General features: G+C 36.5%; 3 protein-coding genes across 5 annotated transcripts; 1 reads left to right on the top strand and 2 right to left on the bottom strand.

The window, feature by feature from the left end:
• Positions 1-35: 35 nt before the first annotated feature.
• LOC112702605 (ras-related protein RHN1) lies at positions 36-3,991 on the bottom strand. Its single transcript, XM_025753718.2, has 7 exons — positions 3,671-3,991; positions 3,499-3,576; positions 2,625-2,792; positions 1,940-1,988; positions 1,725-1,798; positions 896-989; positions 36-527 (listed from the first exon to the last, which is right to left on the bottom strand). The coding sequence occupies exons 1-7, from the start codon at positions 3,707-3,709 to the stop codon at positions 427-429; spliced, it is 603 nt and encodes a 200-aa protein (XP_025609503.1). The 5' UTR covers positions 3,710-3,991; the 3' UTR covers positions 36-426.
• Positions 3,992-32,333: 28,342 nt separating this feature from the next.
• LOC112702606 (probable polyamine oxidase 4) lies at positions 32,334-37,363 on the bottom strand. 3 transcript variants are annotated; one of them, XM_025753720.3, is made up of 10 exons: positions 37,034-37,363; positions 35,524-35,642; positions 35,308-35,396; positions 35,066-35,179; positions 34,757-34,844; positions 34,570-34,655; positions 34,222-34,324; positions 34,037-34,134; positions 33,020-33,449; positions 32,334-32,809 (listed from the first exon to the last, which is right to left on the bottom strand). In XM_025753720.3, exons 1-10 carry the CDS (start codon positions 37,071-37,073, stop codon positions 32,483-32,485), a joined length of 1,494 nt encoding a protein of 497 aa, XP_025609505.1. In that variant the 5' UTR covers positions 37,074-37,363; the 3' UTR covers positions 32,334-32,482. The 3 variants fall into 3 exon arrangements, with proteins under 3 accessions (XP_025609505.1, XP_072055307.1, XP_072055306.1); XM_072199206.1 differs by lacking the exon at positions 35,308-35,396 and having other exon boundaries at positions 37,034-37,174; XM_072199205.1 differs by lacking the exons at positions 35,308-35,396; positions 37,034-37,363 and adding an exon at positions 36,880-37,006.
• Positions 37,364-39,601: 2,238 nt separating this feature from the next.
• On the top strand, positions 39,602-41,691 carry LOC112701185 (protein FAR1-RELATED SEQUENCE 5-like). Its single transcript, XM_025751975.1, has 2 exons — positions 39,602-39,633; positions 39,696-41,691. The coding sequence occupies exons 1-2, from the start codon at positions 39,602-39,604 to the stop codon at positions 41,689-41,691; spliced, it is 2,028 nt and encodes a 675-aa protein (XP_025607760.1).
• Positions 41,692-61,197: the final 19,506 nt, after the last annotated feature.

Consider the following 61,197-nt stretch of genomic DNA (forward strand, 5'->3'; position numbering starts at 1 on the left):
TAGTAGTAAGTTGCTTCAAACGTGAAAGATAAAAATTGCAATTTCAATAGCTAGTATTACTGTAATAGCCTGTTAGCCATATTAGTGCCGTAGTATAATACCAATAATATCATAACGAATAACATTATGTGAAACAAGTTTATCGACATTCGACAAGGAACAATAAAAGAAAAGAGGGTGCGGAGAATGGAAGGTTCAGAGTCGCTAACCTTTTTAAATACATAAATGCATTTAACTCTTTACTCAAGAAGTTAACGAAAATATACATTCAACTCAAGGGGGACACATTTAGCTCCAACAAGTTTATTTCATATTAATTTGTATCCATTCATCTAGGAAGCCCATCAAACTCGTTGAAGCTTCACCAAAGCAGGACCATGAAATTTTGTTTAGTGCTACAACCTATAGAATAAAAGAAAAATATATTTATGAACAACATGATGCAGCTCTGGATCCTTCTGCGGGTCTATCAACTAGAACCATCCCCGCCGGGTTTTGCGCTGGTTGAGCCCTTGGTAACCTCTTGGCTGCTTACATAAACATAAACATAAACAATTGGATAAACATAAACATAAACCTCTTACTGCTTACATAAACATATGAATTCAGGAATTTATATCATAAAAGAAATGCAATTCATCGGAGCATTAAAGATACATGTAGCGGTATAACAAAGTAAATTGTTCTTATGTGTCTTTGATAGATAGCCCTATCACTCTTTAACTTTATCAAGAAAACGTTTACAAACTAAGTGAACTAGATCCTTCGTGGACCGAAGATGCTCTTTATTTGATTGAATGCAACCAAAGAAAGAAGGGGCAGAAAAGTTACAGCATTATTTATCATCCTCATCAAGCAACCTAGAGCATAAGTAATAAGAGGAAAGGGCACGCACCTATTTCATAGAATATTTCATTAACATTGGCTGCAGTTTTGGCAGATGTCTCCATGAAAAACAGACCATTTTCCTCAGCATATGCACGTGCTTCCTGCATGACCATGAGAGAACTAATAAACTGGTAGTTCCAAGAAATGCCTCATGCAAGCTATCAGTCATACATGCATTAACAGTAAATTAGATAAGTATTAAGCTAGTTAGCCAGGTACAGCTATGTACAAGCCAAAGATAGAATCACCCCATATGAACCTTTCCGAGTCAATTTCATTTGCTTTTCAGTTTGTAATGAGGCATCAATATCAAATCCTTTTGAAAATAAGATAAAATCGAAGCTGCAACAGACAACTACCATGTTTTTGGGTAAACAACAAAAACCACCAATTTGTTTGAATACCCAAAAAGAGAGCTCCCATTGATGCAATTGGTGTATAAGAGCAATAATTTCAAAATATGCAAAAAAGTAAACATGTCTAACGAAAAAAAAAAAAAATAATGTCTGCAACAGAATTGTACAAGCAATATACAGAGAGTTAAGATATCTAACGACCCTAAAGCACCAAACCCTCTTCGAAATAAGATGCTGGTTGCAATTTGACACTAAGCTTTCCTTACATAAAGCTATAAAAACTAGAGCTAACATCAAATAGTACCCAAAAGATGGAAAATAATATAATTTATGTCTCAACTGAACCATGTTGCTATTTTATTAGCAGAACCTGGTGCTTCATCACAGTTGTAGCCACTAAATTAACAATATTTAAAAAAAAAAAAATGATTCTTGATAGCTAACACCAAAGTAGGAAAAGACAAGAAAAAGAATATTTACTTCAGCTGCCACTTTGCGCTTATCTTCCAAGTCAGCTTTGTTACCAGCAAGTGCCATGACCATGTTAGGGTTACCTGCAGCAACACCAAAATGAGAGCATTATTTTAGCAACTAACTGTGATTAAAGCTGCTAGAAACCCTTCAGGTAGGGAAATTAAAAATGGACTGTGTTTGATATACAAGCATAAGAGAACAGCAAAACCAATATGAAATACCTTGCTTTTGAAGCTCTTGGACCCACTTCTTAGCTCGTGTAAATGAATCCTGTTAACAAAAGATAGAAGTCAAAACATAAAACCTTGTACAGAGAAACAATATGCATTAAAGCATAGGGTCTCTGCCGAAAAAAGAAGGGGGGAGGGGGGGGGGGACTGAATATAAAAACCAAAGGACAAAAGTGAGCTCACACATGCCATCATACAAACTCACAATTGACAACACAATCTTTGCCACATTTCATAAAGGATGTGATCAATTCTTTTACATAATTTATCAATAACATTCATCACGTCCGAGAAAAGATAGCATGAACTCAAACAAGGTCTTCCTTTTTTTTCCAGATTATACTCTGGAGCTAGGTGTAGCAAGAAATACGGTAAGCAAATCATTTGCACAATCACATTACTCGTCAAAGTTCATCATCATGACAACATTTACTATTGACTTTGTGATTTTTCGGACACAACAAGAATTGCAGCAATGTTCTTATGTCAAAATACTTAAAACAACATTAACAACAACAACAAAAGATTGTCTCACTAGATGGGGTTACATTTCAGAAAAATATATCTATCCCAACTCCCAAGTTATATTCAGAAAACAACTAATAAAATTATATCGTTATTGCCTATCTAAATAGTTAATTAGAAATTTCCAAAATCAAAGGGAAAGATGTCTTACTGTGCTAGAAATATCATAGACAATGATAGCCGCAGCAGCGCCTCTGTAGTACATGGGAGCCAAACTATGGTATCTTTCTTGTCCGGCTGTGTCCCATATCTCAAATTTCACTGTGGCATCATTTACAGCCAATGTCTGCGAAAAGAATGCTGCTCCAATTGTTGATTCCTGTCAACATAATAAATCAAAGAAATTCAGCAACATAATCCTCAGATCCATAAATATTAAATACCATAATAAGAAAAGCCCTCTCTCTTTCCCCCAACCATCCACATTGCTTTTAGGGGTTAGAGAGAGTTTACTCTAATACAGTAATACCCATATTTTTTTAAAAATTGGCAGTAACCAAGATGAGCTTTCAATAGATTTATTTTATTACATTCTATTTAATTTAATGAGCTCCTAAATATTTATTTTGGAATCACCATCCAATAAAAGTTTGACAACTTGGCACAGTACTTTCTTTTCTAACAAAAGATTATTTTGTGCCAGGAGATTTACACTCAGTTAAACTCCAAGCCTCCAAGTGACAATTCGTTATCATTACCCTCCTATCCCGCTTAAAATGTGAGCAAATTATATGATCCAATATTGAGCTGAATCTTTTTTGTACTCAGAATATCAATTTTTAATCATTGAATAATAGTCAATAAAATAAAGCTTAATCCGATCCCTAAATGAAAACCAATTAATAAATTAATAACTTAAGCATAGTAAGATGGCAAAATTCAACTACATGTAATTCGCCGATTTTTTTCCGTTACTCATAAACAAAACCCCAAGCTAAATCTTCACTAAGATTTTGAAATTTTCACATGCAAACCAACCAGAATACAGAAAATCGATATCTCTGTGATAGCTAATAATTAATAACCTGAAATTCAAGGAATTGACCCTTAACAAAGCGCAAAACGAGGCTGGATTTTCCTGCACCCATATCCCCCAGCAGAACCTGAAAAAAAAAAGAAAGAAAGTAAGATTTGGTTACTATATGAGGGGAATTGTAATCGAGGAAATGAAAAGAGGAATCGAGAAAAAACACAAACCAATTTGGCGTTGAGATTGTTGTGTCCGATCGTAGCCATGGAAGCGAATTGGACCGATCGGAGGCTAAGAGAGAGAGAGAGAGAGAGAGAGAGAGAAAGAGAGAGAGAGAGAGAGATTAAGGAAGACTTCAACAACAAAACGAATAAGAAAGAAGTTTCCAGAAGGAAACGAAGGTTACTGGAATCAAGAGTAGAAGAAGAAGAAGAAGAAAAAGAAGACGACGAAAGCACAAAGCAATGTGTTAAAGTCTCTCTCTCTCTCAATTTTTATTGCTTCTTTCTTGCGGTGTGGTTGTTTGCGTGTTGACGCGCTACTTTATTTCTTTTTATTTTATTTGCTTTCTGTTATTTCTACTTTTTTTTTCCTTTTTGTGAAATGGGATTTTTTAAATATAACTTTCAAAAAAGAAAATTATCTTTTTTAAGACTTTTCTTTAGATATATATTACTTTGTAAGACTTAATCCTAAATTGAATATGAATTTATTTAAAGTATTAAAGTTTAAAAATTAAGAATTTGTTGAATAAAATTATAAATTTATAATCGTGTATAATTTTAAAAAAAAAATTTATATTATACCAAAATCAATATATAAATAAAAGGTAAGGAAAATAAAAAATATTTATCACAATAATTGCAATTATAAAGATATACTTTATTTTTTTATGTCATAAGTTGATGGTTTTTTATTTAAATAAAAAATTTTAATTTTTAACCAATAAATTATAGTTCAAATAGTATAGTCTTTTTATCTTCACTTAAAAATTTTAAATTCAAATTTTACTCTTAATTTCAAAAAAAAATAGTTTTTATAAATTTTAGTTATTTTAAAAATTTTTTTAGAGAAATTAGTCTTACTATAAAAAGAGATTATTAATTTCTTTCATAATATATACTTTATCTTTTCTATGCCATAAGATGATATTTTTATTTAAATAAAATATTTTAATTTTATTTAGTTATTTTAATTTTTTTTAGACAAATTAGTCTTTTTATAAAAGGAGATCATCAATTTCTTTCATTGTGATATTTTTTAAAAAATTAATTATTTTATAATAATAATTTTTTTAAGTGACAATTTATCTGAAATTTGTTTAGGTCAATTTTTTAGAGGGATGTTTATTGTTTATGTTTTATTGGATTTGGTGGCTTGATTTGATTGGTTGATTCCAAGTTGGTTTTTCTTTATAAGACACATGACCATTGACCAAAATGAATGATGGCACCAAAATTGAAATATTCTGGTCCATCCTAAAGTTCGGTGAAATCTTTTTTTTTTTTTTGAGAAACTATTAAAGAAAAGTATAAATTATGAAATCTGACCAAAAAAATAATTCAATAACGTGAGCTATATTTTATTTTCATCAATCAACCAATAATAATTACTAATATATATATATATATATATATATATATATATATATTTGAAAGAAAGAGCTCAACACTTAGATAAAACAAGTAAAACAAAAACAAAGCCATAAAAGTCGAACAACTCTTATATTATCTCCGACATAGCCATTAACAACATGAATTATTTACAACACTACTCAATAGTACATGAAAAGAATTGATCCACGTAGTCTCTAATCCATGTTGTCTTGCTGTGAAAGATGACATCGTTTTTGCATAATCAAATAATCCATATAATTGAGAAGAATCCAAATAGTCAATACTTGCGCATCTCTTTTCTCATCAGCACAGATCTCCAGTTGTCAAAGTGCTCTTTCAAAGTACTGGGGACAATCCACTCCTGTCCAAACGTCGAGATCCAAGCACACCACACCTGCCAAGAGTACTCACAAGTAATAAACATATGTTGTATATTTTCAACATCTTTCTTACACAACACGTACAAAGTATCATTCTGTTGTAGGATTTTCGGTCTACTAAGCCGGTCCTTTGTATTGACTCGGCTTACTAATATAAATCAGGAGAAAAACTCCACTTGTGGCGGAACTAGACCTTTCCAGATTTTTTTTGTGAATCTGTAGCTCATAAGCTCCTCATCCAAAGTCTCTTCCTGCAAAACCCACACAAATGAGTTAGTAGAATAAATGTCTTCCTTATCAAATTTTCACACCACTCTATCTTGTACATCTGCTATCAGTCTAACAGATTGCAAGACATGAAGCAGCTAGTTTAGCGTATCTGTCTCCCATTATCGTAGTTTCCTTCTCCATTGGAAGTGATACACCCACTCTATTCCATCCCAGAACCCACAATCTCCAATTACTGATCTTTTTTGTTTGAAATCAAGAAGAGTCTCGAAATGGAGTCTTTTAGCTTTCTCACTTGGAGCCATGTATCCTCCCAAAATTTGGTGGATCTACCATTTCCTACTTCCATAGCAAGCCCATCAATTATCTTCTACCGGACATGTTGCTCCTTTATTTGCATTTGACATATGTCTCTCTACGGACCTCCCCTCTTCGGTAATGTCTGAGTTGACAACAAGTGATTCGGGTTCAAGCTATTGTAAGAGCATACGATCTTCTTCCATAGGGGATAGTCCTCTTTAGAGAACCACCACCACTATTTAAACAATAATGCCGTATTCCAGACAACCGCATCACCCACTCCCAAGCCTCCTAGCTTATTTGGTGTCTGGATCATCTCCCACTTTACTAGGGCCATACCAGGTCATCCATCATCCTTTCTCCAAAAGAACTTCTTCTGCAAAGAGATAATTCTCCGTGCAACCGCATTTAGCATATTGTACAAACTAAGGTAATAGATAGGCAGGCTATTGATAACTGACTTAATGAGTACCAGCTTTCCAATCTTACTAAGAACCTTTACTTTCCACAAGCTGAGTTTCTCTTCCACCTTATCAATAACCGGCTTCCAAGTTTTTACCACGGATTCGCTCCTAGGTTAATGCCAAGGTACCTCATCGACAGAGCTGCCTCCTGACAACCTAGTAGCTAACACATTTGGTTAACACACTCCTGACTGCAGTTCACTGGTATCGAGTTAGACTTCTCAAAGTTAATGCTCAACCCAAACATCACTTCAAAGCACTTCAGAAGTTTCTTATAGTTTCTCACTGTCTTCTCCTCCGGCAGACAGAATAAAATAGTGTCATCAGCAAATTATAAGTGTGATAGCTCTATATTATCCTTACCGACTAATAGAGGAGATATCTGACTGTTTCTAACCGCCTTTCCAATCATTCTGTTCAGCACATCCACTACCAGTACAAACAAAAATGGCGATAATGGGTCTCCTTTACGTAGCTCCCTCTCCATTTTGAATGGTTTCGATGGTGATCCATTAATTAGAATAGAAATAGATGCCGATGTAACAAACTCCCTTACCCACGCCCTCCATGTTCTTATGAAGCCCGTCTTCTCAAGCATAGTATCAATAAAGCACCATTTAACTCTGTTATAGGCTTTTTGGAAGTCCAATTTAATAATCGCTGAAGCCTTCTTCTTCAGTTTCAACCATTGCACAGTTTCACATGCAATTAAAGCTCCATCATGTATCTTTCTCCCCTTCACAAAGGTACTCTGTGATTCCCCAACTAAGCCTGGCTTTACACTCCTCATTCTGTGTCAACAGTTTAGAGATAACTTTATAGATACATCCAATCATGTTAATAGGTCTGAGATTTTTTATCTCCTTAGCCCCAACGAATTTCGGAGTCAACACTACCCAAGTGACATTAGCGTCTGCTGGCAATCTTGCTGTCTCAAAAAAGTTCATCACAGCTGCAGTGAATTCTATTCCAATCTCATCCCAACACTTTTTTATAAAATTCATGTTGTATCCATCACTCTTTGGAGCCTTGGAAGATTCATAGTCCCAAACTGCCTCTTTCACTTCCTCTACTGATGGTAGTGCCTCTAAGGTTTCCGCTTCCTTCCTCTCTAAACGGTTTACTAATCCATCCCTAAATCTCACCCTTGAGGATTCTTCCTGGTGGTACAAACATTTATAAAAGTCTCAGACCGCAATCTTGATTCTTGCTTGATTCCTCACTAGCCTCTCATTAACCACCAAAGCCTCAATTCGATTATTCCTTCCCCTCGCCGAAGCAATATTGTGGAAGTATCTCGTATTTCTATCCATCTCAGTGGCATGCCTAGACCTCAACTTTTGCTTCCAGTGCACATCCTGCCTTATATACACTTTTCACAGCACCTCACTAATACCCTTCTCCTTGCCTCTATTGCACCATCATACCGTCCACTATTAACCATATCACCCATCTTTCTTATTTCTTCCTCAAACCTCTTTATTCACTCAGTCATATCCCCAAAATGCTGCTTATGCCATATACGTAGATGTTCTGACAGTGCTTTCATCTTTTCTAAGAATGTACTTCTCCTAATTCCTTCCATTCTTCCTTCACCATTTCCAAGAATCCTTCATGAGTGAACCACGAGTCCAAACTACAGAAAGGCTATTAGCAAAACTACAAAAAATAAATCATATATTAGCAAAACTATTAACAAAAATAAACTCAATTCCCCTTTATTTAAAGAACCTCACTTCTTACCTCGCTTAGACCTTTCATTTTCTTTTTTCTTTGAAGTATTTGCAATCTGTTTTTCCGTCTTTGATCCCAGACTATTTTTGGGACATCCTCTTGTTCTCACGTGTGGAAGGCTTTGAAGTTTGTTAATATCTTCCAAGAAAGCATCTTTATGAGATAACGAATATTTTCCCTTGCTTTTGACTTTGTATTCTTCTATCTCAACCATAGCATTATCGTAAAGGCGGTGCAGAATCATTGTTAACTCAGATTCTGATGCAAATTCACAAATATTTTGTTACCGAAACACCAAATTGTCAAATCTCTTAATTCTTGGCTCCTACAGAGGCTCGTCATGGCTGCTCTTGATATGTGTGTGCCTCCTCTTTACATTCTTGCTCCATCATTCTAATATATATCTTGGTAACACTTTATTTATAATGCGTTTAGAGAAAGACGGCATAATATCCCTCTTGACTCGAATAATAAACATTGGCATTTAACTTCAGTTGATACCCTGTCATGTGTAACTACAAACTTGCTGAATGTTGAGTTAAAAACCTGTTCTATAACTTCATATACCATATAGCCTAGAGCAGAGTGGGTTGATCTTGAAGTTTTGAGCATTTATTAAGAATTTTGTTGCACAAGGTATGACGGTATGAAAACCTATAGCATATGATTCTCTCTCTCTCAGCTCTCTACTTCTTAGGCAATTATCGTACTGTTTGACGAATTGGATAAGTAAGCTGTTACGCATAATGAACTTGTTAAAAAAAAGCATGCATGCTCTCGCTCCTTTGTGTGCTTCTCATCCTGGCCTAGAAGTGGTGATCGAGATAAACTGGAATCCATAAATGACGATATTCGAAAAGCTCTGAAAAAATACCTAAATCGAAACTAAAATACACCAAAAAACATGCAATTTGACACCTCTACTGCACAAGCAGAACACATTCTAAAATTAACAACATCAGTTAATTCTAATAAAAACAACATTACCTGAAAGCCACTTGTTGTCCCAAGACCATACTTCATCAGAAAATCATTCCAATTCATATCTAATAATTCTTTTGTAAGAGAGTTCTAAACAACATGACTTATCTCGTGTTCAATTTCTTCATGTCGCTTGTAGCCATTTAATTTACTTGAGATCTTCTTCATGATATGCCAAATACATCACCGGTGAATTGTTGTGGGCATACAAGCCTCAATAGCCCTTTGCATCGATGCGCATTGATCGGTAAGAACTAAGAATGCCTTTTGGAATATTTTCTCCCATGCAACGAAGCCAACATTCAAATAACCATTTGAATGATTGAGTATCCTCATTTTTCATCAAATCACATCTCAAAAGTATTGACTGACCGTGGTGATTCATCCCAACAAAATATTCAAAAACCAGATTATACCTGAATATAACGACACAGAAACAAAATCATTAATACACCGAAACCATATCTCTGTACACCGAAAATGTTACCAAATACACATAAATCAGAACAGCATATTACCTATTTATATTGTAAGTAGTATCGAATGAAATAACATCTCCAAAATACTCACAAGTAGCCCTACTTCTTGCCTCAGCCCAAAAAGTAATCTTAATGGACTGATCAACCTCAAGTTTAAGCTAAAAAAAATTCAGATTCTTCTCTTTCATTCTTAATAAGTATTTCCCAAATATTTTTGCATCTTCTAGTTCCGAAACATTCTACACTTCTCTCGTGGTGTAATTTTTCACATCTTTTCAATAAAAATTAACGCACGATGACCCCCTATTGCTGTGACAAATAATTGTTATGTTTTACTTGGTCTGATTCCGTCTTTCTCATTATTCTCTATTATACGTTGTATGGACATGCTTAATTCCCTATGTTATTTAAGCATCTCTGCTTGATTTGCACAGTAGGGATGTGAATAATGCAACACAACCTTCGAAATGATCTAAACACCAATGTCCTTCAATATGTGTATATAAATTCTTGTACGATAATTTAATCTAGTTGAGGGATTTGTCTTCTCAGTTGATGATATGTGCGATTTTCATTTCCCCTCTCTGATACATGAAATCAATTGATTTAATTTCAATTCCCTTCTTATTTCTACTCTGAATTCTTGTAGAAAAATCTACATCTTTCAAATAATCTTTGTAGAATTTTATAACATCTTCAAACGTGTTAAAAGTCATCACAACCTTTGGAACAAGCTACTCATCAACATCGCACATAAAATGCAAAATACACCAAAAATAGTCCATAATACACCATATTAAAAGCTAGCATACACCGAAGCTCATCATAAAAAATAATAAAATCAGATTCAAAACTCATCATCAATCAGAAACTAAATGATTCAACTACAGAATCATAACCTACTAACAAACTACATTACCTAGATTCAAACTACACCTCACTACTTGATTCGATTCAAAACAATAATACAATTCACCCTCGTTCAATTGAAAAGTCTGAACCTATAAATACACCAAAAAGTTTTCACAATACACCAAATGAATTCTGATATACATTGAAATGAGAAATGGAACAGATTCATTATATTCAATTCAAACTATCAACGATGAACAACAAATTTTACAAACAAAAATAATATTATTCACCTACAGAATCATAAACTACTAACAAAAATATTAACTAGAATTGAACCACACCTCAGCCGCTTGATTGGATTTAAAATAATAAGCCACTTTGCTATGATTCAATTGACAATCTGAACTTGAATAATTCATTATCTTTAATAACGATATAACTGTTTGAAACTGATTTTATAGCTTGACTTAAAAAATGTAGAGTACAAAAAAATTACAAAAAACAAAAAAAGAGAACACAGAGAATGAAGGAAGAGAAATGCAGAGATAGAAGAGAACGTAGATAAAAAACATTGAGAAAATTCAAAAAAGAAAACGAAATTTTTTCAAAAAAGACAGTTATATATTCGCGCGTTGATTGAAAAATTGATCAGATAGTGGTGCGTGAGGTGAATTAGGTTAAAGAGACTTGCATAGACTTATTTGTGTAAATGACTTATATGTAGAGAATATTTGTTTTTCTTTTTATTTATTAATTTAATACTTAAATACTCAACATTTAAATAAATCGAGCAGTTATTACATGGATAAAAAAATAAGTTATAGACTTCTCTCTATATGATACAATAAGGAGAGAAAATTAATTCCCACAAAATATATCTAAAGTATGATTAAAAACAAATAAATAAGAGTTTTTTTAAAAAAATACCAAAATGATCATCAGCTTGCTCAACGAGAATAGTCATGATGTAGTCAGTGATTGAGTATGAGCAAAATATGAAAGAGTAGAAGAATAATAATAACAAAAAAAAAGGTGGAATATGATGATGAAACTTGAGATGTGTTAATGGCATGGTTTCTTGAAAAATGTTGGTATTTATAATGTATTAGAAGAGTCCTTCCCTAAGATTTAAAACTTTCAACATCCTATAGGTAACCCTTTTCATGGCGCCAACAACCACGCTCTGATACCATTGTTAAGGGTTTTCTCACTAATTCCAAATTATCAAGAGGTACAGTAGCAGATAATTAACAATTAGAGTAGTAAAGGGTGAGAGATAGAAGATAGGATAAAAAAAGATTGAGGTATTAATGTGACACTCTCAATAAGTATTATCCAGAATAGAAGAATGAAGAATGAGTCATGAAAGAAGATTCATTTGGCATTCGAGAGCTCAAACTCTCCACTAAAGACCACAGTCCCCTCCAATTAGTCTAACAACTCTTCAATTATAGGAATCGGAAATTTGTTCGAAATGGTGATTTTGTTGAGCGCCGGATAATCAACACAAAATCGTCATCCTCTGCCATCATTTTTCTTCACAAGGATTACTGGACTAGAGAATGGACTAGCATTGGGTCTGATAATTTTTATTTAAAGCATTTTTTCAATTATCTTCTCCATTTCTTCCTTCTGATAATGAGAGTACCGATAAGAACATATATTAGAAATATTTGAATTCTCCTTTAATACTGTGGCATGGTCATGTTATCTTCGAGGAAGAAGACCAGATGTGGACTGAAAAATTTTATTACTTACTTTTTTTTCTTTCCACTATTTTTAATACAACAATCATTTTTTCTTTTATCTAGTCCTTTTGATTTTACACCCTCTAATTAATACAATATAACAACTTTAGTTTACTATCTTCCAAGAAAAGTTCAACAATCTCACAATATATATTATTTAAAAAATGGATAATAAAAAAATTATACACCCAAATTAAAAGAGAAGATAACTCAATTTCATTAAAAAGAATGTGATTAATTAGTTGAAGATATTTGTATTGTAAGTTAAAATAAAACTAGCTCATCACAATAATTTTAATATTTTTTATCTATCACTAGACATGCTGTTTGGTGCTCCAAATATAAATAAAATTTTAAAACTATGCAAGTAAATAAAAGAATAAAAATTTGTGGTTGGAGTTTTAAATAAAAACTATTAAATGAGAAGAAAGAGAAAAGTGTTTTTTTTGTTGATTTTCGTTTTATTTTAGAAATTATTATTAGCAAGAATAATTAGATATTTAACTTGAGTATCATATGTAGGTATTTATAAATTAACTCACATGAATTTTTTTATATTTTATGAGAAAAATAAAAATATTCACCTATAGTTATTCCATTAAAAATAATAGTCAATATTAAAATTTAATAATTTTTAGTACTCAAATCTAATTTTAATGAGAACTATTATATACACAAAATAATTATATATCCTAAACAATTATATACGCTGACAAAAGTATTTTTATTATATGAATTATTAATTTTATTATTTTTATATTTATATGAATTATTAATTTTGAACATTTATTTTTAAATGAAGAAATATTTTTTTGTTTCTTTTAGAAGTTTCTAATTTTTTAAATATTTACTGATTTACTTATGTCTTTAATAGCAATTCTTTATAAAATATATTTAAAGTTAAAATTTAATAATAATATTTTAAGATAATATAATTTATAAAAAAATAGAGATGATTTTAGATATGAGGTTAAATTTGTCTGATACTCTAATTTATTATCACAAGTGAGTTAGCTATGAGTTAGAGGTCATAATATAGTTGTATCAGGTTATCAGTAAATAGGTAGAGATCATAATATGGTTGTATCAGCAGATAGTTTTATTTACATGGTATGGTCAAATATGTAAGCATGTAACATATGTTTTTTTAATTAGACGCGTGTTTTATCTCAACATTTAATTTCCTGTTACCAGTTTTTATTCACCACGGTTTCTTCTCACGCACATGTGTTACTAAACTATAAATCGTTCGTTCTTTATCTCAACCCTCTCGTCATCCTCGTTTCCATCCTAAACTGCACATGTGTTACTCTCCAAAATCAGTACTTGTCACTCAATACATATAAGCTCTGCATGTAATTAAAATTTTAAGTGCTTCTTTTGAACCTAAAAAAAAATTATAAATAGTCATAGTAATGTTATTTAGGTCAGATTTATGGTTGTTTTCTATCTTCAATTTTTATCAATGTATTCATAGTTTTCAGAAAAAAATTAAGTTGATACCAGTTTTCACTCACCCTATCTTCTCACGCACGTGTTACTAAAGGTGAAAACTTAAGTGCAGTCGACTTTACGTATCGTTAGATGAAAATTTAGTCAAATCAGTCAAATAATCTAACGGCTTTCAGCTATCAACTTCACGATAAAGTCAACTGCACCGGAGTTTCTACCGTTACTAAATTATAAATCGATTTGTTCTTTATCTCACTCCTAGTTCTCTCAACACCTCTCGATCTTCATCTCAATTTTAAACTACACATATGTTACTCTCCAAAATTAACACCTGTCATTCAATACATATATGCTCTGCACATAATTATGTACGAAGAAATTAAAAATCTTACGTGCTTATTTTGAACATGAAAAAACTTCATAGATAATCATAGTAATGTTATTTAGATCAGATTTATGGTTGTTTTCTATCTTCAATTTTGATCAATATAAAAAAAATTGAATTGATACCAATTTTCGCTCGTCGCTAATTTTTTCTCACGCATATGTGTCACTAAACTATATTATAAATCGATCGTTCTTCATCTCAACTCATTATCACTGCTAGTTCTTTCATCATTTCTCAATATTTATCTCAACCCTGAGTTATACATATATTATTCTCCAAAACCAGTGTCTGTCACTCATTGCATATAAGTTCTGCACATAATTAAAAATTTTAAGTGCTTCATTTGAACGTAAAATTTTTTTTATAAATAGTCATAATAATATTATTTAAATCAGATTTATGTTTGTTTTTTATCTTCAGTTTTGATCAATGTATTTATAATAAAAAAATTGAGTTGATAAGGTAAATAAAGTAGGCGATGATGTAACGTTAGTCAAGATCATTGTTACATAATAGAGTTTATTCGGTGAAAACAACGACAAAATTTAAAAGTATAGAATTCAGATCCGATTTTAAACCTTACTTGATAGCGAAAAATTCAAACTATGTTTAAATCGTCTTTAAAATAAAAATGTTTAATTGAGTTTTTATTTATAATTTTTATAATACTTTTAATAATTTTTTTATTTTTGAAAATTTATATTTTAATCTACTAATTCTTATTGATAATTATTTCATTTTTAGTCTAATAATTTTTATTTATTTTTAAAATATTTAAATAAAATTTATTGTAAAATTAAGATTTAAAAAATTATTTTATATTAATTAAAAAAATTTAATGTTATTTAAATTAATATTAGTTAAAATTATTAATATAATTATTTCTTTTTTTAAATTTTAAATTTTACTAATAATTTATATTTTATTATTAATCTACGTATTTCAGAAAACGCATTTTAATTGTGACTAAATAAATAATTAAAAAAAATATTTTTATCATTGTTATACGAATAATATCCTACTTATTATTTTTTACGAGTATTTGGCTTTTGGCCTTAAAAATTAAAATTAAAAGCAACTAGGTCTTAAAAAAAATATAAGTACTCCGATATTTTATAATAAATTATGTTATGTATATCTTATTACATGTCATCAAGGTACAAGTATTTAATAATAAATACTAAGAATATTTTATTAAATTAAATAAATTATAGTCTTTTAAATTATATATTTTTTAATTTTAGTCTTTCTAATAAATTATATAATTTTTAGTATTATGTTCTTAAAAGAGTTTAAAATGTTTATGATTTGCTTTTGATTTTTAATTTTTATTGTTTATCTATGATATTGTAGATGTATAATAAAAATATACAGTATTGGTCAATAAAACAAAATATTTAAGTTTTGGGACAAATTAAAAAATATATATAAAAAATTAAAAAATATTAAATATTAAAAATTTATTTAATTAACAAAAATTTTATATATGTTTTTAGAAATATAAAAGAAAAAAAAGGAGAGATATTTTTAAAAAATTAAATTGTATTTAGTAATTATGATATTTCTCTTTCATTCCTTGAAATTTTAAATTACAAGTTAAGTAAACATACGAAAGTATATTACTTAAGAATGGTCATAAAGTGAAAACTTTAATTAAACAGGTTTTCAAAGTTTTCAAGTAGATGAATTAAAAATATATAAAATAACTTTTGATTGGTTGTCATCAAATTTTAAATTTATCATTATGATAAGAGTTAGTAAAATATTATTTATTGCTAATCAAATAATGTATAATTTACTTGGAGAATGTTTCCAAAATATTATTAATTTGATATATATTTTAAAAATATTTATAATTAATTTTTTATTATGTTTTATTTATTGTAAATAAAAATAAACAAACGTGATATCTCTAAATAACAAATATTTTAAATATACTTTAGTAATTAACTATGTCTTGATTTTAAGTAAGTTTCATAATTTTTTTAGAACAATAATTTTTATTTTATATTTTACAAAAAAAAATTATTAAAAAATATTTTTACATTATAATTATTCACGAGTTAATAGAGTATGTTGTTATCAATCATGCTCAAGTACTTATGGTTTATGGATCTATGCTTAAACTGACAGTATCAGTGAATATAATCTAATAATAGTATTAGTATTTCGCTTTTGAATTTTGATCTACGGATACATATACACAATAAATATATCAAGTGGACATTTTTACGTGGAGATTTAAATTAAATATATCAATATCATATAGACATTGTTTATTTATACAAATACTTAGGTGTAATAGATAGGAAAGTGTATGTGGCTCAAATACATATACACTTAGTTCTTTTCTTTTGAAAAATAGATTTTAAAGAGGCACCACAGACATTACTCTATTTATTAAAAATTCTAATGATTCTTTCATTTTAGTCCAAATTTATGTTGTTGACATTATATTTGGATCAGCAAATGTGACTCTTTGTACTAAATTTGACAAGCTCATGACAAGTGAATTTGACATGAGTATGATGGGTGAACTTAATTTTTTCTTTGGATTTCAAATTAAACAAATTGAAAATGATATTTTTATTCATCAAGAGAAGTATGCCAAGAAATTAGTTAAGAAATTTGGTATGGAGAATTCCAAACCTATGGGAACACCCATACACTCTAACTCAAGGTTAGAAAAGGGTAAAACTGAGAAAGATGTTGATGAGACTAGGTATAGAGGAATGATTGAATCTCTTATGTACCTAACTTTTTCTAGACCCGATATTGTGCAAAGTGTTGGAATGTGTTCAAGATTTCAATCAAAACCAAAAGAATCACATCTTTTTGTAGTTAAAAGAATTATTAGATATGTTTATGGCACATCTAATTTTGGCTTATTCCCTAAGACTAAGAGTTTTCTATAGTTGGTTACTGTGATACAGATTTTGCTGGAAATAGAACGGATAGAAGAAGTACATCAGGCATATGCTATTTTATTGAGAAGTCTTTAAATATCTGATCAAGTAAGAAGCAGTCTACAGTGGCATTATCCACTGCAGAGACTGAGTATATTGCTGCCTTCTCTTGCTGTTTTTAGCTTATTTCGTTGAAAACTCAACTTGTTAATTATAAATTATATGCTGAAAATATTCCCTTGTTATGTGACAATATGAGGCCATAAATATTTTCAAAAATCCAGTTTTGCACTCTAAGATTAAACATATTGAGGTGAGATTTCACTCAATAAGGGACATGTTCAAAAAATAAATATTAGCATTCCATTTGTTAAATCAGAAGATCAATTAGTGGATATTTTTACCAAGCCTCTAGCTAAAGACATATTTTGCAAACTTAGGACAAATCTAGGGATTTTAAGTTATGATTCTTTATTTGTGCATTACTGATGTATTTTTTTGAAGTTTTTGTCTCTCAAGTTGGGATGAGACAATTCAGGGCAAATGAAGAACCTTCTTCCTGAATATTATTTTCTCAGCTCAATTGCACGTTCTGAATCTTCTGGGCCAACCCTTCAGTTCAAAGTTATTGTGGTCCAATATGTTTTCTTAAATTCTATCATCTTTTGGCTCAATGAGTGTTACATTATCCATGTGTTGTTTTGTGTTTTGTCTTTTAGTGAAATTTTTTAAAATTAGTTTGTTTTATTTTTTAATAAAATCAAATCACTTTTCATGATGTCAAGTCTTTTCAAGGTCTAGTCATATGTGATGCAGTTGCATGTTTTTAAGAAACCTCCCTTTTTGGTGCAGTTACCAAACATCTCTCTTCATAACTCCTTCCACTACCTCTTCGTTTTTTCTCCACTACCATTAGTATTTTGTTTCATTCAAAACTTGTGTTCACACCAATGAAGAAGAAAATCGTGATTCAAAAGAGTCCAAGGGCAAAAATCTTCGAACTTCTTGAGAAATCTAGACCCTCTCCTCGCTCCAAAGATCAGACTTTCACACCTTCACCATCTCCTCCTACTCTCCTCCTCGCACCGATCCAATGGCACGCACCAAAACCACTCCAAGGTATCCCTTCTCTTCCAAGCCGATGGCTCAACCTAGTGCTCCATCGAAATCAAACACTTCGTAGGGGAAGCAACCAGCAACTGAGGAGCCAGCGCCTGAACCGTCACGACCTAAACCAAGGTCAGCACCTCAACGTTATCAAAGTGGTAATCTTCATCTCCCTCTCAAATCGGTTAAAGAGCCTTCCATTGGCCCTTTTGAATACAAAGCACAATTCATGACCTCTCACTCTAACTACAACCCTTACTGTTTTCTATCTGCCATGAATAATGATTTCTATGAAGATGTTATTGTTTATCATACCATCTGCCCTACTTTTCTTGCTGATTCACCAAACCTGAAAAAGAAAGGTTTTATTTTTGCTGGTAATCTTCAATTTCAAGACTAGAACCATATTTTCAAAATAAAAAAACCTGTCTACCTAGTCTTAGTTAAAGAGTTCTACGCAAATATGACCTACTATGAGGGTAGCATTCACTCATATGTAAAAGGACGTGATGTTGTTTTGAATGAGGAAACCATAAGTGACACTCTAAAATATACTAATGTTGGGATATGTGCTTATACCTCTGCTAAATGGGATAAAGGATTAGGTATTTTCTATAGAGATGCTCTAACTGTTGTGTGTGAAAATATCTCTCTGATTGATGGTCTCACAACAACTCACAAAGCCTTGGGTTATCTTCGAGCTCAGCTACATCGTATAGTGAACCACATTATTCTTCCTTAGAGTGGTTCTTATCAGAGGGTATCTGTCTGTGACAATATGATTTTATATGCTATTCTCACAAAATCTAAAATTTCTTTTGTATACTTAATGGTAAGGTATATGTTTGATTGCGTTAGAAGTGAGAAAAATAAAGCTCTTCCTTATGGCATGTCGTTATCCTGTATTTTTGAACATTTAGGTGTTGACTTGTCAGATGAGACATATGAAAATAGACACTCATATCTAAAAGGAGGTGGTTTAGTGAAACAGCAGAAAAAGGGACCAACTCGAACTGAAAGGGTGGTTCTTAATGATGATGATGACTATGAACCAGAAGAATCTTCTCCTCCATCTGCCTCTGGGACTTCAGCTTCCACTGGACATAAATCACTTTTATATGGAGTGCTTAAGGACGTGGTGCAGGAATTTGTCTCTCAATCCAACCATCTGATTACCCTAAGCAAAGAGCAGAGAAAACTGGCTGTCAAGCATGAAAACTACCTCAGAAAGTCTAGAGATAGGGTGGCAATTCTCATGAAGTTCATTGAAAACATACTTGAGGATGATAATGTGGCCTCTGACCCTGAAGAACCTGCTGATTCTGAGGGAGATGGTTCGGATGCCTGAGGATGTCTCTTCTATTGATCTTTTCTGTACTGTTTTATTTTGATAATTGTCTCATGAAATAGTTGTAGTTTATTTTAAATTTTGTCTTGTCTTGGATGACTGTAAATAGATTTACTACTGTTTATTTTGCTCTTGGTTATCTAGTTATTTGGACTTTGCCTTAACAGTTTGTTGTAGGTTTGATATTGCTTTTATTTCTTCTCTTGATGACAAAAGGGGGAGTAGTATGTAGTATAGTAGTATTGCTCTGTTTTGCTCTGTTTTTGTAGTAAGGCTCTATTTTTTTTTTTTGCAATGCTATGTTTTTGTACATGCTCTCTTTTATGCTCTGTTTCATGTGATGTTAAAATGATTGAAACACTTGTTGTATGCTTCATCCACGGATAACCATTTGTATATAGCACACATTTGTGTTCTCTTTGTGAATATGTGAATAGAAAACAAAAGAGGAGCACAAATTTAGGGGGAGCAACCCTTGAAAAGAAAAGGGAGAGCAGGTCAAAACAAGCGATATCATTCAAAGGAAAGTAATTTAACTTTATATCGTTTAATCCATGTAATTATCGTCCTTCTTGAAAATATGTTTGTCACCAAGGGGGAGATTGTAGAGTTAAGAATATGACTAACTAAAATGATGATGACAAACATTGATTTATTGGGTTAAACACCCAATTAGTTTTGATTGTGTTTGGTCAGTGTTGTAGGCCAAAGAAATAAAATAGCACCAGCCCAAACAAATGAAATAAAGAAACAGAAGTTGCTACAGTGTTCAAAATTTACAAACAAAGCCAAAATAAAATGTGACGAAGAAGTCATTTGGGATGAATAGAAAGAAGCCCATCCAAGCCCAAGTTCCTCATCCAAGTTGAAGCCATCGTTCACTTTACTTGCTTCGGTCAGACTCATGAAGAAAGAGAGAAAGTTTCTTTCTGGTTCATTCACAAGAGAAGAAAGAAAGAGAAAGGTAAATCCCAAAAGCAAATGTCAAATCATCCTAATCAAAGAAAGCTAAGCTAAGTTAGAGGATAAAGGTGATTTATTTCCATTTGTATGCAATTTATTTTCTTCACTCCTTCTCCAACTTTCTATGACACTATTTTTGGATTAATGAAGAAAGTAGTGTCTGAATACTTCTACTGAAAATCAATGGCTTACAATGTTACTTGGAGTCAAAGCACATCTACAAGGGTTTGGATTTGGGATTATCACTGTGAAAGATCATATCTGCTGCCCTGTTAACCATGGTCAAGTAAGAAAATCAGATTTGATATCCCTAATTTAGGGGTTGATTGAAGAAAGAGAAGGAATGACTTTATCAAAACTCAAAATCCAAGAAGTTGACTTGGGAGAAACCCTAACTGTGACCCAGCTCAAAGTACAAAAAGAAAAAAAAGGGGCTTCTGGAAAAGGAGAAGGAGAGAGAATCAAAATCTAGGTTTTGTTTTGAGAGCTTCCCTAAGAAGAGTTCAACATTTTTTGACAGTGTTTTCTAAGTTAAAGAAGCATTCTGCCAAGATGAAGAACTTAATCAGAGTTTGCTTAATCCGATTCAACTTATAACAACAGAGGCTATTAATGCGTTAATCTCCTTCATGTTTTACAGTTTTGTATTTCAGTTTCAATGTACATCTTTATGTATTATCTTTGAGAGGTAAAAGGCTGAGAGAGAGACTTTAAGAAAAAGCCTAATGGTAAAAAAGGCTGAGTGAAACACTTGAGAGAAAAGTCAAGAGTGATTTCAGATTTTCTTTGGTTGTAATTTTCTGTCTTGCGTCAAGTACCTGTGAGGTGCCCCTTGTTAAGTTGGGTAAGCACTTAGTGTGAAGAGTTAGGTATTAGCATAACCAAGTCAAGTTTAGGAAGAAACTTGTGTGTCCCGATAGGATTGTGAGAATCTTAGTAATTGGTGTATGTAATACTTTGACTATAGTGAAAATTCCATTACTGTTGTGGTGGAGAATGGATGTAGGTTGCATTGCACAAGGCAACTGAACAAGGATACATGACTGTGTCAACTTTCTTCTTTCTTTCTATGTCCTGTTTTCTGATATTTATGAAACAAAATGAAATTGTCTCATAAATCTTTCGCTGCTCAGTTCAAACAGAAATCAAGTTTAAGTTGTATAACAAAGAATTAGTTTATTAGATTCAACACCCCCTTTATCTAAGCCTTCTGTAATCTTCAATATACTTTAGTAATTAACTATGTCTCGATTTTAAATAAGCTTCATAATTTTTTAGAACAATAATTTTTATTTTATGTTTCACAAATTATAATTATTCACAAGTTAGAAGAGTACGTTGTTATCAACCATGCTCAAATACTTATGGTATATGGATCTATGCTTAGGTTTACAGTATTCGTGAATATAATCTAATAATAATAGTAGTATTTATCTTTTGAATTTTGACCTATGGATACATATATACAATAAATATATTAAGTGGACATTCTTACGCCGAGATTCAAATTAAATATATCAATATCATATAGACATTGTTTATTTATACAAATTTTTAGTTGTTTGCCAACGAATTATAACTCAAATAGTATAGTTTTTCCATACTCACCTAACCTAAGAGATTGCAGATTCGAATCTCTCTATGTTTGATAAAAAAAATCTTAGTTGTTTAGTTCTCTTTTTTTTTTTTTGAAACAAAGGAATCTCAATACATTAAAGTGGAGTAGTCAAAGAAAAGAAACATAAAAGAGCTACATACAAATTAAAACAACCCCTTAACATCTCCAGCACTGTCATCAGCCACCCACAGGATCACATCCACGCCACTCTGTGTAGCTCAACAACGTCCTTGTTTGAATTTCCTCAATACTTGCTTTTTTATTATTGAAGATTTGTGTATTACGTTCCAATCAAATGTTCCAAATCACTGCAAAGAACGCTGCCATCCACATCTTCTACCCTTGTTGTCTGTTGTGCATGCCAATCTGACTCTTAAACAGTTCTTTAATGGTTCCTGGAATTACCCACTCTCTATTGAAAGACCTCAACCAATTGCACCACACCTGCCATATTACCTCACAACAAAGAAATAAATGCTCAGTAGATTCTATTTTCTTGGTACACAGTACACAAATACTATCACTGTGAATGCTAACTCCTAATTTAGTCAACCTCTCCTTGGTATTAACTCTACCAACTAGCACAAACCACCCAAAAAGCTTAATTCTCGGAGGTACCAAACCTTTCCAAAGTGAACTCGTGAAGCTATAGCTCGTGATCTCGTCTGACAGCGTCTCCGATTGTATGACCTGCATAAAAGAGTTGGTAGAAAAAATACATTTATTATCAAACTTCCACACCACATTGTCCTCGTGTCCAGATGACAACTTCACTGGCCTTAACCTCTGATGGAGCTGATGGACAAGTTTCAGCTCCCATTGGAACAACTCTCTCCTCCATTGAAAATTTCATATCCACTCCAACCCATCCCAAAACCCACAATTCCCAATGACAGATCCTTGTTGGCTTGAAACAGATAAGAGTCTTGAAAAGCTCACTTTCAGAGCACCACCTTGAACCCAGTTATCTTTTCAAAACCGGGTTTTCCTACCATTGCCTACTTCCATCGCCAGGCCACTAACCACTTTACCTCGAATCAGTGGTTCTTTGATATTCAGCTGACATATGTCTTTCCAAGGCCCTCTTTTTACTGGCAAAGACTGAGTTGCTAGCATTACTTCCGGGTTCAACTTGTTGCATGAACAAACAATCTTCTTCCACAGCGGGTAATCCTCCTTTGAAAATTGCCACCACCACTTAAACAGGAGCGTTATGTTTCTCAGTCCTGCATCACCAACCCTTATGCCCCCAGCCTTTTTTGGAGCCTGAACCAGCTCCCACTTGACCAAAGTTATACCATAGTTACCGTCCTCCTTTCACCACATAAAGTTCCTTTGTATTGCAATTAGCTTGTCTGCCACCGCCTTTGGCATCTTGTATAGACTTACGTAATATATAGGGAGGCTATTCAGTACCGATTTGATCAGGACAAGCTTACCTGATTTATTCAAAACCTTCACTTTTCATAAGCTAAGCTTTTGTTCCACCTTATCTATGATTGACTTCCAAGTCTTCACCAGGCGCGGATTTGCTCCTAGAGAAATCTCCAAGTAATATTTAGAGGAGCAACAATTGAGTTTGTCCTTACTGTTGGATAAAGAAGCCAGGGAGAGTGGCTTAGTGAGAATATCTGCGAATAATTTTTTTCATAATGACATGATCTCTCACGAAGTGAAGATCAACATCAAAGTGTTTCGCTTGGCTATGTAAAATTGGGTTGGCGATGAGTACAACAATCGAAAGGTTATCATCCTGAGTTCAAGTAGATTATTGAGCCACACAATCTCAATAGCAAGGCAGCAAAATTCAGCTTCAGTAGAGGAGCGGCTCACCGTGTTCTGCTTCCGACTCGACCAAATGATGGGATTAGAGCAAAGAAAAACGCAATATCCACTCATGGACCATCGATCTTCCAGATCATATGCACAATCAGAATATGCGAAAGATAAAATCCGAAAGTCAGAGGTCTTAGAGAATAAAATTCCATTATTAGAACAACCTGAGAGATATCAAAAATTCATTTCAAGGCAACCCAGTGTTGTTGAAGAGGTTTTTGTAAGAATTGACTAATGCAATTCACTAAATAGGTAATTTTTGGGTGTGTTAGCTATAGAATAATGCAGGATCATCAAATTCATCAATTTCTTGAGAAGTAAGTTTAACAGTGGAAAGCATGGGAGTAGGAATAAGTTTAGAGTGATGCATTCTAGCTCTTTCAAGAAGATCTTTGATATATTTAGACTGATAAATATGTAATTCAGAGAATGGAAGTATAGAAATCTCAAGCCCAAGAAAATAATTAATATGTCCAAGGTCTTTGAGAGAAAACAATGATTAGCATGTTGATATCATTATTATTGCTACCTGTAATAAGAATATCGTCAACATAGGCAAGAGTAAAAATAGTAGAAGTAGTAGTAAAGCGAGTAAAAAGAGATGGATTACTATGAAAACCAAAATTAGATAAAGTTAATGAGAGCTTATTATACCTAGCATGAGGTGCTTGTTTGAGGCCATATAAGGCACGATTAAGCTTACAAACCTGTGTAGAGTCTCGAGAGACAAAGCCAGAGTGTTGTTGCATGTAAACTATTTCATCCAAATCTCTATTAAGGCATTATTAAAATCACACTGCCTAAGAGGCCAACCTCGAGACAAGGCAATTGACAAAACAGTTCTTATAGTGGCTGGCTTAATTACCGGACTGAATATTTGAGCATAATTGATGCCTTCTTGCTGATGACATCCTTTCGCCACTAACTTTGCCTTATATTTAAGATTGTGTTGTCAGGAGAACGTTTTATAGTGAAAATCCATTTGCTGCCTATGATAGTGGCATTAGGAGGTGGGTGAACCAAAGTCCAAGTGTGATTCTTCATAAGGGCATCATACTCTTCTCTCATGGTCTGAATTCAATGAAGAGAGGATAAGGCTTGCTTTACTGAATTTGGAATGGCTTGAACAAGATCAAGTTCAGAGAGGATAAGGCTTGCTTTTCATCCATTAACTAGATTCCTTTCATAGCAATATTTGATGTATGGGAGTGGATCCTCTCCAGTGAAAAAAAAAACTGAATGGTGTCAATTATGATCTCTCACCTTTCATTATTCTCTCTGTCATATTTATTTTTGGTCCTACTTATAAAGTTAATGGTGAGAGATCACACTTCATTTTCTCAAGTGTAAAAAAAATTGGAAAGGATTCATTTCCTAATTTATCACAGCTAAAAGTAAAAGTAAAGTAACTTTTTGCAACAAACTAATTCATTGACTTCTCTCAATATTGTTATGCAAGAAGAATTTGCAGAGGCCAAAGTTGGAAGTTGATAAATACACACATCCCCTCTAAACTTCATAAGGTCATTTTTTTATCCTTTTTTTCTCTGAGTTCATCATAAGGTGTTTATTTTTCACAAAATTTTGTTAGGCTTCAAAAGTAAGTCCTTTGAAATTCGATAAAATTAAATTCACAAAGATATATAGATATATGATACAATCTAGTTCTTTTAACAACTCTTTTTTTGTGTCAATAACTGATTATATCTTAGAATTTTTTATTTAAATTAATTAAATAATTTATTTACTAAAATGTGCAACATATAAAACATTTACGATTTTATACTATTATTACACATTTCGAGTACAAATCATAGAAGATAAATAATTACAGAAATCAAATACTGTATACCAAAAATGCAAAACACCTTTAAAAAATATTCGAAATATATTACATCTATGTATATGTACAGATCTAGGTTGTTATGCACCCAAGTTTAGACCAAACAAAAATTCAACCTAATATACTCGAGATGTGTGTAAAATTATATAGGTTACTCAACATCCAAGATAATTACGTCCGGAAAAAATTAGCTTGAAGCTTCTAAAGTTAATCACAATCCATTCATACCACCACACACTCTCTCTTCTCCTTCACAGATATGACTATAAATTATTTTTTTATGGTTATTTATCCGAATAGGATCATAAGAAACGGTAAGAAGGGAGTGATATTCGAGTGCAGTTCTCCTGTAATATTGCGTACTTGCTTTATCGATTCTCTAGATGCGCCGAAGAATGCCATCTTGAACAACATGAGGGCAATAGGTTCTAAAGAGGTTGGAAAAGTTACCTATAGATTTCTATCAGCGCTGCCAATGGAGGATTCCTTAACAGAATATTTTGGGTCAAAATTGATGCCATGTGAGAGTAATGTTCGACATGCATGCTAGACTAAGGGCTAACGCCACAACATGTGATAGAGTAGTGATATGTTGCGGTTCATGATGTAGGTGGTGGTTGTGGGTCTTTCTCTTTGGTCTCGCAGGTAGCCCTGGTAACGGTGACATAACTCACTATGCCAAACCGCGTGATCGTGAAGAGGAAAGTGGGGAGGATTCGGATCACATTGTTGAAACAATGAAACCGGGTCATCTAATGAGAGTGATTTGCTTGATGAGTATGTGTCGGAGACTTTAACTGGTGGGTTTCTTCCTCCTCCATTTTTGGTTATTCCATAAGTATTAGATGTTCCAAGCAAAAATACTCTTAACTTTGATGTCATACAGCTAGATGATCCTTTCAATTTTGGCGAAGAAAAAGATTATAGCACAGATAGCAACGTGAAATTTTGGGTGGGTCATAAGTTTAGGAGTAGAGATGCTGCTTTGATGGCAGTGAAGAATTACAACATTCGAAAGAATGTTGAATATAGAGTTTTAGAGTCAGATAGGTTGAAATATTATTGTTGATGTAAGTAATTCTCTATTGGGTGTCTATAGAATTTTTGTGGTACACTTTGACAAAATCTGAGCTACTGGTAAATATCATTCTTTACATTTTACAAAATTTACAAGTAGATGTTATTTATGTTATATATTAGGTGATGACTTTTATGAGTGATTTTGTAGGTGCGTAAGTTTGGGGGTCGTACTCCTATTTAGCACCAACCATGTCCCAAGACCGTTATCAATTGGATAACAGACTGATTTGCACAGTGATCTTGCTTATGATACATATTGATCTCTCTGTTTCTATCTTAGTATTATAAAGTGCAGTATAACAAAGTTATTATTTCAAGCCATCATATCAAAAGATGTGGATGACAAAGCAGAAAATGATTGCTCAGGCATGTGGGATGGCCATAAAACTGCTAAAAATCTCTAATGTAACCCCTAATCGACTCACTATATGTGAATAAACCAAGATAATAAACTACATCCTAGAGTATAATGGTACACTCATTTCACGAAAGGTAAAAATAATGCGTCTCGAGCCTCTACCACTCAACAAATATAGAGAGTAAAGAATTATCAAATATAAAATTTTTTAGCTCGATTGCATGTCTGAACCAGCCTCCCTAATATAAAGCAATAAGACGTCTGGTGGTGGGATAAACAAGGTCGCATGATGTGGCAAAAGTATAAGATGTGTCTATAAGAATACATTTGATCAATTTTTATAATTTAATTATATTGCTCATAATAATTAAATTATAACATTATCTAATTATGAATTTTATGTATTTAAATTAATTAAATATTAATTAGGGCAAAGTATGCCTTTTTTTTTCTTCCAATATTTGCAATTTTTTTTTTAAAAATACCCTTAACATTTAGTTTCATTTAATTTTATCTTTTAACATTTTTTTATTTTTGTCAAAATTATCACTAAATGTTACTTTCATATAAAATTTTAGGAACAAAATTAAAAACTTTTAAAGATAATTTTGACGCAAATTAAAAATGTTAGGAATAAAATTGAATGAATCAAAAACATTAGGGACAAAATTAAATCAAATTAAAAATTAGGAGTATTTTAAAAAAAAAATTGTCAACATTAAGGACAAAAAATATACTTTATCCTATTAATTAATTTAAATATAAAAATTACTCTAATTTATACATATAAGCATATAAAAGCATTAATTAATCATATCTTAATGAAATCAACTAATCAAGTAAAAAAAAACTTCATCTAATTTTTAAATAATTAATTAATTATTTTCTAATATTTTTTAATTACTAGTTTTTTAATTAATTAAATCAAATTATCCTAACATATCAACTAATTAATTAAACCAAAATAATCTAAGATATAAATTTTCTAACACATCTTCTAACTAATTAAATCAAAATATCTTAACATTACCACTAAATGAATTAAATTAAAATATCATAACATGTCAACTAATTAATTAAATTAAAAAAATATTAAATATCAAAATTTTAATATATCTTTTAACTAACTAAATCAAAATATTCTAACATGTCAACTAATTAATTAAATTACAATAAGATATAAACAAATCAACCTCAAAATCGAATATCTCGACTACATGTCACGTCGCATTTGCCATATGTTTTTGATACTTGAGAGAATTTAAAAAACTGAATAAGCAAACTTTTTAAATTTACCAAAATATCTTCAAATAAACATTGATCTCAGCTGCACTTTATATATAGATATCAATGTTCTGATCTCGGGTGTTGAGGATAGAAAAGTTTTTCTACCATATTCCGGATTTTTTTGCTTTTATTATATATTTTAAGTGCACCCGAAATATGTTAAAAATCAAATGTTTTTTTATTTTGGATACACAATACTCGAAATTTAGCTTTCTTGTTTTATTAAATTTTTAGTGTTTGTGATGTGATACATTACACTTAAAGATTAATTTTTGCACATTTTAATAAATAAATAATTTAATTAATTTAAATAAAAAAATTCCTTATATCTTATCCTCAACAATCCATGTCATCTAGGTCTTGAAAAGGACAACCCACCATCAAGCTATAGAATCTCAACATCGTATAGATTATATTCTGAAATATTACTTGTTAAAGAATCAAATTTCACTGGGAGATAATGACAAATCTTTTGAGTTTCACCAATTACAACTCAGGGAAATTACCTCCAAGTTAGGTTATATAACAAATGTCACCATCCATTTTATAGCTCTAGTGTAAAGATGAAAGTTGGTAAAGATGTAAAGAGAATTTGTCTCTTGTGCTTAGAAGCGGGACACGTGGGAATTTGGTTTCTGTAACGGAGCAGGTTGTGGGGGGTTGAGATTTGGAGGAGGCTTAGAAGGCTTTGATGTGGTGAGTCTAACCGGTAATTAATGAGAGCTATTGAAAGAGGGTTGGATGGGTGGGTGGGCCATTCTGGCTATGGGCTTTGGTGGAAAAAGGTTTTCGGCCAAGGTCTCCGAAAAAAAAAAGTGTGTTAATGTGAAGAAAGGGAAGTATTGTCTCCACCGGTGTTTGCGGTGCGGTTTGGATTGATTTTGAGTAAAAAACTCATCTGATCCGAATACTAATTTTACTTGCGGTGCAGTTTGAATTGGATGCTTTTTTTTTTTAAAAAATCTTATCCGATCCGATCCAATTTCAAGCGGTTTTGATTGGATTGGATTTGCGGTTTTATAAATTAAAAAAATTAAATACATATAACAAGTTTCAACATCAAATTTTAAATAATCAACAATGACATAAAAAGTTTCAACAATATCTTAAAAAGTCAACAATAACATAACAATATAAATAAAATTATAGGTTAGTTAAAATAAATAAATAACATTTTGAACATAAAATATTTATTAAATAATAATAATACATGAATAATATAAAAATATATAAAAATTGAACAAGTTATAAATATAATTGTAAATATAATAATAAAATAATAATGTTATAGCACATTGTGCGGTTTGAATTGGATTGCATCGGTTATGATTCTATTAAAAAAACAAATTAAATAAAAAATTAATCATAGGTATTAATAAAATCATAAACGTTGGTGTTCATACCCTGGCCAAACACTAAGGTCCAGGTCCAAATCAGATAAAAAAGCCTAACCCCACACAACCGTCCTCCTCAGAAGAGGTCGGATTCGACATAGGCCTCACCTCGAGGAAGTTGGAATCAAAGGTTAGCTGGCAGATAAACACTCGTTCAAATAAATAACTGCCCCTAAAATCTCTCAACCCATTTTTAGGGGCAATATCTCAACTTCTCTAAGATAAAAGGACGGTTATCCTCCTTAAAAAGGTGGAACTACTCCAACGGTGGTTATTGGTCCACCACTATAAATACACTGATACCCCTTAGGTATCTCTAAATTCCAATACTCTCTTAAAACTTGTTTATACCACTTGCTGACTTAGGCATCGGAGTGTCTTTGCAGGTACCACCCCCATTCCTTCATACGCACAAGTCGGACGGCGGCTTCCAGACGTAAATCGAGTCGGAGGCCACCTCCCACAGACGATTGGGCCAACCTCACAAGTCCAGCCCACTAAACTCCGGTTACTCATCATAATAGTTGGATTCCAAAATAATATTAAGAATAAGATTATTAAAAGTATTAGAACAAAAATACGATGTAAAAAAAATCCTAAATTAACATTTTCACGTTAATACTTAAAATTTAAAAAAAATGTAACATATTTGATTAAATACTCTTATATATATAATTTATATTTCTTATTTTTAATATAAAATATATTTTGTTAATTTTTATATGTTATTTTTATTTTAATAAATAAATATTAATTTTATTATAAAATTAATTAATAAGATGATTCAAATATCTAAATTAAAATAATAGGATAACATAAAAAAATTATTTAAGTTGATGTCTACTTTAGTAATTTTTTATTTAAAAGTGATTTTGAGTAGTGTAATCCAAACAATATTTATTTTATTATAATTCATTTTGATATAAAGATGGTCAAATATAAATCACTTCAATATAAATTTACTTTTTACCAAAATCAAATTTACAAAATCAATTTTATATAAACTCTCATTTATAAACTACAATCTAAACACACTTCACCAAAAATTTAGTCCATGTGCATTTATTCTTTCTCTTCTTTTATTTTGGGTCATATAACCTTTTTTTTGTGGTCAAGGGTCATACAACATAAAGTTACTTAATCTTGCAGCCCACTCATATCCAAGGCCTCATATGGAGTCCATCCAACCCAGGCCCAATCCTCGCACATCTAGGTGCTGCACCTTCTATCCAAACGGAGCCAATTTCTTTTCAGCATGAGCTACTCGGCTTCGTGGTTGCTTCACGTTACACTCAGCAAATAATCAGAAGCGGCTCCCGAGACACCTGTCAGCATAAAATAACTCCAAAAAAAATATCTGAATCCTCGCATCTGTACCCTATAATTTCCCTTATAAAATACACACTAAATTTCCTTATAAGCATATGACATTTGATATCTTTATATTTTCTAAAATAACATTGACTAGTGAATGATTCCGTGTACAGAAATAAATAATTTAGACTTAATGATACAATGATTTATAATTGCTTTTTATAAAATTTGAATTAAAGAAAGAATGCTTCATCATAATAATATATGAATGCTTCTACCTTGACCTAAATTTGCGTTCATGAAGATACTTAATCAAAATCTTAGCAAAATTATCTAAACAATGTGTCATAAGTCACCAAAAAATCTTGCAGGATTGGGTGCTGTAAAACGAAAACTTGCCAATGTGCTTTTCATCCTTTACTGAATGTACTATTTCTATACTTAGTAGGAAAAAAAAAATGTAGAATTTACACTAAAAAAATCTGCATTGATGAATGTTATGTTATATAACGCTTTGGCTCATTGTGCCTTTCCACCCTAAAGATACACAGATCATTTTTATTACCATGTTGCCTCAAATATCAAAACACACATATATATATATATATATATATATATATATATATATATATATATATATATATATATATATATAATTTGGTCAGAGAAATTCGTGAATCCTCTATATGATAATTAATTAGGGAAATCAGATCTTGTTATTGACAAATGATGAATAACTGAGAGTCATGAGTAAAATAATACTATAGCTAAGATAGATATGCAGAGTAATTTCGATAATCAAATAATCATATATGAGAAGTAAAGAACAAAAAAAAGTTTGATGTGATCAAATTATTTAAGGCAATTATTTATATACTATAAAATGTCCTGATGTATGAGTCAAAATACACAATGATTATTAAAGTAAGAGTAAAAAAAGTGTGAAAAAGATTATAATTTTACAAGTTACATAGAAAAAGATTATATAGATTATAATTTGATTTCACTTTTAGTAATGAAGCATGCTTCTTGTTGCTGCTAGTTGGGGTATATAGTATTGATTATTGACCAAAAGGTCGTGGATACATGGAAAAAAAATGTATTTATAATGACATATTTCTTTGGCATAGGGTTATTTGACTTTGTATATTTTAATATAATCTTCTTGGCTGAGTTAAAATTGAAGAAGCATGTAGTGACAAACAAACTAATTCAGGGAAATGGAAGAAGTTGATTAAGGAAAATGAGCATTTTGCCTTAAGGTTTTTAAACTACAACAATGTACATCTGATCGATGACTTGTTGACTGGTTCTTTTGAACCAAAAATATTTTCAGTTTTGTCCAAAAGAAGAAAAAGAATCACATCCTTGAGATCTGAAGAGGTATATTAGTAGTTTCAAGCATCTCATGCCTAACAACAGAAACTAGAGGCAGATTATTTTGCACATGGCCTAGTTTCTCTAGAAGGTATCTTTGACAGTTTTCGGCAGCCATCATCCCAGCAGAGTAAGCTCCATGTACAGATCCTTGGTGGTCATCCATGCAAACAGCTTCCCCACCAAAGAACAAATTACCAACTGGCATCCGCAGCCTGTCATACACGTCCTCCGGCTTCCCAACTAAATCATATGTGTAACAGCCGAGAGAGTTTGGATCGGTTCCCCAACGTGATACAAGATACTGAACCTGAAAAGGTTTTAACATAGTACGAATTAAGGTTCCTTAAGTAAGAAGGTAAGATGTAGAGAATAAAGAAATACATTGAGGTTTGGTTACTGGAGAACACAAATTTGTTTGGAGAATACAATACAGAAACAGAAAAGATATCTCTGTCCAAAGAAACACAAATTTTCTGTCATCCCAAAAACTTACAAAAAGATTGAGAGATGAACTTACTGGGTCGGATGCATCAGGAAACATCTTCTTGAGCTGTTGCATTACGAAATTCGCAGCCGACTCATTGGATAGCTTCTCAAGGTCATACGCGAACCTGCCAGCTGCCATATATACAAGAATCGGATGGCCTGTTGCTTTATGTAGATTGAGAAAATAACCACAGGAATAAGAGGTGGGTGCAACAATGCCCAAGAGTTCTACATTAGGCCAAAACACTTTGTCAAATCTTAGGGCAATCTTGTTCTCATTGCCCACACCAAGATCTGCAATTGCAGCAACCTTCCAATCAGGCAGTTTCGGTATAAATTCGATCAAATTGGCCTTTAGGATTCCGACAGGAACTGTTACAATAACGGCGTCCGCTACAAAGTTTGTGCCATTTTCAAGTGTGACCATTATCTTATTGAACCCATTTAATATCTTTGTCACCCTACATGGTGAGGTTTCAAAGAAGGATCAAAACCTTACACCATAAGTCCTAATCACCAGAAGAGGGTAAGATACAGCAGAATAAAGACATGTATTCTCATTACTAACATCAATAAAAAGTAAAATAAATTCAAAGTTCTATGGGTTCAGAGGACAATGCAATAAGATTGATCAAGTTAAACTGGCAAATGATGCCCAAGATAATTCAATGGTATAAATCTTAGCATGATTTTTCATCAACAGTTCTATTGGATTATCTTGGCGCATCTAACTTGAAGCATTTTAAGGCATTGCCGGGTTCAGATTATAAATTGGGTGCCGCCACATCAAAGTTTTAGACTCAAGTTACAGTCAAATGAGTTTGAAAACTGAAATGAATTTTGATCCTAATCTCCGAGTGACAAAATATTTATTTTTTAGCTTTTTTCCCCTCCCATCTTTATATATCCTGGCCTTGGTATCCTCACTGCTTCAAACATGACATAGTGAATTGTAATAATTTCTTCTTCCTTTCTCCTTTCATTTTCTCATAACAAATCAGAAAAACGACCATGCAGCTAAGTCATGCGATAAATTATGCAGGCATGCCTGTGATTCAAGCGTATATCCAGATTTTTTGCAAGAGCTTTAATAACAGGATCATATCCTTCTACCATTAGTCCATGACCACCAGAAAGGACGTGTTCCTATAAGAAAATTGATATAATTACTTGACATGGAAGTTTAAGGGTAATAAGGATCTTGTATCATTCAAGAAATATTGAGGAACTCACCTGATCCCAGGTTTTCAGTGATATCATATCTGCATCAGCAGCAAACCAAGCTTCCATTCTGCATATATACCATTGTAGCACTTCATGGGAAAGTCCTTGCTGCCTGAAAAGAAAACTTTGTCAGCTATAAGGATAGATTGAAAAAACTTCAAGCCTCATTGCTTATACATTACTCTCTTTGTTTCAAAATATATGTCACTTCGGAAATTTGGTACATTCATAACAGAAATGAATCTTGATATAAATTAAATCCAAATGCATTGCATTGTTAATATACCAAACTTTCAAAGTGACAGATACTTTGGAATAAAGAGAGTATCTTCTCTTAACATCTGGTAAATCTCTTACTTTAGTTCTGGATGGCTATTCAGCACAACCGAAATTGCTTGTTGAACTGACATGTCATCAGGATCCTCATCCCTTACTTTTCCTGTCTAGAGATGTCAACAGAAAAGCCTTTAGATTCCCCTTTAAGATGATTGTAATTGCCTTCAGGAATAAAAAGCAGCACAAGCCATAAGCTACTAGATCTTACCTCTTCTAGAATTCTCTTGAAAGTTTCCCCAACGTCCATGACTATTTGCTGGGGAACTTGATGACCATCTGTGTTAAAAAGCATGCAACTGGAAAGGCAAAAAATGGTTACAGCAAAGCAGAAGTAGTAGAAGTGAAAAAAAAAAAAAAAAGAGAAATCAATAATAGAGCTATCAAAGACTTATTATAGTTTGGCAAATTTGCCATAACTATGAAGAATTTAGAAAAAATGCTATTGCTGCATCATAAACCTCCAATTGCAACAATTAAATTGAATTGCAGAACGATAAATAATTATTTTGATTATTACCTTTCCAAATCATGGTCATATAAGATAGAGTCATCACCACTGGTACGATATAACGTAAGCCCTAAACCACGTATCAGCGGAGCCAAGGGATTCTCATTGCAGACACCATGTAGCCTAAAAAATAATCAAGAAACAACTGATCTTTATGCCTGGAAAATAAATGCAAAAATTAAGTTCATCTTTTATCTTCAATACAATGTGTTAGAAACAAAGGCAGTTCCATTGAAGAATTTGAACTCTACCATGATGCTCCCATATCCACAGGACAACCAAAGGAGTAATCAGTATTAATGCGGCCACCAAGCCTATCCCGTGACTCTAGTATAGTAACCTATCCGAATGATTGAGAATAAGACAAAGCAGAAAGCAAGAGAAAATCTTTCTGCTGACCTAATTAAAGAAGATAGAAAGAATAAACAAAGATGAAGTATAATCATAAGTTTGTAAAAATATGGCACCTCAAAAGATGCATCATACAGACTACGCGCGGCGGCAAGCCCTGATATACCGGCACCAATAACAATAACAGAAGGAAGAGGACTGCATTGCCTCTCAATGTGTGAGGCAACAATCTTGCCTGCTCATTAGACACCAAAATCAGAAGGGGAAAAGAAAATCCTCATATATGAAATAGAATAAACTAAATAAACCATAAAAGGAAGAATCTCTCTTTTTACTGAACAAAAATAAATAGGAAAATCATCAACACAAGAATGTTATCCATTATCCAATCCAACTGTGTATGTACAGAAAATATCCTAGAAAGACAGAACTGTGAATTCCATCAGCAAAACAATTAAACAACCGATGGAAACCGAAGAAAGTGCTTCTTAAAGAACAAAGATCCTTGTGTTATATACTCCAGTACAAGAAATGAATTGTTGACAAAACACATTTCATTTCTCTGAATTTTACAAAATGTAAAAATATTGGCCACTTTGGGATAGAGGATGAACTCCTTTGTCAAGTTCCAGGGTCATTCATTCTCAATCATGAATAAACATATTAAAAAATATTCCCCCAAACACTGAGCTCATAAGTTTTTAGAGAAGAAACTATACAGAATATCTTGAAATTAACAATGGCTGAACTGATTAGATAACAATTCGGTACATGAAGATTCTAAATAGATATCAATGCAGAGATGCAACAGTTATCCCATTGGGCTATATATCGGTCTCAGACACAAAACAATTCTTCAAATATTCCAAATCTCAATATTTAATACAAAATGAAGTATGAGATTGACACAGACAGACCAAATGAAAGAAATAGTCATACTAATTAGATAATGGGATCATGTGCTGGGAACTTGGTAGCTATTCCGTGATCTAATTATATTCTCCCTGATTATGGATATGAAAATGGACCACAAGAGAAAACAATATGGACAATATATATATAAAACCCTTCTTTGTCCAAGGTTGTTGATACAAATGACTTGATAAAATTTTACACTGCCAATATATCAGTAAATTTTCTGTTATTGAGCATACTACACTGCATATTAATGTGACAATTTATGGCAGATACAGTGCTCAATCATTTTAGGTGGTGTAGCATGATTAAGATCTTAATTGTTCATAATTGCAATCGTTGACATGAAAATCATCAACAATTAACAACACTAATACATTTGCATAATCGTGGCAAGTACCTCAACATGAAAATTAGAAGTACAAGAAAACAAAAACAAAAAAAATAAAGAAAATTAAACTTTCAAGTTTCAACCAATGAATGAATATGAAGAGCAAAAGTATCACACAAGAGTCAAATCGCACGCAAGCTATTTTGGCTAAAAAAATTTAACTTACCAGCTTCCTACCAACTCTGAAACCTAAGGTTTGCAACAAAAACATTAATTTTTTTAAATGAACAGAAGTTGAAGATAATGAGCTAAGGAAACCGTGAAGAATATTATAACACTTAAAAGTATAAGAAAGAATGGGAAAAAGAAAAATGACTAACCGTCTATGAGATTGGTGGAGAACAATTCCTTAGGGTCCATTAGAGAAATAAAAGGCAAAAAAGAAAAAAGATGAGCGAAGTTGGAAAAGGTAGGTAAATTGGTGAAAAAGGTATGTTGAGATGAAGCAATGGGATGAGAGAAGAGATTCGTGTGTTTGATTGCAAAGAAGAAGAATAATCGGGGAATCGAGCAATGCCTGTATTGTGTTTGTATTTATGCCTCTCTCTCTCTCTCTCTCTTTCCTTCATCAATAGACAGAAACAGAACGCTTTCTCTCTTTCTCTCTCTCTCTCTCTCTCTCTCTCTGCCAATCCAGAGAGACGCAATGCAACGGTACTATGGTGAAATGCGACTAACAAATACCCGCCAAACACTGTCTCCATGGAATAATAATAATAATAACAATAATAATAATAATAATAATAATATAGTTGTAGGATTTTCGAAGGAAAGCCCTTGAAGTCTGAAGATGCAAAAATAAAAACATTTTCTTTTTTTCTAAAAAAAAGGAGTTTGAAATTTTAATGAAATTAAATGTATTAGTTTCTTTTCATTAATATTTCTACAATTTTAATTTTATTCTTAACAAATGCCTATCATTAATTATTAAGCCTAAGAGTGTTTATGGCAAGGCCGGATTTAATTACATTCATACTCGATCCTAAAAGATCAAAAAAATTATTTTTTACTCATACTAAAAGTGACCTAAAATAAATCGGATTAAACTGAATTGATCGAATATAAAATTATTATATACAAATTTATAAATTTTATATAATAAAATAATAAAATTATATTTTTAAAAATTAAATTTAACAAATATTATATTATGTTTATACCAAAGTAAATTATTTTAAAGCAAAAATAATATCATATAGTATAAAAATATCAATTGGAATATAAAAATATAATATGACATTATTAATTTCACTCTAAAATATATATTTTCTTATTATAAACAATAATTTTAGGTTGGGATTGGATGACCCGAAACATGACCCGAAAATAATACTGAATAAAAATGACGAATCTGAACTTGACAAATATGCTTGAGTTTGGACAATCGTCACCCAAAAAGTATTGCTAAAAGGAAGAATCTGACAGCTACTCAATTGGAAGAATTGTTAAAAGGAAGAATCTGACATCTGCTCGATTAGAAGAACAAATATAAAATTGCTCGAGCGAAAGAGATGATATCTGTAAAACTACTCCGACACTCAAGTTAGAAGGGTGTCCATTAAGGGATGTAAGAATTGAAGGTAGAATTATATCTTTTGGAAATGTTGATTACCTCTCTTATATACTTGGATCGTACTTACTATTTTTTTTTTGTCATCCTCTCGCAGATGATCCACTCCTAAATTCGGAAAAAAACTCCATAATTGTTTTTTTTAGAAACATCTAGTATCTATAAATAACGAACACTTAGTTGAGTTGTCGTGTTCGAGTGTCGGACACGATACTTGTCTAACATGTATGTCTGCTATATCCAATAGTATCTTAATAAAAAAATAAAAAATTATTTTCTGCACACACTTAAATACACCTAAATACCATTATATGTTAATACATCTAGCCTTATTTTTAATATATATTTTTAAAATAAATTTAAAAATAATATATATTATTATTTATTAAAATAAAAAATATTTAAAATATTTTATATTATTAAAATAAAATATTAAAAATAATTAAAATATTATTAAAATTTATTTAAAAAATATTTTATATTTTATATATATGTATCTCTATATCTTATAAAATTTGAAAATTTATATGTCAGTATATCTAGTATCGTATTACATCCTATGTCCGTAACCGTGTATTATAGTCAAATACGAATTCTTAATTTCTTAGTGTTCCTGCCACGCGGCCAGCTTATCAGTGGGCCTACTCATTTGAGCACCAGTCCAGAACATTAATAAGATCTTAAAAATAAAATTGCTAAGTTTATTAAAATTGATAAGTTTATTAAAATTGATAAAATATCATGAATGGTTAGTAGCACTAAATTTTCAATATGCACATTGGTATAAATTAGTACGCTGATGGTCCATGAATACCAAGGCGCATCAAAGATGGTGGCTCCAAATATATTCATATATTATAATAAGAGGAATGCTAAGGCCAGCAACTTTTAAAATTTATAGTCATTAAATAGCTATTAATAAAATTTTTAATAGTATGATATTAGTATAAGATTTTATCAGACTTTTCCTTATAATAATACTAATTAATTAAAAAAGTGTTCAATTATTGTAGTAAACTAATATATTTGATTTGTTGCGAAACAAATACTCTGATGTCTTTCTTATTGTATTCATATGTAAGACAAGGGCACGGATTCGGTACACAGGTAGTGTTAGCGCATCCAAACGCCATTTAGGAGTTTAGCGTACCGGTCAGCCAGGGAGAACGACTGAAACCTCCCCAGTCAGCTAACTTCTTCTCCCCCCACCAACTCAGTGTTAACGATTCTGTTTAGGCGGATCGAAGCACACAATCAGCCTCACCACCTCTGACGACCACGGTACCTGATCTGCATTGTCGGTTGGCTTCAACAGTAGATGGCTTCGCCGTCTCCATCAATGGAAAGAAGGTACCCGCTGTATTATGACCCTTCACTTGATTTACAAATATCCCCCTTTTTCTTCGTCATAGGTCTGAAATTGTCTTTGAAGTACATCCCACAATTTTGCGTGTTTCGCTAAATTATCGCGTTGTTGCTGTTTGGCACAGGGTTGCCGGTGATGAAGATACCACTGGGGGCAAAGCAGACCATGGAGTTGGATCGGTTAAGGGCGAAGGCTTTGCAGGGTTGGAATCGTACGAGTACGATTTACAGGAAGATGAAACAGAAAATGACCATCCGGTTGAGGGCGAACGCTCTGCAGGGATGGAGTCGGACGAGAACGACTTTCAGGAAGACGATACAGAACACGACCGTCATGCAGAGGCCGATGTCGACAATGGGGATGCGGTTGAATTGGAAGACGGTTTGGACGGCGCCAGAGGAATGTCTGAGAATTATGCGGAAGAGGAGTTTTACGCCGTTGATTCCGCCGAGTCCATAGGTTGGATTGATTTTTTGAACCTGAGCGCGGAGGATGTTCTCCAGTTTAATTTCGCAGATGTTGACATTGCATTTGAGTTCTATCAGCAATATGCAAAGCACCATGGATTCGGCGCGAGACGTTCCAGAAGCGAAAAACGCGGCGAATTAAGGATACGGCAGGAGTTCGTGTGCCACCGACAAGGGTTCCGATCCCCGAAGTTCTACTCGATGCCTAACCGGCAAAAGAGGCCGAGGGCCGAGACACGGTGTGGATGCCCTGCAAGGATGTTACTCCGCATGGAAGATGAATCAGGACGTTGGCACGTTGCGTTCTTTTCAGACGCGCATAACCACCACGTTCTTGAGTTGCGATTTTCTTCCATGCTCCCGGGCCATCGGAGGATGAGCGAAGCGGACATCCAGCAGATGAACGACATGCGCAAAGGGGGCATTGGCGTCTCCCGAATCCACGGTTTTATGGCGAGCCTGGCCGGCATGTATCATAATGTCCCGTACACAACAAGGGACATGCACAATGTAAATGCGAAGCAACGAAGGGAGGGTGGCCTAGATGCGGAATCGTGCTTGAGGTATCTCCGAGAGTGCAAGGCAAATGATCCAGCACTGTACTACAAGGAAGTCGTTGACGGTGAGGGCGTGTTGCAACACTTGTTTTGGTGTGACGGCACCAGCCAAATTGATTACCAGGTGTTTGGAGACGTGGTTGCGTTTGATGCAACGTACAAGAAAAACGTTTACCTTTCACCTCTCGTAGTATTCTCCGGTGTGAATCACCACAACCAAACGGTTGTCTTTGCCGCTGCACTGGTGGCAGACGAGAAAGAAGAGACCTATGTCTGGCTGCTTCAGCAGTTGCAAACTTCAATGAAAGGGAAGGCTCCCGTGTCCATAATAACCGACGGTGACAGGCAAATGAAGTCTGCGATCGAGCAAGTTTTTCCAGAGGCTCACCATCGACTCTGCGCTTGGCATCTACTCCGAAACGCCACGAGCAACATTGGAAAGCCCAAATTCACCAGGATGTTTAGGGATTGCATGCTCGACGACTACGAGGTCGGAACATTTCAGAGAAAGTGGTTTGAGATGGTTGAGAAATTTGGAGTGGCCGATAAAAGATGGGTACAGGACATGTACGAGAGAAGGCACAGCTGGGCCACAGCACACATACGGGGAAAGTTCTTTGCCGGATTTCGAACAACATCAAGGTGCGAGGGCTTGCACGCTGTGATATCACGGTATGTTAAGTCTCGATACAGCTACACTGAGTTTTTACGTCATTTCCATCGATGCTTGATGTTCGTCCGCGCAAAGGAGGTGGAGGCCGATTTCGAGTGCGCAAAGGGTGACCCTGTTATGACCACCAACCTGAAACAGCTGGAGCGGAGTGCAGCCGACAACTACACTCGTGCGATATTCTATTTGTTTGTTCCCATTCTTGACAGGGCCTGTGTAATGAGGGTGGTTGACTCTGAGACAACGGTTCCTATTTTATTCACACCGTCTCTCGATACGGCACTCCGGGGAAGGAGTGGCGTGTTGTTGCGACGTCTGATACGAGGGAGGTCCGATGCACATGCATGAGAATGGAATGTTTCGGGGTCCCCTGCGAACATATAATTGCGGTGCTTGTTCTTAACAATGTTCATGAGATCCCGAGGTCTCTGATATTACCGAGATGGACCAAGGATGCAAAACTTGTGGCGGTGGAGTCGATGGGCGTGATTTGGGATTCTGTACAACTGACACAACACTGGTGCCTGATGGATTGGTACCGGAAAGTGTGCAAGATTGCATGTCACAGCACCGAAAAGTTCCAGTTTGCAAGAGACATAGCCGTGCTGATGCTGAAGCACTTCGAGAACGAAGATGCAGGGAACAGCAGTTTTCAACAGGAGGGGCCACCTACGGAGGGTGGCAGACCCCCGGCGCGAAATCCACCCAGGCGCAATACAAAGGGTAACGGTGCTCATGGTGGAAAGAAGACCCAGCGATGTCATTTGTGCCGGGAGGTGGGACACAACAGGACGACGTGTCCGGAGCGTCGCACCATGGAACCATCCAGCTCAGTTGCAGAAGACATAGATTCGATGGACACTGACATGGTGGGTTGGTCGCTCTATAGACGATGTAGTTAAGTTTTCTGCTCTGTTAAATGGATCTAATAATCTGTTTTTTACATTGGTGTCAGGTCTATGATAACCTATCCAGCGATCTGTATGCGACCGCGGAGATTCCTTCGTTCGAATGCTCCGATAGTGACACGCATGCCGGGTTTGCTAACAGCGACTTCGCTGGGACCAAGACGTCCGGGCCAGTCATGTCTCTCGCCGATTGAGCAAAGGGGGCCGACAGTCGTCACCACCGTGTGTTGCAACGGCAGGTTGGTCGAACCCTTTGACGTTCTCCGGTAGGTTGTAGCCGTACACCGAGTGTTGTCTGCATGTCAAATAGGTACAGAACCGTCTACATGTCGTCCACGTTAAAACAGTTTTTTGGTATGTTGGGTTTCCGTGGTATGTAAATGTTCTACAGATATCACCGTTTTTAACCGGGATTCAGGATGTGTAGGGTTTAAGTGGTGTCATGCGAATAGCTGCAAATCGACTGTCAAAGCTGATGTATTATTATTCGGTTGTTGTCCACCGTTTTGTTGAACCGGACATGGTAGTTAGGGGCATTTTTACAGCCATTCTATGATCAGTGGATATTTTGTATGTATGGTAAGTAGATATTTTGTATGTAGTTGGTAGTAACGTTCAGTGCATATTCAATCGCGACCTAGAAGTTCTTTGTAAGGGATCGTTGCTTGTGGATGTAATTTAAAACAAACGCTTAAAACAGCTGAAGTTGAGGAGTACTAAATGAAGCACGGCAACAACTTCGAATCAATAAACAACCACGCACACTACTGATTAGCATTCTGAGGGTATTAACGCCTCAGTGGGAAGTTTCAAAATTAAAAAATGCAAAGATACAAAATGCAGGTGAAGTGAATCGAATTACATTCAAGGTTCACAGCTTAAAATAACATTCAAACTTCAAAGGCACAAATTGACATACATTTCTAACATTGGCAGATCAGTCCGTTTGCAATGCTACGTGCACGTTAACGACAGAAATGATAATCGTGTTTATCATCCAAAACATAAGCTAATAAGGGGAAGGTAGAATTGTATTCCTGCGCCCCAATAAGATATAGATTCAAGATACAGATGTATGGACATGCAGGTTGCACCACCGTACTTGACCGAGTTACTTGGATGGGGTTGGGGACGGTGGCTTGGGGTTTAGGGGACCGGAGTTCTCAATATACATGCAGCCAGTATTCTTGCGGCGCATGCCGTTCGAAGACACAAACATGGCCGTGTCTTAGTTGGCATGCAGTTGCTAAGGCAGACCAGCCAATTCCAAAGCATCCGTTCGTCCTCCCGACGTAGTGCGTAAACCGAACGGTCCACGCGCCCCTGTCGTTGGTAATCGTAATTGGGCTATCCTCGCATACTCCCGGCAGAGGGGGGACATTCGGCTGGAAGTGAAGACATTTCTTTGGGTTATATCAATAAAATAGTTGAGTAGAACAATAGGATATGAAATAGTTGCCCTTAAAAACAACTGTCGGCACACTTACGAGAAAACGGTTTGCCAGGCGGTGCATGATTGGAATTACAAAGAACGGATTGGTCGATCTGAACCCATCGGCTATGTGCCTTGACCTGGGGGCCGACGAATCGGTTATACAAGTGGAGTCCGTCCCGGGGCCGGCATGGGCCAAGTAGTTGATTTCCATTGTGTGACCGTTGAAGAACATGACGTTCATTGTGTTCTAAAGGGCGTGGTAACGGAACAGCACAAGCCACTGATCCCTTAGGCCATAGCGTGCCCGGACACCGTCCCATCCTCCATGAAGCACGATCCTCCCATTAGGTTGCATATTCCACCCCACGCGATGACGATGTCCTGTAGGCGTGGTTAGGGTCAGTGGTCGCGGTAGGGACCGGCCATATTCCCGGGAGAACCGTAGCGGGAGCTTCTGTAGTGGATGGTGGAAAAAAAAGGGTTAGAATGTGCCACAGATGGATGGATTGATGATTGCAGGTGGTAAAGGAATTGAAATTGGGTTCTATACCAGTGTATCAGGGTCGTTCACCGGGATTATCGCGAAGAACTGGACTGCATAGTTGCCATGTGCGGGTATTGCCGGAAGACTTCCGTTTCTCAAGTGTCTGGTGGAACGTAAAACAGCATAAAACAAACGAGTTAGCCGAGTGCATACCAATAACCCGCTAGAATGATATTGTTACCTTCCGTAGTTGATCTCGAAGTATGTTGTGTCGTGGATGGCCGCATAGAAAAACTTGGGTTGGTGATACGATAGCAGCATTGAGTCACCGATTCGTAGGTGGTAGTGTTCGTAAAAGGCTCGCCAGCCTCTGGTGAAAACGACTTGATGCGGATGCTCCTCCTCCACAAACCACGAGATGCTCCACGACTGACCGTTTGTTGTGATTACCTCGACGGGGTTGCTCATGTTATCCCGTACAACGTTGGAGAAGGCCACCGGCAATCTCTGCAGGAGCAAAAAACCGATAATGATGTGGGCTTGCATGCGGGCCTTGGGGTTATGTGAGTAGAACAGAAAAAGTGAAAACTTACAATTTGATTCTCCATGTTGGGGATTATGAATCTGAAGAAGCGACAATCAGCGAGCGGCGGCATGGTGATACCTCATGTGCGATTTATTTGATGGTTTTGGGTTCTTTACTGGCGGAAGCTGTTGAGTATCCAACAATGGCTTCCCTTCTTCGAAAAGTATGCGATTCTTTATTTTTTGGGTAACGTACAAACCTGCGCGCGTTAAACAGGCGAAACAACTCCCACCGATTAAAGTTATTTTTTTAATAAATAACTCTTAAACCTGATTAGAGTGGACTTTAATGGGGCATTAATATAGTTGCACTTACCAATGGCAATTACCGGATTTCAAAAAAAAAATGGATAACCACCGAATGAGCACAGTATTTAAATTTAGGCCTAATCTAGTGTTATCATTCATTCCATTGCGTGGGTCAGTGAGTAATAACTTCGTATTGTCAGCCTGGACTTGGTGATGGATGGATGGATTGATGTATTCGAACGACGCAGATAATCACGATATTTTTTTCTTTTTGTATATTTAGCGTTTTTAATTTTTTTTTCCCTGGAAAAAAATTTATTTAAATTGTTTGCACATGCTGGAAGATAACATTTGCTTCTGTGTTGGTGTTGGTCCGGAGAAACCGAGTCGAGTCAAAACCCAGATCCCGTACTCGTCCAACGACCCGACATCAAATAACATAAATGGCCCAACATAAGTATACAATAACAGTAGGGGCTCATAAAAGTAAAAAGAAGTATGGCCCATGATATAAACAGTCCACGAAGACTGTCCGTCAATTGCAGAATGCCGAACAATGTCACATAACATAACCGTTTTCAATGCATCCAAGAACCAAAAAAATTGTGGTGCATGAGTTAACCAAAAAAAAATGTTGTATTCCGCCACTTCAGTCGTTTCTTACTCACGCACTCCCTTCTTGGCGGCCGACTTAGCAAGCAATGCACCACTTTCCTCGTTGCATCTTCCCGTTAGCAGTGTAATTGCCATTTTTATCCTGATCTTCTCTTCGTCCAGCTACAATGGTCAATACCGCGTTTATTAGAGACACACAGTGCGATTGCATTTTACCTGTTTGCATGCGTTTACTTACAATTGGCAACACCGCGTACGTGAACCTGCGTCCCATTGCCATCCACTGCATGACCCAAATGCCAGAGTCTGTACTGCTGCTGTTTTTGGGCACTCCTGGTGCGGACATGATTTCCATACTGGCAAACTCTAGGGCAGCCTTAGAGCGTAAGTTTTTATACCCGTCAGTTGCAACAATTCCATCCAGGGCAGTCAGCTGGCACACATTCAAAAACATAAAACAGATTAGCGTATTCGGATAGGACGATGATCTTACTTATGTTCGTCGCGTACCATGCATTGTATGAGACGTCTCCTTCTTGCTTTTGATTCTTTAGTCGCATTCGTGTCAAATTGATAACTTGCTTGTCCGACAGGTCAACCGCGGCCAAGAACCAGTGCTTGTCATAGTCTTCTTCTACTGCTGGCATATAGACCTGCGATCGATAGAAAAAGCCGAAAACCATCAGAGACTCAAAATTCAATCTGACCATGACCAGAACTTGCGTACAAGAATCTTATTGGTCGGTAGCTTACAATGCGCAGGTCTTCCGTCGGGTGCATGTGTTCTTCCCCGTATCGTTGTGCCAAAATTTCAGGGTGGACGCCCTCCATTACATCGGACTGGTTACTCAGGGAGTATTCAGAGGTTGAAACAAGTCATCGTCATATGTCAACGGTACAAGGTTCATGTAATAACAGATAAGGTTAAATCATAGTTATGCATTAAAATAAAGTACGGAAGTTTGTTTTGGTCGTACCGCAAAATTCGGGTGCAAGCACCACACGGATCGAGGGTGATCTCCATCGGTTTGTCCCTCCGATGCAACCATGATCGTGATCATCTCCATTATCTGCAAGTCAAATCCGACAAAATAAAAAATCGGACTTCAGATGGAAGTAATAAACCCGGGTCAGTGGAAATAAATCCATTAATTGGAAGAGGGTACGATCGATTGCTACGTGCCTTCTGGGTTGGTTGCCGTCCGTCTAATAGGCATCCCATGTCAGAACGAGTTGCATGCTGCGACCCGATGCGTACAACGATCTCCCTGCGGTCAACAAATGGAAGATGTTACACCGTGAGGGCAATTTTAACTGCCTTCCGGCACTAATGACGCCGCACGGCATATTCAGCCGGTGATGTTCAGATACAACACCCATGTTGGGTCAGAGTCATGGTCGTAGACGTAGCTACAGATGTCCATCGCGTGCTGAGAGATGGGCCATGCGTTGGTGGTGTTTGTTCCCTTCTTGGTCAGGTTTGAGGGGGGTCGTCGCGGAATATGCTTGTAGGTGTCGGCTGTCCGTCCGTGGCTGCTTTCAGGCTTCGATGAGCTCTCGTCGGACGACGTCATTGTGTTAAAGGGAAAACTGCCTTTTCTGTTTTGCGTTGGCTGCAGTCCATTGCGTCCTGTCGGGTTGTTTGCATTGTTGGTCCGTTCGGAGGATATAGTCCCTCGGTTACCCCCGTATAGCTTTTCCTTAAATCGATTGAAGAAGTTTGTAGCCATGCCACCATTCGTGTTATTTTCGTCGAGGTGAGTATTTGACCTGCACATCTTTGGGTACATGGCCCGTTTCGGATCCTCGTCTTCATCGTAAACAGACATTTGGACGTCTCCGCCGCTGCTTATTATCGACGACTGATGATGTCTCTTCTTCATCGTTCCTAGAAACATCACCTATCTACGGTTGGGAATGGAGGTGCGTGACATCGGGTTGTGCACGTGTACCCTTTCGGCCACAGGTTGTCTCTGCTTCTCGATCCGGTTTCCATCCGATGTTGCGTTGACTTTATCCGCATGTTCCTTTGGCCTGTGGGTGTCAGGCTCTCTGAGACCGTCCACCAACAACCGAATCGACACCAATTCCGATTCGACCCTATCCATTCGGCGTTGCGCGCTCTTCATTTGAAAATCGTAACAGATCTGTCAGTTGGTTGGATTTACATATTCAGTTAGAGCAGAAAGTGAGACGAGTGTTACCAACCTTTGTGTTCTCGAGCACCTCCGTCATTATTTTCAGCAACGCGTCGTTCGGAGTGGCGTTGTTGGGGCCCGGTGTTATCTGCTCCTCCTAGCATTGGGTGCTTGTTAGTTCGTTCGGATATACTACTAACTCATGAAGAATCGGGAGTAGAATAATCATAACTACCAGAAATAAATAAATAAATAAACAAAAAAACGGTTGATGCACCGCAACCGTACCTGGGCCGTCTCATGGTTGAAGTTGTTGGATGCAGCGGGTGTCCCATTCTCTGCCATTGTTGGTTGCAGTATCGGTCGTCGGCGTCCGATGAGTTGGTCCGCGTTGGTTGTGCGTGGATATGGTTGTGTTTTGAGACCGTTTGATTTGTGAAGATATTTGACTAGGGTAGGTGTTGGCCGGTCAAAAAAGTTGGGTCTGCAAACACCTTTCTTGGAGTCTGAAGAAGGTCAGCTCCATCCAGGCAAGATGCATCACATGCGTTTAGAATTGCACCGGTTTGGCAACCACGGGTGCCGTCCAATATTCAATCCCTTGCAAAATCCTTCCTAAGATAGCAAAAGGTGACCTGCCATAGCATGAGGGGGCATGAGGTCAGTTTTGCTATACACTTCTTTAGTTTTGCTACAGCGTAGCGCTCAGACGCGCAGTTGTGCATCATGATGGGTATGTCAATCAAGTCATATCGAACAACGTAAATGCCCCTTAAATACGAAAACATATAAAACAACTTATTAATCAATATCCTTTAACTACAACGAATAGCAAGAGATTACTTGACAGTAAGATAATTACATATGAATTAGTATTTTCGAAGTTTTTCATATACAAAGATTATGACATGCAAAGAAAACGGATCACATATTTAATGTTGATGGTTTGGATCGTCAACTAACAACTACATGGTTTAAGATGTATCGGGGCCGCGGTTGGGGGCTATAGTCGACCGTTCCGTGCCAAGTTGGCGTCACATGTGTCAGTGAACAAGAAGGCCGTTGGGATGCGAACACATTATGGCATTAGCAGAGAGGTGAGTATGAAACTTCGTTGCACAAGGCTATTTCAAACGCCAGTGTTTTACTCCCCTCGTGAACTATTGAACACACAATGCAGGGATCCTCTTCCATAAGCTCGTCCTCCGTCGATGCACCGACGCCTCGATGTCACTGTGGCGTGAGATCGCCAATCAGAACCGCTTGGAAATGTGACTATCCGGGCAGAAGATTTAATGGATGTTCCGGGTACGGAACCAGCAGGAAATGCTCGTTCTTTCAGTGGTACGATCCAGAGCCCCCGCCTCGTTACTCCGACGTCATTCGCAGGTTGGTAGAAGCGAACGAGGGCATTAGAAGCGAGAACACGGAGTTGAAGAAGACAAGACAGGAACTCCTAGACGAGCTGCGTTCTTTGCAACATACTTTGGATGAAACAAGGGCAGATCTGGAGGCCGCCATTTCAGCATCTACGGCCATGGAAGACAACATGCTTGCGAGTGTCGCGACGACGAGGAGGCGAGGTGTTCTGATCACCGTCCTGATATCCGCGATCATTTTGTTGGTTTTTTACCGGTGAATATCGCTTGATGAGAATTTTTATCTGTAATTTAATTTTTTTTCTTGGTATTCACGACTGGAAAACATGAGTAGTTCAATGGATTTGCCTAGACGTAATTGTTGCGTGGATTTGACTGCACTGGTACTATCTTTTCAATCTAATAAGATAATTTTCATTTCGCATATTCATTCTACCAAGTATAATAAAACATGATACACATAAATCCATTTGAAAAACATATTTTAAGCATGGCCAGAATACAAAGAACGATACAAGTGGTCCACATTTATTCGCGACGGATTTACGCACCAAGTGCCTACCGCTTATGTGATCGAATCACAATAGCGGCCGCTCTATTAGGGAACTAGACAACCCACTCCCACAGTTATAACGCGCTGAAGGTTCATGTCACTCGGCCACTCACCATTGAATGCGTTGACTCTGTGTCGGTTAAGTAAATTAATCTGAACTAAGGAAATCTCTGTCAGAAAATCGCCGTTAGCACCTCTTGCCTGTTTGTGGTTGTTTTCGTGCACTGTGATCATGTGATCACCGATGATCGTCACAGGATTCCATGGAACGCCGTATTGACCGGCAACTCTTCGCTTCATGAACGGGACGACGCACATGGATTCCAAGTCAATCTTGCACCATATGGTCGATAGTCCTCGGTGCGGGGATCGTTCATAGGCGACGAGGTGTGGGATGCCGTCGAGCACACGCAGTGCCTGCACGTGCTGAATTAAGTTACGGTTTATCCTTATCTTGCTCAGAATAAATGTGTCCGCATCCAGCACTACCACATGCGTTGCAGTCGTCAAACCACGTCCACCCCAGTTTACCCACACGGCCTTACCAAGGTGAAAAGCTGAGCCCTCGTCAAGGTGAGTTAGACGTTGATCGTTTATGTACGCGTGTTTCCACCTTCCTTCTGCCGAATTGAAAATATTGCAGTGCAAAAACCTGTCTAGGACGTGCCTCTTTGACATATGGACGACGCAGTAATTGTCAGTTCCCGCCCGGTATCCAAACGCGTATCCGATGACGGCTTGTTTAAGTAGTTTGTCGGCCGGATCGTCGAGTTGACGAGCGATTCGCATCAGCGGGTTCCATAACAGGAGCCTCAAATCAGGACCATTCGTGCTATACTGGACGCAGATCACACCGCAATCGGAGCCGATAACATTCCACCATCCGCGTGGACCCAGTTGTTTTGGCATTGGCGCGGCTACTCTTCCTCCGCCTACACAGTCCACAATGCAAAAAGCCTGGGTTGAACCGTACCTCTCCGGGTCACCAATCTGGAGCAACACATTACGGTATTTTCCAACGTTTGTGAGCGTGTTGTCTTTCATAAATCTATCGAAAGACAGTCGGACACGCCAGGTTGTGCTTGCGGTTCTGCATCTCGCCGCCGTCTTCGGATCAGTTCGAGTGAAAATCTCCATCAAGAGATCGTCTGGAAGGATCTGCTCCCCCATATCAGCCATCGTTTCCGGAAATTGATTTTCCATATTCAAGTTGCTTTTCTTTTCCTACTTATTTTTTTTTCTTTCAAGTCCGTGTGTTACACTAGCGACAACAATGGCAATCGAGTAGATGGAAGCGTATATTATACAGTTTCCACATTTGCTGTATTATATAGTTGTTGAGCGCGTTGCGTTGGGCAATGTGGTTATTCTGACTATCTTGTTCCGCGGGCCGTCTGGAGCAGTCACTCGCATCACATCAAGAGAGTTCAAATCCCGTTAAATAAAATAAAAAATTAAACATCGTTTTTCAAGAAATATCGTGATATTATGTGACAGTAAATTAGGTTTATTCGAATTTCAAAGAAGAGGAAATGGAAGAGTCTTGCCACAATACCGAGGTAAGCTTTTTTAAATTTTTTGTCCCGCGGATCTGGGTCAGCACACCGCCCCGAACCAACTCAATATCAATGGTCCGACCGAATCCATTAAAGTTCCCGCACCCGCTCCAGATGAGGCCCGGCTGTGAACCATATGTTTGCTCGTCGTCCTCCTACACGCTGCTGTCGCTCCTTCGGCTCACCTTGATTTGATGCATCATAAGAGGAGGATTTGGGAGTTGATGGGTGGGGCTGTATGATCTGGATAGTATTAACGGCTTATCCAATGAAGGAAATAATGAACACATGCAGGAATTTTGTTGGTTTTGTTGTTATACTGCCATGTGTTCAATCGAAGAGACACTTCTTGCAGCTTTTAATGCAAAATTACGAGGGTGTAATTAAAGTATGTAATTAAAGTCTACTGCATGAGTTATTATTTCAAAAATGTAGGCTTATTAATGAACATTAGATGCGGTTCTAGTTTTGGATTAGATTATGTTTTGTATTTTATTTATCTTAATTTAATTTTTAAAAAATATTTACTCTAGTTAATAATTTGACAATAACGACAAACTTAAATTTATATATAACAAGCATATTTATATATAATTTACAAATTTCATACAGGATTAATTTCTTCTCATTATATATATGTTTTTAAAATTTTTTCAGTTAAAATTTATAGTCTTTAATTAACAAATCTAAATATTTGATAATTTAACTAATTTTATATTGATTATTTGTTCTTGCTTACATCACTAACATTTACTATTGTTATTATTACATGTCATTTTAATATGTCATTCAATATAAATAGTGTATCAAGTTAATAAGCCAATGTAAAATTACTTAGGGTTTAGGGTTTATGGTTTAGGGTTCAGTGTTCAGGTTTAGGGTTTATGGTTTATGGTTGAGGGTTTAGGTTTTAGGGTGCAGGGTTTAGGGTTTAGGGCTTAGGGTTTAGGTTTTAGGGTTATGGGATTTAGGATTTATGGATTAGGGTTTAGTATTTAGGGTTTAGGGTTTAGGGTTTATGGTTTAGGGTTTAGGGTTTATGATTTATGGTTTAGGGTTTAGGCCTTAGGGTGTATGGTTTAGGGTTTAGGGTTTAGGGTTTAGGGTTTAGGGTTCTGGGTTTAGGATGTATGGTTTATGGTTGAGGGTTTAGGTTTTAGGGTTTAGGGTTTAGGGTTTAGGGCTTAGGTTTTAGGGTTTATGGTTATGGGATTTAGGATTTATGGATTAGGGTTTAGGATTGAGGGTTTAGGGTTAGTGTTTAGGGTTTTAGGTTTAGGGTTTAGGGTTTAGGGTTTAGGGTTTATGGTTTAGGGTTCAGTGTTCAGGTTTAGGGTTTAGGGTTTATGGTTGAGGGTTTAGGTTTTAGGGTGCAGGGTTTAGGGTTTAGGACTTAGGGTTTAGGTTTTAGGGTTATGGGATTTAGGATTTATGGATTAGGGTTTAGTATTTAGGGTTTAGGGTTTAGGGTTTATGGTTTAGGGTTTAGGGTTTATGATTTATGGTTTAGGGTTTAGGCCTTAGGGTGTATGGTTTAGGGTTTAGGGTTTAGGGTTTAGGGTTTAGGGTTCTGGTTTAGGATGTATGGTTTATGGTTGAGGGTTTAGGTTTTAGGGTTTAGGGTTTAGGGTGCATGGTTTAGGGTTTAGGGCTTAGGTTTTAGGGTTTATGGTTATGGGATTTAGGATTTATGGATTAGGGTTTAGGATTGAGGGTTTAGGGTTAGTGTTTAGGGTTTTAGGTTTAGGGTTTAGGGTTTACGTTTTAGGGTTTACGATTTAGGGTTTAGGGTTTAGGGTTTATGATTTATGGTTTATGGTTTAGGGTTTAGGATGTTGGGTTTAGGATTTAGGGTTTAGGGTTTATGGTTTATAGTTTAGGGTTTAGGGTGCATGGTGCATGGTTCAGGGTTTAGGGTTCAGGGTTCAGGGTTTAGGGTTTATGGTTTAGGGCTGAGGGTTTAGGGTTTAGGGTTTAGGGTGCAGGGTTTAGGGTTTATGGTTTATGGTTTATGGTTTATGGTTTAGTATGTTGGGTTTAGGGTTTAGGGTTTAGGGTTTAAGGTTTATAGTTTAGGGTTTAGGGTTTAGGGTTTATGGTTTAGGGCTAGGGGCTTAGGGTTTAGGATTTATGGAGTAGGGTTTAGTATTGAGGGTTTATGGTTTAGGGTTTAGGGTTGAGGGTTTAGGGTTTAGGGTTTATAGTGTTTAGGGTTTACGGGGTTAGGGTTCAGGGTTTAGGGTTTATGGTTTATGGTTTAGGGCTGATGGTTTAGGGTTTAGGGTTTAGGGTTTATGGTTTAGGGTTTAGGGTTTATGGTTTACGATTTACGGTTTAGGGTGTAGGGTGTAGGGTTTAGGGTTTAGGGTTCAGTGTTCAGGGTTTAGGGTTTAAGGTTTATGGCTGAGGGTTTAGGTTTTAAGGTGCAGGGTTTAGGGTTTAGGGCTTAGGGTTTAGGTTTTAGGGTTATGAGATTTAGGGTTTAGCTTTTAGGGTTTAGGGTTTATGGTTTAGGGTTTAGGGTTTAAGGTTTAGGATGTTGGGGTTTAGGGTTTAGGGTTTAGGGTTTAGGGTTTAGGGTTTAGGGTTTAGGGTTTATGGTTTAGGGCTTAGGGTTTATGGTTATGGGGTTAGGATTTATGGATTAGGGTTTAGTATTGAGGGTTTATGGTTTAGGGTTTATGGCTTAGGGTTTAGGGTTTATTGTGTTTAGGGTTAAGGGTTAGGGTTTATGGTTTAGGGTTTAGGGTTTACATCTCATGTTTTAGGGTTTACGGTTTAGGTTTTAGGGCTGAGGGTTTAGGGTTTATGTTGCACCGACTTTAATTTTTTCGTCTACTAAGAAGGACACATATTCATCAAATCTTCAATAAAAAATTATATCCAACGGTCGGTTTCCAAGACTTCGCTGGAAAGTCCACCTAAACGTAAACCCTGTGCTTCATGCTTAAAAAATAACGTAACCAGATTGGTTGGCAATGGTGGTCATAACCGGGAGAGAACTAGATGCTACTAATCCGCGCACGATACTGGAAAGCAACCTCCGCCACTCATTTCCTCGTGATGCCCCCGAGGCGAAACTTTATGACACGCTGACCTACAGCATAGGTAGCTGCAGACGAGCAGGTGTATATGTCAATTCGGGGTATAGGACAATACGCTTTCTGTAGATATTTATGCTTTAAACAACAATGGTACAACTTTGGACAAAAGGTTAATACGTACGCTGGGAAGGGAACCGAAAGGAAGCGAATGTATTAGCCATTTTGGCTTTGTCCCATCTCCCAACGAATGCCTTTTGACGGTTTACTTATGTAGGAAATTCAGCATTACGCCCATCGCGTATATAGCGCGCAGTCCCATGCCTCTACGAAATAATGAATTAAAATAATGATGGCGAGGGGGGGTGGGGAAGGCATGGTGTGACTTAGCGCCTGATTGGAGGCCAGTCGATAGTTTTGGATTGATTTGACCGCGGTGGTCACAGCATAAGTGATTGCATAAGGAAGTTTTATAGTATAGTGTCACTCAGAACTTTCACTTTTGGATACGGAACACACCATAAAACGAGCCCAAATAACAACGTACCATATGAGTGAAAGATTTGTTGCGAGTTTGACGATTACAACAGATAGCCGTGACTCCATCCACAACACCCGAGTACCGTTAACATAGACGCATCACATTCCGTAAACGGAGGTTATAGCCGTAGGCATTTGCAAGTTCCTTCGCATTTAAAATAAACCCACCTCCCGTGCTAAACGATCAGTATTCGAAACACCAAAAAAATAAAAAACAAAAAAAACAAACACAATGGGCGACGGTGAAGCACGCTCCGACGGTGACACAAACAGCAGGTTAGACAGGTTTCATTTATGACTTTTAGAATACAACAAAACGCACTACGTTGCATATGCATGGTAGACGAATATTCGCATTAACAACCACGTACGGGGTACATGTAGGGACGTATGCGAACAGGTCCACGACGCAGATACAATTGAGCAGTCGCAGCCCCGGCAAGCGTGTGAGGTAAATCTTCTGATCAGGTGTACTTCACACATTCTTTAAACAAATAACTGATTCGATATTGTTTTTTTTTAATCTGTAGGTCCCCGGTGGACCCAAAGCTGCCTTGGAAAACACAGCCGAAGCTCCCCAGCCGGATGATGTTAATGCGGTCAAAGGTGACCAGATCCAGTCGGAAGAGGACTGGTCGTTTCCGAAGATCGGTCTCATCGTCAAAGACTTGATGAGGGGCTTCGTGGAAAAGGTTCTGGTTAGGTTTCACTCATACGCCATGTATGTAATGTGTCATGTAGGTGTCCCTCATACTAAACCGGTTTTGCTTATTCTCCGACAGAAGGATCTCGAGAAGGAGACCGACAACGCAGCTGCGGCAATCTCCGACAAAACCATCGTGTTGTTGGATTCCGACGGGGAGACGGATGAACAGTCAACCCCGCAGTCCATGAAAGTTGCATCTGGCATCGCTAGTGGAACGCCTATTGTCCCAGATCCGCCTGAGAATAGTACTCCACCCCTTTCAGGAACGGATAGCATCATGAGAAAGTTGTTTCGCACACCACCATCGGCAACAAGGAACGCCAAACGGCGACGTTCCGGTGATGGAACTGACAGTTCTATGCGATCTAGTTCCAGTAGGGAAAAGTCTGCCCATTCAACGAGCAAGAAGGTAACTAATCGGTAGGTTTGTTTATCGAAAACTGCGCTAACCTACTGACGTTTGACAAACATGTGTCGTAGATGAGGTTCAAGATCACACCCGCCATGGACTTTACAACCGACAGTCGGCTTTATTCGCGTACGTCTTCGACGGAAACCTTGATCCATGGTAAAACTCGAGTTACGTTTTCTTTAAACCGGCTTATCGCGGTTATATTAAATCGTTAACACTTTCCTCTGACTATAGCGAGGAACTTGTCCGTATTGGAGTCAAGTCCGCGGATAGGGTTGATTTACACAGCTTACTACCGGGAAATGACGTTGATGACAAGGTATGGCACCTGTTTATGCTTGTTTTCAGTAGGAAAAACACATATATGGTGTTGCGAGACATCGTCGGGGTTTTTTGTTTATTTTATATTTTTGGCTATTCTTCGTTGCCAGATTGTCCACCTGGTTGCCATGACTATGACCGGTGCTGAGATACTTGCCACGTCGCCCGCGTACTGGTGCTTACCACCGTCTGTCTCGGTAAGTTTTTCCTGATCTGGCGTTGGTACACGTATAGAACATAACTTATTTAATACGTCAGCGTTGTCTCTGCAGGATGATATATTGCACGGGGAGACGACAGAATTAATGCTCAACCGTTACATGGAGAACTGGATGCGGCCATCCAGATTCCTTGAACTTGTCTGTTAAAGGACAACTTTTGGTTCATCGTAAACTAAACCAGGAACAAGTGTCTTCAGTAGATTAACTATACGTGTTTATCCTGTGTAGATTTATGTCCCCATACAGGATGCGCTGGGCCACTGGTTTTTGATGCTCGTGTCTCTGAAAGACAAGGCAATTTACAACCTTGATTCATCACCGAACCAGTTCGAGACGCCTCACCGGGAAGACCGGATTCGGAAAACGGTTAAGTACAACTTCGATTGTAGTCTTTACTTTTAATTTGCCATACTGGCATAGCATGCAACACGGCGTGCGTAAAAGTGTTCTGATTTATATTCCGCGGTCCGTGCAGGCAAGGGTGTTGTACAACGTCACACAAGCTGTTTACGAGAAGCAATTTATGCCCTTACCAAGCAACTTCGGAGATTTCCCGATAAGGAGCCCCATAGGGATACCTAATTGTGGTCAGAGGTACGTTAACCGCAAATAAAACATGCATGTATCACAGTGATGATTTTCACATGTTTTCCATAATACGTACTGACGGTTACTGTCTATTCGTCGGATCAACATTCAGCATGAACTCAGGGATATGGGTCATTGGGTGGCTCAACATGGGGGATAAATTCAACCCGATCATGGACAGGATTGTAAGTATGCTCAAATAAAAATGGTAGATTACGGATTTTAAAGTATAGGGTCACAATAACTGCGGTGAACCTGACCAGCACACCATTCAACAAATTCCGGGACCGTGTATTGGGCAAGGCAGAGTTATGGAGGATGAAAACAAAGAAGAGCACTTAAGTCGACCGGCTGGTACTGCATTGTCGACATGGATCAACCAGCTGTGACGCTTATGCCTCCATGCCACAGGTAGTATTACGTTGCTTTCTTCTTTAGTCTTGTATTAGGGTACGCTGCGACCAGCTGTGGCGATTCAAGGTTATGTTACTCGCAAATTAAGACTTTATGTGTTTACGGAATTTCAAGGTTGTGTTTACACCTATTGCAATTTCAACGAATGATTTTCTTTAATTATATTTTTACATATGAATGCGATGATGATTAGCTAGCATATATTTTACTTACATTTAATTTTAACGCTCCAAGCCGGCTACTAAATACGCACCAGCGCGTAACGACAAATCTAATAAATGCCATCAATTAACAATGTTATTTCTATTTACAATGCAAGTTCGTAGAATCCATTTTCCTTTTTATTTTTTTGGAAAACTTATGTGGATTTTCGCCAACGAAATGATGCGTCGGTTAAGTCGACTGTCCGAGCGAGTTGGATTCCAAAAGGCGACCCTTATCCATAAATATACTAGCATTCCTACTGTCAAAACCACTGGTCAGTGGATTACATCCTGTGAAGTATATACACTAGCAGGCCCCAGTCCAAGCGAGAGTTTTAATGGAGCGTTTCTGTAACGTATCTGAACTACCCCGCGACGTTTGGGTAGCCATAGCCATTAAAGTCGCGACCACATTGATTGAGGACCTGTGCAGGTTCCGTATGACGTGTTGCATTGCGCGCGATGTAGGCGACGACGATAATGTCCTCAGGATGGTTGCCATACCACCTCCGCATCAACTAAATTGGGTGTGGATACGGGACCCTATTGGGCGAAGATTTTTCGAGAGGTGCATTGAGATTGGTCACCCGGAACTTCTGTTTCGGGAGGCGCTGCGGGAGCTCTACATAAGACATAACCACGCTGTAGGATGGCAAATGCTGCAAAATGCAGCAAGGAATGGGCTGGACGCAGCCAAGTACGCACTTTCAATGGAGTTGCTCCTCCGAAGGGACGACAGAGACGCCAAAAAAGAAGGTTTGGAACTTTTTCGTGCACTCGAAGCAGGTAACTTACTCCCGGCATGTTACTCGAGTTGCTTCGCAGTCCTCACAATTTCTTGGCCAGATGAAGTCCAAATGCCAGATAAGGGAGAGGAACATACAATGTGTGACTCGACCAGATGCATGACCCGAGGCCACATGGGTCTTCTCTATGACTACTGCCGAAGGGCGGCAGAGCAGGGCTCCATCCGCGGAGTCGGAGGCGCCAACCATATTCGGTGCATTCATTGTCGCGTCGACTACGAGGTGGAACGTTTCGTTGATATAGCTAGGGTTTAGGATTGTTATGCATATTAGGTTTGTTATTGACATATTATGTATCGGTTTAGTATGGACGTATAATATTAACGGTTATCTTCTTTATTATCATGTAAATGTTATTTAGGTAAACGGATACTTATTACATATAAATATCTTATAATTAAAATTAAACAACAGGAATTTGGAACAATGTCTAAATAATGTTATTTAATATTATTAAAATATTAGACTTAATTACTAATATTAAATAATGATATAAGAAAACATAAAGAGAAATTTAAGGAAAGTGTTGGTTAAGGAACCCTTCTGTGAGCCGACGGAAAACTCAATCGGCAGGCTCCCTAGACGACGTGATTGTAGCTGATTAGGTGTCGATGTACGGTACACAACCGATGGGATACCCTCGCACACGGCACCGGGTGACTATATATACACCGTAAACAACAGCCATTGAGATAACTGATTGGAGCCTTTCAGTTATCCAGTATTTACAAATAACCGACCATTTATCTATCGTGTGAGGGCGCTCAGTACAAGGGGAGGAGATGTATCGTCCGACAGGTCCGGCCAACCTTCCCCACGATGTATGGACCTTAATTGCTGGAAGGACCGCAGCACAGTCCGTCAGGGACTTGTGCAGTCTCAGAATGTCGTGCACCGCTGCACGTAATGCAGGGGATGAGGATTTCGTATACAGATGCGCCAACATTCCAATTTGGGACCAGCGATGGTGGAGTGTGAGTCCCATGCACCATCCGGGAAGAAACTTCTTAGCGCGATGCAGGCAGAGTGGCCACGTGGAAGTTCTGTTTCGGTATGCGGTGTCTGACCTTTTCCTAGGCGGGTGTCGTTTTGCGGGGATGGAAACCATGCACGTTGTCGCAGCCCAGGGCCATTCGGCAGCCCAGTACATAGTGGCGATGATGCTGATGCTACGCGACGACGCCGAGTCAAAGAACAAGGGCTTACAAACATTTTGTTGGCTTGAGGCGGCCGGTGCCCTGACAAACTGCAAACTGGTGTTCCGCGGCGTTGTCCAGGGGACGTGGAGACACTTGCGTCGCGTGCCGAGGCTAAACGAAGAGAATCAAGTCTGTTCTTTGCATGCATGTCCAAGCCGTGGGAACATGGGTGCCATTTACCGCCATCAACGCTATGGAAGAGGGTGGGACGTAAACGACGGTGACGGAGGTGCTGGTCATATTTCGTGCGTGCATTGTAGGGCTGATTATGAATTGATCCTGTTTGTCCACCTCTTTGACTGATTGGATAGGAATGGGTTCTCAATATTTTTTGGTTATCCAATGTAATATATCTATTATCACTATTATGTAATAATTTTTCCAACTATTTTGCCGTTTTGGTACTGTTTTTCTCGTTTTGCCATATTTTTTATTTTGTGTTTTCTGCGTAGTCCCTAAAAAGTTAAGTTATGGAAAATACAATTGTTTCCACTGACTGCCTCTCATTCGGTTACACTTGGTTGCATAGCAAGTAAAAAAGTTTTTTTTTTGTGAGATCAACGCAAGTCCTGTCTGCCACGTTATTCATAGCAGTCCATACACCTTCAGCCCTTCCTGTCTACTCTAACGTCACATTGCAAAGATTTGCAATCATATCGGATTTTGCGCAATCGATGCAGCCTTAGTTTTCCCAGGCTTTTTCTTCGTTTATCGATAAAACCACCAGGTGCACTATTATCTTTGTTTTCTGATGGAATACCATACGCACATTAATTAACCTCATAAAATGTATTAATTTATCTATTATTAACTTAAATTTTGTTTTTCATTAATGCATATCATTCCACACGTCCGTCACAATTCATAACCATTCCTTATATTTTCCATAACCACTTCCGGTAGAAGAGTCATAGCTTCAAGGGCCGTATCGTCTACCAACCTCCCGGTCTTCATCCGACAAAATGTCGCACGAATCCCTCGACGACCACGCCATTAGTCCGGGCGACCTCCAGGAACACCAACCGCAGACCTAATCAACACCCTCCAACAGAGGATGAGGTTTCTGAGTGATAGTCTTCGTAGGACACAGGACGAAGCAAGGACGGCCAGGATCGAGGCAATCACCGCCAAAGTCAGGGCTAGTATCAGGAAGCATCAACTGGAACAAGGCTGCCGGTTGGAAAAGAAGTTGCGCACGGAGATGAAACAGCATCAAACGACCGTTCGCGACTGGAAGACAAAGCAAACGCTTTGAAAGCGGAAATTGCCGATCTTCGTCGAAGGGAACAGCAACAGATGGCACCGTGGCGTAAATGGAAGGCAGGCTTGAGGTTGTGGAGATCAAGGTAGGTTTATTGGTCCGCCAACTGTATGGTCAACTGCAACAACGGCAGACGGCTTTGACTATCAGGATCCCACCGGCAGAATGGAGACGATGTCGGGCTATATGAACCACGGCATCTACCGTTCGAGTCTTTGATTTGTCTGTTTTCATGTTCTG

Source organism: Arachis hypogaea, chromosome 7, assembly GCF_003086295.3.
Source record: "Arachis hypogaea cultivar Tifrunner chromosome 7, arahy.Tifrunner.gnm2.J5K5, whole genome shotgun sequence".
NCBI lineage: Eukaryota > Viridiplantae > Streptophyta > Magnoliopsida > Fabales > Fabaceae > Arachis > Arachis hypogaea.

What these genes read in the sequence shown, in the direction of transcription:
- LOC112701185 (XM_025751975.1), top strand. Translation starts at nt 39,602, where the DNA reads ATGGCTTCGCCGTCTCCATCAATGGAAAGAAG. An exon ending in TCTCCATCAATGGAAAGAAG is followed by an intron (nt 39,634 to 39,695) that starts GTACCCGCTGTA and finishes TCTTCGTCATAG; the next exon opens with GTCTGAAATTGTCTTTGAAG.
- LOC112702606 (XM_025753720.3), bottom strand. Translation starts at nt 37,073, where the DNA reads ATGGACCCTAAGGAATTGTTCTCCACCAATCTCATAGACG. An exon ending in TATGACCATGATTTGGAAAG is followed by an intron (nt 34,845 to 35,065) that starts GTAATAATCAAA and finishes TTGCCTTTCCAG; the next exon opens with TTGCATGCTTTTTAACACAG. An exon ending in TTCCTGATGCATCCGACCCA is followed by an intron (nt 32,810 to 33,019) that starts GTAAGTTCATCT and finishes AAACCTTTTCAG; the next exon opens with GTTCAGTATCTTGTATCACG.
- LOC112702605 (XM_025753718.2), bottom strand. Translation starts at nt 3,709, where the DNA reads ATGGCTACGATCGGACACAACAATCTCAACGCCAAATTG. An exon ending in ACAATCTCAACGCCAAATTG is followed by an intron (nt 3,577 to 3,670) that starts GTTTGTGTTTTT and finishes TTTTTTTTTCAG; the next exon opens with GTTCTGCTGGGGGATATGGG. An exon ending in GTCAATTCCTTGAATTTCAG is followed by an intron (nt 2,793 to 3,498) that starts GTTATTAATTAT and finishes TTATGTTGACAG; the next exon opens with GAATCAACAATTGGAGCAGC.